The sequence below is a fragment of the Nicotiana sylvestris genome, chromosome 4 (genome assembly GCF_000393655.2).
Source record: "Nicotiana sylvestris chromosome 4, ASM39365v2, whole genome shotgun sequence".
NCBI lineage: Eukaryota > Viridiplantae > Streptophyta > Magnoliopsida > Solanales > Solanaceae > Nicotiana > Nicotiana sylvestris.
Genome location: NC_091060.1, coordinates 157,112,332 through 157,184,420, shown reverse-complemented (window position 1 = coordinate 157,184,420; position 72,089 = coordinate 157,112,332). Strand labels below are relative to the sequence as shown.

Genomic DNA, 72,089 nt, shown 5'->3' with positions numbered 1-72,089 from the left:
TTCCCTTGCTCTCCAGGTGGGCTCCTGACTGCTAAAACTCGAATGTATTCTCTTGCTCTCCAGGTGGGCTCCTGACTGCTAAAACTCGAATGTATTCCCTTGCTCTCCAGGTGGGCTCCTGACTGCTGAAACTTGAAATGTATTCCCTTGCTTTTCAGGTGGGCTCCTGACTGCTAAAACTCGAATGTATTCTCTTGTTCTCCAGGTGGGCTCCTGACTGCTGAAATTTCAACCGTCTTCCCTTGTTCTCCAGGTGGACTCCTGATTTCTGAAACTTGGCCCATCTTCTTCTTGAAACTGCTTTTCTTTGACTTGTTCTCCCTCGTTCCTCCATGTGGCCGCCTGATTACCAATACTTGTGCCAATCTTCCTTGAAACCTGATTTGTTTTCCCTTGTTCTCCAGGTGGGCTCCTGATTGCCGAAACTCAAACTGTTGTTCCTTGTTCTCCAGGTGGACGCTTGATTGTTGATACTTCAACTGTTGTTCCTTGTTCTCCAGGTAGACGCCTGATTGCTAGTACTTGGTCATGCTCTTATCTTTGATATCCGTGTTGTTCTCCTTATTCTTCAGATGGGCACCTGACTTCAACAAAAATAGACAAAACAAAGAAGATTTTCTGCCCCAGTTTGGTAGTTGGGTGCATCTGTGAGTTTAAACCGAATCACATCACCAAATATTACTAAGAATTTGAAAGCTAGGTCCCATTATCAAGGGGGGTCCTGACAACTCTTAACTAAACGACGATTTTAAATCTAAGCTATATCTTGTTATCTAAGGAGGTCTTAAACTACTCCCCATTATCTAGGAGGGTCCTGACAATTCTTAATTAAACGACAATTTTAGAGCTAAATTATATCTACTTAAGGGTATGTCTCATGCTAAATCTTGTTATCCAAACCAGTTTTAAACTACGTCCCATTATCCAGGCGGGCCCTGACAACTCTTAAATCAAGTCTTATCTTAAGAGTGACAATTCTATGGCTAAATTATATTACCCTACAACAAGAACTTATGCTAAACCTTGTTATCTAATGGACATCCCAAAGCTAGGTCCCATTATCCAGGAGGGTCCTGAAAACTCCTAATTGAATCATATCTTAAACATGCGAACTTTAAAACCATCTTATTCCTTGGGATACATTTATGCTAGATTTTACTACTCATGACTGTTTTAAATTTTAAACTAGGTCCTATTTTCCAGGAGGGTCCTGACAACTCCTAACTAAATTCTATCTTCAGAATGAAAATTTTGAAACCAACTTATATTCTTTTGGGGTACATTTATGCCAGATCTTGCTACTCAGTCGTGTATTTTGAATTTTAAACTAAGTCCCATTTTTCAGGAGGGTCCTGAAAACTCCTAATTGTGTCCTATCTCGAACATGCAAACTTCTAAACCGACTTATATTCCTTTGGGATATATTTATGCTAGATTACGCTATTTCTGAACTTTGAACTAGGTCCCATTTTCCAGGAGGGTCCTGAAAATCAAAAATCAAACCTGTTTGGTGACTGCCTTTCTATACGGAGGGTTTCTCTGAAACAAACGAATTTTTCTTCCCTTGTTTCAATCAAAGAAAAATCTTGTTAGTTTAAAATGTGGTGGTTGGTTTGTGGCCTTGACTTTGAGGGCGATTGCTCCTTCACTTCCTATGATAACTGATTTCCCCTCGAGGACCTTGCTTGCTTATGGACTAGCCACTTTCTCTGTTATCCTTATCACAGAAAATGCCCCTTCTCTGTTCAGACCTAATTCCTTCTTTGCACTGCTCATGAACTGACATTTACCAACCTTTGAGTTTTACCGAAAATACCTTTGATCCGTCCACCTAACACCCTCCATCTGTTGCATCGTGCTCTTGTGTTGACATGTACTGCACCTTTGTGTTTCTCATGAATTCCAAAGCACGTTAATTTCCATCCACTTAGTGCGCATGTTGTTCTTTCCTGACTTAAATCACTGGCCTTGGCCTTGAAGTCTATTGTTCCCTTACTCGTCACGATAACTTTGATTTCTGCTTGGAATACCTCGTTTGTCACTAGTTAACCACTTTCTTTGTTGATCTCATCACAAAGAATACCTTTAACTCGTTCATCCAACATCCTCTATCTGTTGCACTGTTCACGAATTGAAATATACCAAACCTTTGTATTCCTCATGGACCCCAAAGCATGTTGATTGCTACCAACTCAGTGCGCTTGTTGTTCTTTCCTAACTTATGCCACTTTGTTGTGCTGGCTAGATCCCGTTTTATGCGATTGAGAAGCTGGTAGCAAATTTTTGAAGTCATTTCTCACTTATTTTGACCAAACAGACTCAGGAGGAGGAAGTAAACAAGACAAAAGGAACAGAATAAAGGACAAAGGAAAGAGATGACTCCTAACAAGAAAACTACAAAGTAGAAACCTATCAGATGTGGATACCAATTCTAATGACCATGACATGCACCTGTAGCCTATTCTGTTGAGCAAGTCTGATGTTCGACTCTTGTTTTACCTTTAAACCGTGAAACTGGGCTTCAATACTCCAATTATCCAATCTGATTCACAATCCTTATTCGACTTGTAGTGCCCAGAGAGTTTTCACTATCAAGCCTCTCTCATTTGTTCTCTCTCAACTCACTGTCGCCTCAAGGTGCCCGCGAAGGTTTTCACCAATAAGACTCTCTCATTTTTTATTTCTCTCAGCTCTCGTCGCCTTACGGTGCCCGTAAGGGTTTTCACCAATAAGACTCTCTCATTTTCAATATTTTCTGCTTGGACCAAAGTGTTGCCCTTGATATGAATCCTCCACTTCCTTGACTTGGCATCTCTCGAAGACTGATCGGAAGGTCTTTCTTTGGACCGTAATGTGGGCTTTTGGATAGGGTTAGAAAGAAAGGATATCAATGGCTCAAAACAATTTGAATGGGTTCAAAATTACAACTTTCGGAATTAGATTTCCTACCACAACCACCACTTCTGCCCCAGTTTCTTTGCTTGGGGACTTTTGGATTTTTATTTTGATGAGACCGAATCATGAGGCTGCCTACGTATCCTTAAAAGGAATCAGATCGAACGTAGTTCATGTCATAGGAATTGCTCTGTTGTTGTGATTTTTTTTTCTTTTTCTTCTTTTCTTTTCTTTTCTTTCTTTCTTTTTCTCTTTTTATTGTTTTGTTGTTTTTTCTTTCTTTTTTTCCTCTTTTTTTCTTTATCTTCTTTTCTCTTTTGCTTTTCTCTTTTCTTTTTATTGTTGTTTTTCTTCTTTTCTCTTTCCTTCTTTTTTCTTTTTTTTTCTTTTTCTTTCTTTCTTTCTCTTTCCTTTTCTTTCTCTCTTTCTTTCTTCCTTTTCTTATCTTTCATGCTTGTGTTTCTGATATTCGCTACTGATTCCAAAAGAGGGGTATGAAAGAAAATAAATAAGGCTCAAAAGGGGTGACGAGGGATAAAATGTTTAGATAGCGGAACAAAATACCTTCGTCATTCCAACCTTCAAAATCTGCCAAGTACAAACAACACAATTAAACAAATCAAGGAAAACATTCGTAACATCTTTTGGTTACGCCAGATTTGATGACCGTACCCACACATTCGCCTTCTACATTTGTTATATACAAAGCACCATTGGACAACACTCTCACTCTCTTTACCACGAACGGCCCCCTACAAATTTGGGGTAAACATGCTTTTATCTTTAAATTGATGCGGCATGATGCATTTCAATAGGGGTTCTTTATGTTCTATCTGCCCCAGTTTCACACAATTCGGGCTTGAAGTGATCTCAAAATGCCTTTACTTATTTCCCTCAAATGTCCTTACATCTTCAACATTGTTTCATTGTTTCGTGATTAAACTGACTTTTAAAACCAGGCTGAGAATTATGTGTGCATGTCACGTCACTAGAGTCAACAGGAAAAGGACTATAAAAGGAAAAGAGAATTAAACAAAAATGACTAGAAATAACAGAAAACAGAAACTTGCATTAGACAGATGATGAAAGGGTTTGGACAACAAAACAAACAAACTAGACTGGGGTTACAAACCTAGAACAAACTTAGAAAACACTAAGCAGGCTACTAGACTAAACAAACTAGGCAAAATAAGAGGATAGAAGGGTTTGAGTCACAAGACAATATCTGGATTACAACCCTGAAATAACCCGGACAACAGAAATGACAAAATAAACCACCAAAACTCCCCCTGGCTAACAAAGACAGGAGCGTCTTTCCAATTTCCAAGCTCGGCATCTTAGCCACTGAATTCTGCATCAACATTACTAGGACCTTCACAAACTTCCATCACATTATTCTTAACAAATTGCTTTTGGGTTCCCTTTGTTGGCTCGTTCTTAAGATCAGCCTCTGATAGCACTGAAAACTTTGCAGTGCGTGGACCTTCGAGGATCTCAGAAGAATTTTTATATTCCTTTTCAAAACAAATCATACTCACCATATGCGTCTCATTGCGAGCAAGCGATGGACTTTGGCTAGTGTCTGCTACATCTGGATTTTGCACGACAATGTCACCTGCATCAATAAGCTTCTAAATTGCTTTCTTCAGATTCCAACACTTCTCTATGTCATGCCCCGGGGCATCTGAGCAATATGCGCACCTTTGAGAAAAATCAAACTTCTTTGACAGAGGGTTTGGCATTTTTATATGAATCGGCTTCAACATGTCCAATTGCTTCAACTTTTGGAACAAACTGGCATATGACACTCCCAATGGGGTGAAAGCCTTTTCTTTTTTCAGCAACCTCTCATTCTTAAATGCTTGATTGGTATGGAAACCTGATCCAGGGGGTTTTCGATAGGCTCGTGGGGGTGAATAGGCATTTTGTGGAGCTGGGTACTGAGAGAGTGATGTACGGTTTTGGGAGTTACGTGGAGAGAAGTGGCATTGGGGAGGATCATCTGGTGCATCAGGATATCCCCGGGGACGATGTCGAGGCTGGAAGTGTTGATCGGGAAAGCCCATCGGATCATCTTTTCAGTTTCTCTTTCTTCCACCCGAGCTTACTGGGATGTTCTGAATGTCTTTCGAACAGCTCATGATTTTACCTGATTTGATTCCCTCTTCTATCATCTCCCCCATTTTTAACACATCATTGAAAGGCTTTCCCAAGGCCGGGATCAAATGAATGAAGTAGGTGGGCCCCTGGGCTTTTAGGAAGAGCTCAACCATTTCTTCTTCCCCAATCGGGGTATTGACTCGAGCAGCCTGCTCCCTCCATCTGAGTCCAAATTCTCTAAAGCTTTCCTCCGGCTTCTTTTCCATTTTAGATAGGGAGGAGCGGTCTGGGGTAGCACCTGATCTGTATTGAAAGTATCGAACAAAAGCTTGAGCCATGTCACCCAATGTAGGCCACTTACTAACATCTTGACGAGTATGCCAGTCCAAAGCTTTCCCAGTCAGGTTCTTACTGAAATATGCCATCAACAAGTCATCTTTCTCTCCAACGCTTCTCATTTCACAGCAATAAACCCTCAGGTGGGCTACCGGATCTCCACACCCATCATACAAGTTAAATCTTGGCACTTTGAACCCCGCGGGCATATGAACGTCATGGTACACAGATAGTTCTTTGTAAGCTATGCTACCCTGGTCTCCCATTCCTTGCTTGTTCTTTAAGAACTGTTCTATGCCTTTCAGCCTCCTGGGTATCCCATCTCGCCCTTTTCTTCCTGTGAACTTTTCATTTTCAACATGAGGCTCATCTCGCGGGCCCTGTTTGTATGAGTTGGGAACCTTGTAGGCAACCTCTGAGGGGTAATATTGGGCATCGTGAGCTTTGAGTGGGTGTTCATTATTGGGGATGGTGGATAAGACAGGAGGGCAATTTTTGGGAAAGGTAATTGGAAGATGAGTGATGGAGCTACTAGGGTGGTTGGGAAAGCCATGATAAGCGGGTGGATCTAGAGAGTATGGGGGATCATCTGGCACTGTGACCGGTGTTTGGGTAAGGGTAGTATTTAGGAAGCTAGGTGGTGGCGGGGGTGGTGCCTTCCCATTTATCCAGGCCTGGTACATGTCCGCCATATGTTGTCTTAACATCTTCACCTCTTCAACCAACCCATTGTCATGTTCAACCAATTGCTTTGGGGCACCTGTATCAACCAACTTAGTTTTGTTGTTGTCTGCCATTACCTTTTCACTTTATGCTGTGGAGAGGAGTTACTACTTCGAGAACCACAAACCAACCACCTTTCTGCTATGAAGATATCAAAAGGAACAAAATGGGATCATCCCGTTAGCGTTAGGGCATTTAACAACAAAAATATCACATTGCGTGCAATGCACCTATCAACAATTAATGATTCTAGAATGACTTCGAAGGTCATAAGGTCACTTGGCATCATCCCAATTTGTCCATATGAATCTTCTCTTTTCTTTTCTTTCCTCGCACTTCTTAGCTCGGTCATTTTCCTTCCCCTTTTTCTTTCTGATTATCGCTCTTTTTCTTCCTTCTCATTTCTCACATCCCATGGCTTCACCTCTTTTTTTTCGTTTCCCCTTTTTCCTTTTTTTTCTCCCTCTTTTTTCCTCTTTTTCTTTTAATAATAATAAAAAAAATGATTCGATCGAACCCTATGTAGGTTGCCTACGTATCATGACCCCGCATGAATCAAATCTTTGCATAGTTCTGGGAAGATCGGGAATAAAGTAAACAAACTAACGCTTCCATTTTTCTTTTCTTTTCTTTCTTTTTTTTTCTTTTCTTTTTTTAAAACAGGTACTCTATGAGAAATTATCAAGGAAAACCCTAAAAGAGATAAATATTTTTTGGTTCTTTTTTTTTTAAGGAAATCTAAGGAATAAACCACAGAAATACATTTTGAATTCTCATTTGATATCCTGACGCAAGATCTCGAAGCAAGCAATGAAAAAGATAAAACAGAATGTTTTTGGATTTCAATTTTGATTGCCTAAAGGAAGAATTCCAATGATAAACAAAAGATAAAGTATTTTTTTGTACAATATCCTAAAGTTCTAATGAAAATAAAAGATTTTTTTTTTCATTTTTTACTAATTTCCCGAAGAAACACCTAAAAAGAAAATCTTTTTGGATTTTGGAATTAACACCTTAAAGAAAGCTTTTAAAGAAGTATTAAAAGAATTTTTTTTTTCATTTCTAGAATTAGTATTCTAAAGAAAATTTATAACGAAATATAAAATGCAACATCTCTTTTTTTTGGATTTTTACTTGTAACACATTTCCAAATGCAAAATAAGAAATACAATAACAAAAGACTATACAAACTTAACTAGACAATACAAACTCTAACATCACCTAAAAGACTAAATACTACTATACAGGACTAGAAAAATAAACAAAAACAATTGACTCAAAAATTATAAAATGGCCCCTCGAGCAGCTCCTGAATGCAGTGATCCTGGGGTATCTGTCATGTTCAAACTTCGGTAAATAAATCCACACATGTATGAGAAAACTTTAAATCAACACTATGTGAGACAATAACACTCTCTACTCGACACATGGAAGACATGGTTGAGGCCATTTTTGCAAACTGACTTATTTGGCCAAAAGGTGGCTAGAAGTGCAAAATTTGGCTATGACCCCACAAAGCCAAGAACCTAAGATTTACTAGGAAGACCGGACCCTATGTGGGTTACCTACGTATCCCGCCCCGAAAGACGAGAATTAGGTTTGCGTAGTTCGGGAAAATTGGATACGGGCGAGAATTAAAACAAAAACAACTAATTTAGAGAATATATATTTTTTCTTTTCCCTGAAAATGATGAAACATGCAACGATTTTTTGGATTTTCTTTTTCCTTCTTTTTTTTGATTTTTCGGAAAATAATGAAAAAAGTGCAAAATCTTTTTTTTTTCAATTTTCAAGCTCTCTTTTTTTCTTAATAAAAATGTGACAGAAAACATAATTAGGCCCCATTCGCTTTATCTTCACACTTCACCCTCTCTTTTTCTTTTTCTTTTTCTTTTTCATATGCCCTCAACTATCATTGATCCGCCAAATGACCCTTTTAGCCCTGAATAGATGCAACATGTAGCACATAGGATGCATCAAGATGGTCTGTTATTTTGGGTATACCTGTCCTAGACGGACCCAACCCCTGTATTGAGTCCCAAAGGTCAAAATGCGCATGATGCAAACAAGCGTTCCTACTAGGGATCCGGCATGAGGCTAAGTTATTCTAGGTTCAAAACCTAGGTATGTGTTCTAGATTGTGTACCCGAGTGGACAACTCGAGCCGAGGAGGGGGCTACGTACCGTGACCTAAAAGGTCATCCGGCTTAGTAACAGAATAGGGAGTCTCGACCAGCGAGCACATCCCCGAAGATGAGAAGAGAAGAGTTTCGTAACAGTTTATATAAAATTCCACCAAATATCAAAGCGGTAAAATCAGCATTTAGCACATCAGGCCCAAACATGTGAATAAAATAAGATAATAAATAAAGCCAAATATAACAATTCATCTAAGCTCGAATTCTGAACCCTGAATCAGAGATTCTGGGTTCGGTATCCAGCAGAGTGGCCAAAGCTATCACACCTCCTTTTTTCCTACACCCCGGAAAGGGTATAAGGGAGTTTTTTCCAACTTAAAGTGACAATCTAAAAGGGATTCATTTATTATTAAAAATTCAGAGTCGCCACTTGGGATAATTTATGGTGTCCCAAGTCACCGGTTCAAATCCCGAATCGAGGAAAAGATTGACTCTGTTTTACAGTCCGCAAACACAGAAATCCGGGTAAGGAATTCTGTTAACCCGGGAGAAGGTGGTAGGCATTCCCGGGTTCCGTGGTTTTAACACGGTCGCTCAACTATTATAATTGGCCTATTATCTGATTTTAATACATGTTTTAGCCTATGGTTCAATTTTAACTTATTAACCGCTCTTATTCATTATTAGGAAGATTGCAACGTCATTTAAAATATGTCTTGAACCACGTCACATAAATGCACCCGCTGTCCATGACACATTTTATTTAACGTTGTTGGGATTTGGATTTGGGTCACATAAAATGCACACCCGAGTTTAGGAAGGTAATTTCAAATTACGCGCCTAAAGCAACTACGCATTTTTTCAACTTTGCGAGGGACATAGAAAATTCGCTAAATGGCATGCCTCGAATTCTAAGGATTTAAAATTAATTAAATGAGGGTCATGAGTTTTGATGTTTTGTTGTGGATGGAGTGGTATAAATTGATAAGTAAAAAAGGCCTAAAGAAATGGGTTAGCTACATGTATATCACTGGAGCCTTTTGTTATAGCATACTACAATTCAGAAAGGTGGAGTTGGCATTTATGTGAAAATAACAAAAGACAGGTGCCAAATTTGGGTTCATCTCCATATCATCTTCAAAAGACCGACTTTCGTTTTCAAATTCTAGAAAGAAACTAACAAAATTTTATAATAAGATAATGAATCTTAAATGACCATATGAGCACAAAAAGAAAACCATGCTGAGAACTATTCGGATGAACCAGAAGAAACAAAACAAATATGGATATACAAAAATGCATTTTAAACTTGATTATAACAAAGAGCACTTAAAGTAATTAATTTATTTAACACTATGCTAAAGAGAAAGTTGTAGTATCACCACTATAAATTCTACAGTATCATTTTGAAGCAGAGGAAGTTGAATCTTTACATGGTTAATTTAAGAAAATATGCAGCCAATAACATAAACTGAAGATAAGATCCTTCCACTAACGCAATTTTTTTTACATCTTAATGTTGACAAATTGTTTAACTTCACATACTTCTTTAAATTTCAAAATATGAACATGGTGCTACATGAGCTTGAAATCTAAATGTAAACAAAACAATACCTGCTGGTTACAAGTCATGAGCCAAGAAAAAAAAAGTAAAAAAAAGAAAAGAAAAAAAACGAGACAGAGTCATGAACATACTAAAATAACGTTAACATTTGCAAATCTCAATTCACTCAATCAAAGAAACATCATTCATGCGAACAGATTAAATACGAAAGAAACTTTATCAAAAGAACCAAATCAATTTGTTTCTGCTTCAATAAAGATGCTCCGACATTTTTTAACTCAAGAGCTTGAATTACATACCTACAAGAGAGTGAATTCAAATGAATAAAATCTGAAAGTTGTAGAGTCAATACAGCAGCAACAACAAAATCTCTATCAACTCTTCTTCAAACCCAAGATTCAAGGCCCGAAATATTGAAAGAAAAATTTAATGAAAATTTTCAACCTAAATTTCTCTCCTCCCCCTCTCTTCTTCTTTTTTTTTTCTTCTAAATTTTCTCTTCTATTTATAGCAAAATTTTCGAGATTTTTCAGATTTTTTTAAAAAAATATTTTATTATTTTATTATTTTTTAATTAAAAGAAATCTCATTTACAAATTGTTTTTATTTTTTTATAAAAAGAAATCCCACCTTTCTTTACTTTTATTTTTTAAATTCTATCTTTAATTACTTTTATCTTATTTTAAATCCCACTTTTTTTACTCTTTAAAAGAGAATTCCACTTTATTTAACTTTTCTTAAAAAACAATCCACTTTCTTTTGCTTTTCTTTTAAAAAGGCTACTTTCTTTTACTTTAAATTTTTTTAATTTTCAGATACCTTTATATTTGTTTTTTAATTCCAACTTTCTTTTACTTTTTATTTTTTTAAAATTTCCAACAAACTTTACTTTTATTTTTTTAATTTTCTACTTTCTTTTACTTTTTAAAAGAGAATTCCACCTACTTTTACTTTTATTTTATTTTATTCAATACTTCCCTTTTTCTTATTTTTTAAATCACTCCTAAAAATTAAAAAAAAATTAATATTTTTTCGGAATTTTTTTTATTATTTTAAAATAAAAATAAAAATAAAATAATATTAATAGTAATAATTCACTTTTTAAATTTTGTGTTTTTACCCTATAATAAAAAGTGTAACAAAGCTAAAAATTGTAGGTTAAAACCCCTAAAATATTTACATAGAAGAAGTGATAAAAAATTAAATATTATAAAAAATTAGGTGTTCACAATTGATTATGTGCTTCTATTTTGGGGGGCTACGTACGCACGAGGTGACGAGAGTCCATGCGTAGCTACTATTATATATAAGTCCGGGTAGTCTAGAACTCAAAAGCATGCTATACTTGGAATATCTGTAATCTTATTGACAGTTGAATTGCTTGAATCCTATCGAATTGGTAAATGAATTTCAAAAAGGATTAAACTTCATTTTCTTAAATCGTTAAAAGAGAATTGGCTTTTATTTGGATAAATATTCCCCGATAAATTCTTAATTGGCTGTTTGAGCATGTATTTCTATGTGTACCTGCGTCACAGGTATGATTCGTGAGCAGGGTGATTGTTTATTTAAATTTGCCCGCGTCGCATGTATGATTCGCGAGCGGGGTAATAGATGCATCTATGGTTCGCATCATTCGATCCTCGGCAGTGCACATTTTACATTTATGTTGGATCGGACCGTACGACCTCAACATAATTTGCGCATGCTTGTATTTCTTGCCTAGAGATTTATTGATATTGATATTTGCTCTCCCCGACTTGAGATAATTGTTAATGAATGGGTTATGAATTCAGAGACTTTTAAATAAAAAGGAACTTTACCTGTTTCGTGACTTATTTGAATTTACTATTGTTCTTAATAAATCCGTGATTCATCGCATTAATAATATTTCTATTGGACCACTAGCAAAGTGTCGAAGTCGACCTGTCATCTCTACTTCTTTGAGATTAGACGGGATATTCATTGGGTACACGTTTTTGTACTATACTACACTAGCTATGCATTTTTGTTGCACAGATTCATATGTGGCTAGTGGCTTAGTGGCATAGCGGCATGGTTGTTATGGTGACTTAGGTGAGTTGCATTTATCGAGACGACTCGCAGCCAGCAGAGTCCCCTTCAGAGTATTGTACTATATTTTTTTATTTCTGTCCACTTTGTATTCGGGACTGTTACCGTATTTTATTTCATTCCCTAGTAAATGCTCATGCATTTGTGGCACCGGGTTCTGGGATAATTATGGGGTATCTTTTATTAACTGCTTAATATTCATATTTGATTTGAAACAATTATCTTTTACTGGTAAAATTAAAGGAAAATTATAGTTTTCAAAATTATTAAAATGAGAATTTAATTAAGTATTTTGGTTGGCTTGCCTGACAATGGTGTCCGGCGCCATCACGACCCTTAGTGGAATTTGGGTCGTGACACAGTGGCAACGCAAGTCTGTAAGCCACCTCTCCCACTCGATCAAGAATCTCAAACGGGACAATGAACCTAGGGCTAAGCTTGCCCCTTTTCCCAAATCTCATCACGCCCTTCATAGGCGACACCCGAAGCAACACCCGCTCACCGACCATGAATGCCAAATCACGAACCTTACGGTCGGCATAACTCTTTTGCCTGGACTGAGTTGTATGAAGCATATCCTGAATGATCCTGACCTTGTCCAAGGCGTCCTGTACTAGATCTGTACCCAACAACCGAGCCTCTCATGGATCAAACTGTCCAACCGGCGACCGACACCGCCTACCATATAAAGCCTCATAAGGAGCCATCTGGATGCTCGACTGGTAGCTGTTGTTGTAGGCAAACTCTGCTAAAGGCAAAAACTAATCCCACGAGCCTCCAAAGTCAATGACACAAGCCCGGAGCATACCCTCCAAAATCTTAATAGTACGCTCGGACTGCCCGTCCGTTTGAGGATGAAATGTTGTGCTCAACCCAACCAGTGTGCCCACCTCACGCTGAACTGCTCTCCAAAAATGTGAGGTAAACTACGTAGTCCGAAATGATAGACACGAGCACACCATGAAGACGAACAATCTCCCGGATATAGATCTCAGCTAACCTCTCAGAAGAATAGGAGGCTGCCACAGGAATGAAATGTGCTGACTTGGTCAACCTATCAACAATAACCCATAGTGCATCGAACTTTCTCTAAGTCCGTGGAAGTCCAATAATGAAGTCCATAGTGATAAGCTCCCATTTCTACTCAGGAATTTCAATCTTCTGGAACAAACCACCAGGTCTCTGATGTTTGTACTTAACCCGCTAACAATTCAAACACCGAGCCATATATGCAACACTGTCCTTCTTCATCCTCCTCTACCAATAATGCTATCGTAAATACTATTACGTGGTGCCCGGATGAATAGAGTACCGAGAACTGTGGGCCTCCTCTAGAATCAACTCTCGAAGTCCATCCATATTAGGCACACAAACTCTACCCTGCAGCCTCAAAACTCCATCATCTCCCAATGTAACCTGCTTGGCACCACCATGCTGCACTGTATCCCTAAGGACACACAAATGAGGATCATCATACTGCCGATCTCGGATACAATCCAATAAAGAAGAACGAGCAACTGTGCAAGCTAACACATGGCTAGGCTCAGAAACATCCAACCTCACGAACTGATTGGCCAAAGCCTGAATATCCAAAGCAAGCAGTCTATCACCGACCGGAATATATGCAAGACTGCCCATACTGGCTGACTTCCTACTCAAAGCATCGACCACCAAATTGTCCTTTCCCGGATGGTATAAGATGGTGATATCATAGTCCTTTAATAGCTCCAACCACCTTCTCTGCCTCCAAATCTTCAACGCGTGAACAATGGCTGCTAACTCCAAATCATGAACTGGATAATTCTTCTCGTGAATCTTCAACTGATGCAAAGCATAAGCAATAACCTTGCCATCATGCATCACCACCGCACCAAGTCCAATACAAGATGCATCACAATAAACCGTATATGGACATGAACCTATGGGCAAAACCAACATCGGCGTCGTAGTCAAAACTGTCTTGAGCTTCTGAAAGCTCGCCTCACACTCGTCTGACCACCTGAATTGGGCACCCTTCTGGGTCAACCTGGTCATCGGGGCTGCAATAGATGAAAACCCATCCACAAACCGACGATAATATCCTGCCAAACCCAAGAAACTCCAGATCTCTGTAGCTAACGCTAGTCTAGGCCAGTTCTTGACCGCCTCTATCTTTTTTGGATCTACCTGAATACTCTCTGCTGATACCATATGACCCAAGAATGCAACTGAACTTAAGCAGAATTCACACTTCGAAAACTTAGCATACAACTGACTATCTCTCAAAGTCTGGAGGACCACCCTCAGATGCTGCCTATGATCCTCCCGACTGCGGGAATAAATCAAAATATCATCAATGAAGACTATCACGAACAAATCCAAGTAAGGCCTGAACACTCGGTTCATCAAATCCATAAAAGTTGTTGGGGCATTTGTCACCCTAAATGACATCACTAAGAACTCATAATGCCCATACAGAGTGCGGAAAGGTGTCTTAGGGATATCGGATGCCCTAATCCTCAACTGATGGTAGCCAGATCTCAAGTCAATCTTCGAAAATACCTTGGCACCCTAAAGCTGATCAAACAAATCATCAATCCTCGGCAATGGATACTTATTCTTGATTGTAACCTTGTTCAACTATTGGTAATCTATACACATTCTCATCGATCCGTCCTTCTTCTTAACAAACAACACCGGCGCATCCCAAGGCGAGACACTAGGTCTAATGAAGCCTTTATCAAGCAAGTCTTACAACTGCTCCTTCAACTCTTTCAACTCAGGCGAGGCCATATGGTACGACAGAATAGAAATGGGCTGAGTGCCCGGAGCCAAATCAATGGAGAAGTCAATATCCCTGTCGGGTGGCATACCCGGCAGGTCTGAAGGAAATACCTCAGGAAACTCACGAACAACAGGCACAGAATCAATAGAAGGAACCTCGGCACTAGAATCATGAACATATGCCAAATAAGCCAAACACCCCTTCTCGACCATACGCCGAGCATTCATATATGAGATAACACTATGGGTAGAATGACCAGGAGTCCCTCTCCACTCTAAACGAGGAAACCCCGGCAAGGCTAAGGTCACAGTCTTGGCATGACAGTCCAAGATAGCATGGTAAGGTGATAACCAGTCCATCCCCAATATGACATCAAAATCAACCATATCCAAAAGTAATAAATCTACACGAGTCTCAAGACCCCCAATCATAACTATACATGAACGATGGACACGATCTACCACAATAGAATCACCCACCGATGTAGACATATATACAGGAACACTCAAGGAATCACTAGGCATGACCAGACACGATGCAAAATAAGATGACACATAAGAGTATGCAGACCCTGGATCAAATAGAACTGAAGTATCTCTACTACAAACTAGAACAGTACATGTGATAACTCTATCGGAAGCCTCAGCCTCAGGCCTGGCTGGAAGAGCATAACATCGGGGCTGGGACCCACCACTCTGAACTACCTCTCTGGGACGACCTCCTGCTGGCTGGCCTCCATCTCTAGTGGCCTGAGCTCCACCTCTAATACCTCTACCCCTATCTATAGCACCTCTACCTCCACCTCTAGCTGGCTGGGTGGGCGATGGAACACTCGGTGCCTGAACCATGGCACGGGAACCCTGGTGCTGAGAACTGCTTGGTGGTTGAGGGCAATATCTAGCAATATGCCTCGTGTCTCCACAAGTAAAACAAGCCCTCGGCTGCTGGGGCTGACGGCCCTGAAAACTCTGAAGTGGAGGTGCACTGATAGGAGCTGGCGATGCACTATAGGACTGTTGATCAGAATACTACATGTGAGAACCACGGCGGCCACCATGAGAAGCCTGAAGTGCTGACTGAAATGGCCTCGAAGGATGGCCCCTACCAAAATAATCCTTGCCTCCAAATGAGGCACCACTGAACCTGCCCGAATGATGAGGCCTCTTATCAGACCCCTGACCACTCCCCTGCGATAGAACCATCTCAACTCTCCTGGCCACATTGGCCGCCTTCAGAAAAGAAATCTCACTTCTCGTCTCCTTAGCCATCTGCAATCGAATGGGCTGAATGAGTCCCTCAATGACCCTCCTCAATTTTCCTCTCTTAGTGGGAAGTATAAGAAGAGCATAACGGGCCAAGTCAATAAATCTAGTCTCGTACTGAGTAACAGTCATAGAACCTTGCTGGAGACGCTCAAACTGCCTCTGATAGATCTCTCTCTGAGTGATAGGAAGAAACTTCTCCAGAAATAGCTGAGAAAAATGCTCCCAAGTCAAAGATGGTGACCCGACTGGTCTAGCCAAACAATAATCTCTCCACCAAGTCTTGGCGGATCCAGACAAGCGAAAAGTAGCAATTTCGACCCCATTGGTCTCTACTATCCCCATGTTCCTGAGAACCTCATGACAACTGTCTAAATAATCCCGGGGATCCTCAAAAGATGCACCGTTGAAAGTGGTAGTGAAGAGCTTGGTGAACCTGTCCAATCTCCATAAGGCATCAACAGATATAGCTGCTCCATCACCGGTCTGAGCAACCACACCCGACTGAAATGCTCCAACTGGCTGAGCTGCTGGAGTCTGAAACTAGGGAGCCATCTGCTCCGGAGTGCGAGTAGCAGGAGTCTGGGCTCCTCCTCCAGCTTGAGAGACGGCTGGTGCTATATGAAGCAAACCTGCCCAGGTGACACTCTTCATAAGGCCCACTAGGTGGACCAGAGCATCCTGGAGTACTGGGGTAGAAATGAACCCCTCTAGGACCTGAGCTGGGCCTACCAGAACTGCCTGGGCTGGAACCTCATCAACAAACTCAACTTGAGGCTCCGCCGCTGGTGCTGCTACTCTGGGCTGATCTCTGGCCCTGCCTCGGCCTCGCCCTATGCCCCTCGTGGGAGCTGTTGCTGAGGGCTCAGGCTGTTGATCAGTGGATGAGGAAGCGCGTGTTCTCGCTATCTGCGAAAGCCCGAGCTCGGTTTGGAAGGAAGCCTCTTTAGATGAACAGAGTAGAAATTCAATTAGCATTGAGAAACCAAACCGCACGATAGGAAAGAATAGATGTGAAGTTTTTCCTAACTTTGTAGCCTCTAGGGGATAAATATAGACATCTCCGTACTGATCCATCAGATTCTACTAAGCTTGTCCGTGAATTGTGAGACCTAAGTAACCTAGAGTTCTGATACCATCTTGTCACGACCCGGATTTCTCACCCTAGGGAGTCGTGATGGTGCCTATTGGTAAAAGCTAGGCAAGCCAAACTATTCTAATTTCTAAACTTTTTCAGCCTTTAAGTCATATAAATTTCAAAGCAACATATCAAACGGCAGAAATAACAGTATCAATAACTAAGCGGAAGACAAAATCTGATAATTTAACTTAATACAAACTGCGAAAGTCTAAATACAACTCTACCTAGAATTTGGTATCACAATTTCACAGACTGTCTAAGAATACTACAAAAAGGTCTGAATAGAAATACACGAATCTGTCTCTGAATAAGTAAAAACAGAAAAGAAATGATAGAAGGAGACTCCAAGGCCCGCGGAAGCCTGCAGGACTACCTCGGGTCGCCTAATGGACTGAAGGCAGCAGCCTCACTGCGGTCCAAATGCTCCAGTACCAGTATCTGCACATAGTGCAAAGTGTAGTATCAGCACAACCGACCTCATATGCTAGTAAGTTCCTAGCCTAACCTTGGCGAAGTAGTGACGAGGCTAGGACCAGATTACCATATAAACCTGTACAATTAAATCATATACAACGGAAAAATAAAAGCAGATAATTACAGCTAAAGATAGGAGGGGGGAAAACATGCTTCGGGGAGTAACATATAACAACAGAATATCAAGAGGAATATAAAGAAACCAAAATCCAATTACTAACAAGGATAAGGAAAACAAATGCAGAATTCACTTTCATTTCACATCTTGTTGCAGGCGTGCAACCCGATCCTATTTCATGTATCTCGTTGCAGGCGTAGAACCCGATCCCATTTCATATATCTCGTTGCAGGCGTGCAACCCGCTCCCATTTTATATATCTTGTTGCAGGCGTGCAACCCGCTCCCATTTCATATATCTTGTTGCAGGCATGCAACCCGCTCCCATTTCATATATCTCGTTGCAGGAGTGCAACCCACTCCCATTTCATATATTTTCATGGCGGCGTGCCACCCGATACCATTTACAAATCAACAACAATCACAAAAAGAATCCCGGCAAGGGAACAAGAGTATAACAACAATATCCCGGCAAGGAAAATAATATCGTAAATAATAACATCCCGACAAGGGAGACAATCTTATAACAATAACATCCCGGCAAGGGAGACAATATCATAAACAATAAAATCTCGGCAAGGGAACCAACAATTATAGTCAACATTTTAAGTATGAATAAATCTCAACGGAGTCACTACAATTACAACACTAGACCCACGGGCATGCTTGACACTGACTTATAGATACTCGTCACCATGCCTATACATTGTACTCCACAATTAACACATAGCAAATAAGACACAACTCCTAATCCCTCAAGCTAAGGTTAGACCAAACACTTACCTCGATGCCACGAACACAATTCAAGCCTCAAATATCGCTTTACCTCTCGTTTGCACTACCAATTCGCTTGTATCTAACCACAAGTTACTTAATTATATCAATAGATGCTAAATGAATCAATTCTAATGCATGAAAATAAGTTTTTAAATATTTTTCCCAAAAAGTCAAAAATCTACCCCGGACCCACATGGTCAAAACCCGAGGTTCGAACCAAAACCCGTTACTCATTCACCCACGAACCCAAATATTTAATTTGTTTTGAAATCGGACCTCAAATCGAGGTCCAAATCCTCAAAATTTGAAAAACCTAGGTTCTACCCGAAACACCCAATTTCCCCCATGAAAACCCTTTGATTTTGAGTTGAAATCAGGTGAAAAGATGTTAAAGATCGAAGAAAACGAGTTAGAAATGACTTACAATCGATTTGGAGAAGAATTTTTCTTTGGAAAATCGCCCAAGAGAGTTTATGTTTTGAAAGAGTTTGAAAAATGAAAGATTTTCGGCTAAATTATGAATTTGCAGGCCGCAGATGTCGCAATTGCGAACCCCTTCAGGGCCTGTTATCTTCGCAAATGCGAAGAATATGTCGCATTTGCGACCATGAAGCATTCCGGTCACCTTCGCATTAGCGAGGGACCTGTCGCATTTGCGAAAGAGGGGGCTTCGCAATTCCCACAAATGTTTCGTATTTTCAAAAGGGGCCTGCCAAGGCTTGGTTCGCATTTGCGAAACCTGGGTCGCAATTACCAAGCCTGAAAACTTCGCAATTGCGAAGCCTAATCTCGCAATTGCGAGATCAGAGGCCTGGGCAAAAATACCAGATACCAACACTGGATCCTAAGTCCAATTTCACTCCGTGGCCTATCCAAAACTCATCCGAGCCCTCGGGGATCCAAACCAAACATGCACACCAACCTAAAAACATCATACAGACGTGCTCGTGCAATCAAATCCTCAAAATAACATCAACAACTATGAATTAAACCCCAAATTCATCATTTAAGAGCATCAAAATTTCCGATTTCTTAACTTTAAGTCCGTTTTATACCAAACCAATTCCGATCTTTACAAAATTTTACAGATTCAACCTAATTATTATTTTAAACTTGTACCCGGCTCCGGAACCAAAATACGGGCCCGATACCATCAATTTCAAACACCTTTCTTTTCCAAAAACTCTTATATATTTTCAGAAAATAATTTTCTTTAAAAATTCATTTCTAGGGCTTGGGACCTCGGAATTCAATTCTGGGCATACGTCCAAGTCCCATATTTTCCTATGGATCCTCCGGGATCATCAAATCACGGGTCCTGGACCGTTTACCCAAATGTTGATCGAAATCAACGTAAATTCATTTTAAATGCAAAATTCATCTTTTTTTTTACAGATTTTCACATAATGGCTTTCCGGATATACGTCCGGAATACGCACACAAATCGAGGTGAGACAAAATGGAGGTTTTAAGGCCTCGGAACACGTAATTCATTTCTAAAACAAGTGATGATCTTTTGGGTCATTACACCGTCTCTGGGATTGAAAGCGATATTAACGTGCTATTTGTACATCATGCCAACACCTTTATAACATTTTGAGTTTTAAAAAAAAGATTTTTTATGTGTAAAAGATAAGTCTTCTGCGTGTGTAAACATAAATCTCTTTTGTGTAAAATAAGATGTAGGATCATAAAATTGAAAATAAATTTGTACAGAGCCAAAAAACTCCTGTTCTGAGCCTAACAAAACAAAACAAAAAAGAAATCTTTTTCTTGATTGTTGTGTTTCGTCCACATGGAATCTGTCTCCTCCACAACTCATATGACTTATTTTATTTTTTTAATTTATTGAGAGGATTTCTTGCTGTAGTAGGTGACATTATTAACCGGCAATTACTATTATATAGTGATGGAATCATGGAAAAAATAAAACGTGATAAATAATCCCCTTCCACATGATTCATTCACTATGTATGGAGTTTCTTTTTCTTATTACTTTGTGTGTGTGGTGGGTGGAGGATTATTAGATAAGTAAATTCAAAAACTAAGCATGTATATTATAATTATTTAATTAAAATATAGCTGTTCTACAATCACTGCAAAAGCAAGGTACGACATTTATTATTTAAGATGGATCTAATTGAAATACTACATATTAATGCAAGTCTTTCATAGTACCATTGCTGTAAAAGAAAGCTACAAAGTTTTTTTCTTCGTAAGATGGATCTAATTGAAATACGACTCAATCGCTGCAAAAAGATAGCTACAACTTTTCTTTTCAAAAAGACGAATCTAATTAAAATATATCAGATTAACGTAAGTGTTAATTTCGTAGTACAATTGCTATAAGATCCATCAATCTTTTTCTCGTGAAGAGTTTGAGAGACAAAGAAAAAAAAGAAAAGGAATGTATATATTGTTATAAAATAATAAAAGAAGAAGAGTACTGCGGAGAAAAGTAGAAAGAGAATTTTTATTGCTTTGAGATGAATTACTATGGAATTGGATCCATCTATTTATAGGGAAAGAGTGACTTAGCCACCAAGTAAAATCCCTAAAATCTCTCTAAAATATAGACATTCACCTTAAATATAATTCTATTTATAACACTCTCCTTGAATGTCTATTCAATAAATAATATGCCTCGTTAAATTTTAACTAAATAAAACCCATTGGAAAAAATTCTAATAAAGGAAAAAAAGTACACATATCTAACAATACGCATTTTGGTTGCCTCGTTAAAAACCTTGCAAGGAAAACCCAATTGGATAAAACCTTATAAGAAAAAAAGAGTACAACGCGTATTAACTCCCCCTGATAAGAGCATCAATTCACATCCTTGAGCTTTCGCATTTTAATCTTGTGCACCATCTTCAAAAGATTGTTGGTAGAGATTTGATAAATAAATATTAACTTGAATGAATATGTTGCGCTTTGAAATCATCATTCCTAGTAGAGATGTATTGTCTTCAAATGATCTTGTTGGAATCGTCATTTCAATATCATCACATAGGGGCAAAAACTCTTGCTATCATATTATCATGCATATAGTTATCGCAAGATATATATATATATATATATATATATATATATATATATATATATATATATATATATATATATATATATATATATATATATATATATATATATATGCACAAATTACTCTTAGGATGTGGTAATTCGGGAGCAAGAAATTCTCCAAGAATTATATATGCTATAAGCATTTTAAATCGTTCATGGATTGTCATAAGTTAAGTCATATAAGCCATATAAATGAACTTTAGATTTACATCAAGTCTTCATGTCATGCTAGACATATAAGATAGATAAAGGTGATTGCACACACCATTAACTTTATACTTTCGAGTATTTGAACAGTATATCAAACACTACATATCCAAAACTACATGTCTTTTATGAAACCAATTCTACTTGAATTGTTTCTCCGAACTTAAGATTCATCATATTATCATAGATGTCGTCGACAAACATTTTATATCGGTTCTAATATTTTTTCATAAAAACATAATATAGAGATCTCTTCCTTAATATTTTCAGGTATCTAAACCTCTCATGAGACTTTATGAAGTATTATGTCATGTGATCTTATATATCACTTGCCTCCTTATTATGATCATTTTGATCATTTGCTCATCGTATTTATCAAGAAGTTTATTTGAAATCGATTTGTCTATATGCTTTAAACGTACTATAGACTTTGTCCTTCTAGGACTTAATAGGAGCATTTGCAGTAAGAATACAGTTACTTTCTTTGGGTCAGCAAATGCGTTCTTTGCAATACATTGCAGATGAATTACCTTTTTATGAACTTCATGTTTATATTATCTAATTCAAGGATCTAGATGTAGAAATGACAATTCATTCCACATAACATTTTCTCAAATATTTATCATGTTTCTCCCTCATATTAGAAAAACTAACTTGTTTCCTCAACTTTGAGAACTCATTTTTGTGCATTATGATGCTAATCAAATATGCACCGCAGATCAACAAAAATAAGATGGAATTATTTGGTTCTTGACCCTGACATTATGGTCAATATTATATACAAGTTGAGTATCATGTACGTATCCCAAAGTCTGGTGACCAAAGTATATGTCTCTACTCAATTGGTTAGAGTTTCGTGCTGATAACGTATTATAAAATAATAAAAGAAGAAGAATATTGCAGAGAAAAGTAGAGAGAGAATTGTTATTGCTTTGATATGAGTTACAATGGAATTGGACCCCTATATTTATAGGGAAGAGTGACTTAGCCACCAAGTAAAATCCCTAAAATCTCTCTAATAGATATTCACCTTAAATATAATTCTATTTATAACATATATTGTTTAGTTTACCTTCTTAGAATTCAGGGTGATATAGTAATTTGACGAATATAAAGTGTTCGATTTTTTTGTTCATTGGATGCACAAAAATACCTTATCACTAAGGGTCTGTTTGGTACAGAGGAAAATACTTTTCGAAAAATATTTTTCAATTTTTTCTTGTTTGGTTGGCTTAGCTGTTTTGAAAAATATTTTCCTCGTGAATTTATTTTCCTCCAATTGGAGAAAAATGTTTTCCCTATCAAAAGAAGGGAAAATATTTTCCAAAATTATTCTTCAATCTTTTCCACCATATTCTCCATCTCCATCGACCCACCCCAACCCTACCCACACCCCAACCCTACCCCCCTCATTTTCTTATGAAAAGAAGGAAAATATTCCTCATTTTTTTATTTCAACAAAATGAGTACCTTTATTTCATATTGTAGAAATAATACTTTTTTTAAAACCAAAAAAAATATTTTCTTTTTTGTTATGGAACATAAATTTCAACGTTGTTTTTTCGTGAAAAAAGTAAAGCAACACATTAGTTTCTTTGGATTTGTGTGAATTTTTAAAAGAATAATTAAATTCTTGAAGCAAATAAAATCTTGAAAACATTGGGTATTTGGGTTTGGGGGGGGGGGGTGAGGGGATAGCATAGGCAACATAGGGATTTGGGGGGAGGGGGGGGGAGGAGAGTAGCATAAAAATTATTTTTCTAACAATTCTTTTTACTCTCCAACCAACACAAAAAAATATTTTCCGAAAAAGTTTTTAAGTCATCAACCAAATAAGGAAAAATAAATGATAAAATCAGTCATTTTCGAAGAAAATATTTTCCATGAAAAACATATTCCTTCGTACCAAACACACTTATTTTCCCTTGTTTGGTTGGTGATTTGAAAATTTTTTCTGGAAAATATTTTCTAGTGTTTGGTTAGAGAGTTGGAAATGTTTTTTAGGAAAATATTTTTTATGCTACTCTCCTCACCCCCTTCTCTCAAGTTCAGACGTTTCCTTGCTCCTCTTCCCCCTCCCCCTCCCTAAATACCCAACGTTTTCAGGATTCTATTTTCTTCAAGAATTTAATTATACTTCTAAAAATTTATACAAACCCAAAAGAACTAATATGCAGCTTTACTTTTTTACGCAAAAACGTTGAAATTACTGCTCCATAACTAAAAAGAAAATACTCTTTTTTGGTTGAAAAAGAAAGTACTCTTTCTACAATATGAAAATGACGTTGAAATTACTGCTCCATAACTAAAAAGAAAATACTCTTTTTTTGGTTAAAAAAGAAAGTACTCTTTCTACAACATGAAAATAAAATACTCATTTTATTGAAATAAAAGAAAATACTTTTTCTACATCATGAAAAGAAAATACTCATTTTTGTTAAAATTAAAATAAATACTTTTTCTACATCATGAAAAGAAAATATTCTTTTTGTTGAAATGAAAGAAAATACTTTTTCTACATCATGAAAAATACTCTTTTGTTGAAATGAAAAAAGATACTTTTTACTATATCATTTTGTTGAAATGAAAGAAAATACTTTTTTTACATCATGAAAAGAAGGTTTTTTTGTTAAAATAAAAAAAAATTAATCATGAAAAGAAAATACTCATTTGTTGAAATAAAAAAAAAATCTATCTATAACATGAAAAAAAGTATTATTAATAATACTTTTATTTAGGGTGGGAGTAGGGATGGGGTGGGGAAAGGTAAGGTGGGGTGTGTGGGGGTGGATTAATGGGGTTGATGGGGAATAGGGCGAGGGAAGGTTGAAAAAGAATTTTGAAAAATACTTTTCAAACTCACCATGCCCTAAGTTACAAATCAATTATGTAACGTATAATAAATGCAATAAGTACGGGATTGACTCAACATGCACGTGATTGACTCAATAAGTACAATATTGACTCAACATGCACAGGATTGACTCAACAATTACAAAATTGACTCATCCGTTATGGAATTAACTTATCAGTTACGGAATTTTAGCATTTACTTTGTTGTTACAAGTCTTCAAAAAGTAACGGATGGATTGAGTAAATACTCATAATGGACCCATAATTCAAGGAGAATGTTTACTTAGATTTAGCCATATAAATAGACACATTTTAGCACCTTTGTGGTAATCTATTTTTCTTCTCTACAATTCTATATATTGTAATTTATAGCATCTTGCTCCCAAGTTAGCCATAGTTCGGCCCTTCAAGCTCTATTCGGCTCATCATCCTATTAAAGATCATTCAATAAGAATTATTTCTTCTACGTTTTATTTTTATTATATTATCAATCATTGAATTTATTTTCACTTCTCTATCACGTTGTATTAACAAAAATTTATATCTTTTGGTTGAATCAGCTGCTTGTGGCCCTTCATATAAAATTTATTACTTTGACCTTCAAAATCATTTTTTGGGTTAAACAGTTTATTTCTGTCGCCGGGACTCAAGCAAATTTGCTATTCATCCAAAGATACTAATAATTTTTGTTAATATTCGCTTGTTTTCAGTTTAAACCTTCGTCATAGCAGATGCCAATCAACACAATTGAGGACAACCAAGTTGGAGATGATTTTACCATGTAAAATAAAAATAGAAGAATAGCCATAATAATGATAGATCGAGAAACAGAACGAGCGGATAGAACACCTCCGGAAATTCCCAACTATCCGACGAGAATGATATGCATAACCGTTACAACACCGGGTTTCGAATAAAGGAAGGCATGGAGGTTCAATCGAAATCCAAAAATAGGTCCGATGACTAAACATAGGTGGTTCTTGGGTGATTCAAATCTAAACGTAGAAATCTACAAATCAAGTCCGAGCAAAGAGATACGAGATTTCCTTCACGGGCTAAAAAAGATCCGGACCTTCCCGAACAAGTAAGGAATTATCTTGCTAAATTGTAAAATTCCACATGAGAAGAATGAAGGTTAGGAAAAGCATGGGTAACACTGTTACCTCTCGCGTTTTCGTACGTTAAAATTTCGTTTTCATTTAACCGATGTAGACTCAGGGATGAGATCATCTTGACGTTAACGTACTTACGCTATTTATAACAAGCGATAAATAAGTGTTATGAAGGATAAAGGGGTACACAAATTAAAAGTTTCGTTGAAAGTGACCAATTTGGGATAAAATATGAGTCGATCAATAATACCCGATAGTTATAGACTAGTACCATGGAAGGTACCATATGATCATGGTAGTATAATGTATAGAGTATATATATAGTATATTAATAATAAGTGAAATTTTAAGTAATTTGGGGTAATTTTTAAATATGCGGGTAATTGGTTAATTACCGGATAATGGGACATTACCCGATTAACTAATTAGTGGATAAAAATTTAATAATTTACACCCCCACGTGGAAGCCCTCCCTACCAAATAATGACTCTTTAGTCTACTATCCTAGGTGGCAATTTAATGTCTTGGATGGAAGACACCTTTTATAGTTTAAAATAACCAAGGTGATAATCCATTCAAAAACTCCATAATCCAAAAAAGTGATATGAACGACTAGCCTTTTTTGATTCTATCATTAAGACTTGGCATCATTTCTTTGTAAAAGATTCAAGCCAACAAATCTATCTTTCGTTTGAAACCAAGAATGTTGAAGCATGAACCATTTCGTCCAAATATTTAGCCAAACTTTCAATTGAAATTTCAAAGAAGCAATTTTATCCGAGTTTCATAAAATCTAAGCAAGAAATTTAGTCCAAATTCAAAGAAGCAGAAACTTCATTTCGTGCAAATAATTCAAGAAACAGGTATGTTAAGGCCATCCCTTCTTTCTTTTGGCATGGTCCAAATTATACACATGAAACGAGCAAACGCATATTTTTCATAAATTACTATATTCATAGAGATACTAGGGGTGTCTATATTCTTGATTCCCCATGAGAAATATTATTATCTTCTATTCATGGGTCTCAGAATAATACGCAATTGAAAAAGTTTATCTGGAAGGAATATTGAGATTATTATGTATTTTTCATGCATTTCACTCATTTATACATGTGCATCGACCCATGACCAGATGACATTATATACGCGTATATATGTAAATATATGTATATGGGATATGGGAAAAGATTACGGCGTTATATACGCACCACCACCTGATCAACTGGTATATGTTGATGATGTTGCCCACAGTGGCCGAGACGATATGATGGGATGCTCTCAGTGGCTTGATGATATTATGTACACTCATACCTATGCATGACATGACATTTATACACACGTGCATGACATTATAAACGTTTCAGAATTTACAAAGTTATTCAGATTTAAAGATGTGTTTCTCTATTCCATGTTTCATCTATGTCTTTTACATACTAATTTTCATGCCTTACATACTCAGTATATTTTTCGTACTGATGTCCTATTTCACGGGGCCTATGTTTCATGCCCGCAGGTGCAGGTAGGCAAGCTGACGTCCCCTTTCTTAGGATCCCTAATCAACGAGAGTTGGCGTGCTCCATTTGATCTGGAGCTGCTTTGATTTTGGTACGATACGTTTGTGTATATATATATATATATATATATATATATATATATATATATATATATGTATATGTATATAGGTATGACGTGGCTCAGTCCCATCTTTGTACAGTTATGTTTCTATCAGAGGTCTGTAGACGGTATGTCTAGTTGGGTTGTATGTGGCCTTGTTAGCTTTCAGTTTTGGATGTATAGTTGTCTATAGCAGCCTTGACGGCTTGCCCACTGTATTCTGCATGTATACGTACATATGTATTGATGGCATGTTTCCTTTATGTAAGTTATTTTCGTAATGGTGCAGCAGATGTTATTCAGATTCATATCTTAGACGCATGCTTAGGGGTGTTTGACAGGTAGGACTCAGGCACTCATCGCGGCCCATCGGTTTGGGCCGTGACAAAAATAATATCAAAGCAGTTCTGTCCTAGGGTTGCCTACAGACCGTGTCTAGTAGAGTCTTGTTTATGGGTGTGTTGTGCACCATATTTATAAACAAGAGGGTACAGGGCATATAGGATGTTATCCTCTCTTTTTATCTCAGATCGTGCGATGCAAGAATTCATGTTCCTAATGATATGTTATATTTTCAGCGATGCCTCCAAAGAGTACGACCGCCTAGAAGGGAAAGTCCGTGGCTGGTGAGACTACTAGTCGAGCGCCACGAGTTACTAGGGCTCGGAAAGAGTCTCATGGTGAGGTTCCATCTCAGGCTTCATATACCCCGCCCTTTCCAGAAGAGCTCCGAGGGGCACCAGCTCCAGCGCCTGCCCCTGTACATTCAGCACCTCAGCCGGATGCACCGGATCAGGAGATGAGAGATGCTATTCAGTTATTGACCCGATTAGTAGTCGCACAAGTTCGGCGTCAGGAAGTAGGTATTGGTCACACAGATAGGTCCGTGAGTGCGTGTCGAGCCCCCTTTTTCCCTCTTTGCATCGAAAAATCAGGTTTATGACATTTTTCGGGTGTAGGACAACTCATTCCTTTTGGGAACTGGGTTTTTGCATTTGAAGAGTCGCCACCTAATAATTTAAGGTGCATTAGGACACCTATATGGTTCATTTCTAAGTTTGTTTGATAACCAGAGATAGGGTAAGGGCTTGAAATTATCCTAAGGGGAAGGTGTTAGGCACCCCTCAAGATCCACAAGTATGATTCCCGGCTAGACAGTTTTGTGAATTTGTACAATTAGCAGATAGACAAGTATAGGCCCAAATAGTAGGGTATTTGAGTTTAAACACATAAGAGTTTGAAAGAACAATTATTAAAAGAGAAATCATAGTTCTACAAATACTTGAAGAAAAAGAAAAGGAAAGGGTGGAGGGAGGTCCTAGGTTTATTTATAATATAGATCACATCAATGCGATACCCGATATGACACTCCTCAGAAGAGGGGATACACGTGGTATTAGCGCACCGATCATCATATCCATATTTACTCTTCCCACCCCGTTAAGTTATTAAAGCGTGAATTGGTCTCGACCTCTATTGCATGCTATTACCCGTCCCATTCCTATCAGTCTCGGAGGAATTTAGGACTACTATTCCTATAAGAGGGATGATTTTAGGATGACTCTTGGGTTTTTAAAGGTAAAAGACTAAGGCGACATTCAAAACACATAGGACTACACATTTGGGGAAACATGTAAGCAGCTAAGAGGCTCATACATACCTCCTCAAGTAAAGCACATACATAGCATGACTTAAACACATTTATGGTCAGAATTTAAAGTACTAAGACAGGGGAGTTTTAGTTGTTGAGGCAGACCAGTTTATTATATAACTTAGATAAGAAGTCTGAATCAGGCCTGCCTGCTGGTTGTAGTAGTTACTAATTAACAAAGGCGGGTTCAGTTTTTATTGTTGTCACCTAAGGCTTGCCTAAGTGTGTTTGGTGATATCCTATAAGCATGATGTCTATTACCGATTCAGAATGTAGTAAAACAGTGACAATTTTAAAACGAGCGATTTGAGATCCTATAGGCATGCTTTCTAAACAGTATTAATAAAAGGAGAGCATGTTGTTTAAAACTAGTCCAGAATAGTATGAGTTAAGCTGATTTTAAACTAAACTGGTTTCAGATCCTATAGGCATGATATCTATTATTGCTAAAAAAATTTATTCCTATAGACATGATATCTAGTTGTACGTAAAACGAAGCAGGCGGGATTTACTTGAAATTCCTATAGGCATGGTTTCTATGAAAAATATTGATTTTAACCTTATGAACACGATGTTTGATTATAGCCGTTTATATCCTAGAAGCATGGTGTCTAAGCGTGGTAATAAAACATACAGAATTTAAAACAAATCCTATAGGTATATTTTCTAAATGTAGAGTTAAACATGCATAATTTAAAAACAGGTCCTATAGGCATATTTTCTAAATGTGGAGTTAAACATGCATAATTTAAAATAGGTCTTATAAGCATGCTCTCTACCCTTTTAATAGCTAAACATGCATAATTACCCATCCCCTTTTTACTAGCCAACCCCAATGTTTATTACAAATTATTACAGACCAAATACTGAATTACATCAGAAAAAGTGTAAAAAAAGAAGTTACAACCAGAGGAAGCCTGATTCTTGACTTCCTCTTTGAGTTATGGAATAAACCACATCAAGCACCACTTGTCTCAAAGCCTTTCTCAGACCTGGGTGTGTCAAAGTTCCCTAAGGGTCTCAAAGGACCCCGGGCAGTACTTACACCCAGGTTTGCATAACCGGATAGAGATGAGTGTAGTATGGAAGGGCCAGCCCTTATGTGTCCCAATTCAGAGGGAGCTCATGGGTCCCAAGGCAAGGATCACACAAGAGGGGCAAATCCTAAGTTCTAAGAGTATAGTGGAAGTGCAAAAACAAAGATTTATTTAAAGCTGGGTTGAGAATAGTAAAAGGGTAAGGGTAATTTGAAAACAGTAGTAGTAAAAACTTAAACTACACAGGATCAGCAGTTTCACAAAGGGGTCAGGGGTTTGGGAATACATTGCATGAAGCATATGACCCTAGGAGGGGGTCAGGTTTGGACATGCACAACAATAGATGATGCTGGCATGCCCACAAAACAACCAGAGAACACAAACACATAAGGGGATATGGGTTTGGGATTCATAAATCAACAAATCACATAATCAAGTGACTGACAGAGTATATACATAAGGGAACACATTAAATTACAACATACTTAGTAATGAAACTTGATTGCATAAACATAAGCAGAAACGAGCAAGAGTGAAGGAAATAGTAAAGAAACATGTTGTTGTTGATGCTTGAAGATTAACTAGGACATACCAGTAAAAAGTAAAGTGCAAAAAGGAGAAGTAATAAAATTTCCACAACCTAGCCTTGGCTTTCAACCAGCTAGACAAGGCAGTAACACAAGTAGTAATAGAGAAAAAGGAGAGAGTTTTGAGTGAAGTGTGTGTTCTGAACTCAGATGGTTCGTTCATGTTTTTGAAAGAAGAGGGGTGCAGAGTATTTATAGTTTTTTGAAAATGAGTGAAGGAGAAGTAATAAGATACAAACATGGAAACAATCACAAGTCAGAATCAATTACACAAGTGATTCCCTTTAATTAAGGAATCACTATTTAACTGGTAGTAACAGATTCAAATAAGGAAAGAAAATCAGTTTGGAAGCAAACTGATTATTGCCATATAAGGGGTAGTAAAAGCATGCAGTGAACAATCAAGTCTGAGTACAAAAAAATATGCTTATTTTGGGAAAGAAATCAGCAAGGTAAAATATTACAATAAAGGGAAAAGAATCAATCAATTTTAAACATGCGAGTGAAATTAGGGCTCATACAAGAAAAGCTCTTGAAATCAGTCACAAAATCAAGATCAATCAAGGAATAAACTTCAGCATATAAATAGAGTGAATAGAGCATCAGACATGCGAGGCCAAGTTAGATAGTCAGGGCTCACACGTATATCCAAAGTGAAGAAAAGGGTCAAACAAGCAGAGGTCTCACAGTAACAGGTGAGGAATCCATAGTCGAGTTGAAAGATAGTAAAAGTCAGATAAGTCACATAAAGAAAAGAGAGTCTGAAACAAGAAACTTTCAATCGAAGTGCATACTCAAACAAACAGTTTCAGACCAAGAAGACCTAAGGGTTTTCAACAATAATCGAGTTTAAAAGATGATAAAACAAATAAGTCAAATAAGAACGAGGAACCTAATCAAACACGTACACATCTAACAAACAGTTTCAGAACTCGAATGAGACCACAAAAGGAACTAGGGTTTTAACATGCTGAAACAGATAGAAGAACGACATGGGCAAAATTCAGCAAAATCACAAACACGTTAAAATTAGAAAACTTTTAAAAACAAAACTTAAAGAGAAACCCTAATCGGAGAAGATGAAGGGTCGTTTTGAAAGAAAGTTGAAAAACTTTCGAGAAACACTTAAAACACTCATAGCAAGTACAAATCTAAAGTAGATCTGAAAGAAAAATCAAAAGATCTTAAGGATTAGGGTTTTGGAAAACCCAGAAAAGGTGAGAAAGACCTTGAAAGTTTCTGATCTAAGCAGGAAAGTCAAGGATCTGCCTTGAAAGGCTGTGAATGGCCGGAGAAAAGCCATGAACAAAAGTTGAGCAAAGACTGGACCAGATTCCTTCGAGGACTGGCCATGAAACCACAGAAACCAACACCCAAGAGCCATGGGAGGTTGATACATGTCTCAAATGACCACTAAGGGCCATGGATTAGGAAGGTATTAGGGCGGGGTGAGAGGGCAGAGGCTAGGGTTCATGAGAGTTTCATAGAGAGTTGAGAGAGGAGGGGGATTCAAGGGCGGCGGTAGGTGAGAAATGAGATAGGTTAGGGGTCATTTGGGGTTAAAAAAGGAAAGGGGGAATGGTGGTCGTTGATCTAAATGATCAACGTCCTGGATTTAAATGGTTAGGTGGGGATCCGAGTTTGGGTAAATTTAGTTGGGTTAGGGGGTCGGGTTTGAGTAGCAATCAGGCCAGAAAAAATCGGGTTCAAATTGGGGTCAAATTAGGCTATAATTGAAATGAAATTGGGCTATTATTTAAATAGCCAATTTTCCCTTTTATTTTAAAAAATAGTAAAATAATTTCTGGAAATACATTGAGAGCACTAAAATGATTTATAACATATAATTATCAATTTAAAAATACTGGACTTAATTTTCATGAATATAAACGCAATTAAATCCTAAAAGAGGCTAATATTGCAATTATATGCAATTTAGCTTTTAAAATACTAAATAAATTTGTAAAAATATAAAAAAAGTCATCTTAGATATATTTTAGCATAAATGTGAAAGTCCAATAAATAAATCACCAAAAATGATAATTTTGGAAGTAATTATTGGGTTTTTAATGGATAAAATAGGGAAATAAATTGAATTTAAAAACCTTTAAAAAATAAGAAAAAATAATAAAATATTTGGACATACATATATATGCATACATATACTATTTTGAAGGTATTTTTCATATTTAAAATATATGGGGGGGGGGGAAATTGGGTATCAATAGCTGCCCCTCTTTACCTGGGAAGGATGAAAGAGTTATCGGGTAAAGATATGATGACCAATTTTGACCGAACGAAACAGTTCGAACAAGTTAGGCCACGCCCTGGATTTTGAGCTGCCTACATATCCCTGGTTTTGCAGGAATCAGGCCGTATGTAGTTCAGAATCCGTCGGCGGAGTATGCCGATGGAGACTTTCCAAGAATGGACGCAATATCCTGGACGGGGTGACTGGGCGGCTTATGAGAATGTTTAAGGTTCGATATAGCTGTGGGAACTGGAGCGGGCTTGCTCCTGCCGGGATGGCTGTTGCTCGCCGGTGTACCTGCAATTAGAAACAATACAAGCGTACACCGTGCATAAATTTAAACATGATGCAGATTCCCGTCGGACCATGAATGTTGTCTTTGGATTGTTAGGATGATGTCCTTAGACCATGACGTCCTGGGCCATGAAGTGTATAACAAAGGATTCGCAGGCCATGAAATGATGTTCTCGAGCTATGAGGATGGTGCCTCCGAACCATGATGCCTTTGAATAATGCTATGCAAAAGATTAAAAGGGATCCTCAGGCCATGATATGGTGTTCTCGGGCTATGAAGATGGTGCCTCCGAACGATGACGCCTTTGGATAATTTGGCGATCTTTAAGCCCATGAGATACAGTATGTGGTGATTTTCAGCCCCATGAGATGCAGTATGTGGCAATCTTTCAGCCATGCAGATGTAGTATGAGGCAATCTTTCAGCCATGCAGATGTAGTATGAGGCGCTCTTTCAGCCATGCAGATGTAGTATGAGGCGATATTTAAGTCGTGCAAATGCAGTATGTGGCGATCTTTCAGCCATGCAGATATAGTATGAGGCGATCTTTCAGCCATGCAGATGTAGTATATGGCGATCTTTCAGCCATGCAGATGTAGTATGAGGCGATCTTTCAGCCATGCAGATGTAGTATGGTAGTGTTTAGCCTTGTGCAGGGATGAAGGCAGTTTTTAGACTTATGCAATACAAATGAAGATGGAGGTAGAACTTAACCTCCGAAGGCAGAATAGTAGCCTCATGCAATGCAAAATGAAGATGGAGACATCGTTTAGTCTCGGAAGGCAGAATGGTAGCCTTATGCAATGCAAAAAATGCAGATGGAGGTAGAGCTTAACCTCAAACCTCATAACCGCATTTATGCGTTGATAGGACGACAGGACCAGGAGTCATCGCCTGATGTTGTTACAGGTATATTATCAGTCTCCTCATATGATATATATGCACTGACTGACGCAGTTCCACCTTATCATACGTTACTCCGTTAGTTGCTGGTAAGTTTGGAATAAAACCTGAATTGGTTAAACCTTTTGAGGTGTCTACACTTGTTAGGGACTCAGTGATAGCTAAGCAAGTATATAGGGGTTGTACAATAGTAGTTCATGGTCGATCTACCGTAGCAAACTTAATCAAGCTAGATATGGTAGAATTTGGTGTTATAATGGGTATGGATTGGTTGGCTTCTTTTCATGCCAACGTTGATTGTAGATCAAAGATAGTCCGATTTCAATTTTCAGGGGAGCCTATTTTGGAGTGGAAAGGTAATACGGCATTGCCGAGAGGAAGATTCATTTCCTATCTCAAGGCAAGGAAGATGATCAATAAGGGTTGTATTTATCACTTAGTTCGGGTTCGGGATATGGAAGTAGAGTCACCAACTATTCAGCCCATCCCAGTGGTTAATGGGTTTCCCGATATTTTTTTCGATGAACTTTCGGGTCTCCTACCAGAGCGAAAAATTGAGTTTTCTATTGACCTACTACCAGATACCCACCTAATATCTATTCCTCCCTATAGAATGGCCCCCGCAGAGCTGAAAGAATTGAAAGAACAATTAAAGGATTTACTTGAAAAAGGTTTTATCAGACCTAGTACGTCACCGTGGGGAGCACCTATTTTGTTTGTGAGAAAGAAAGATGGTTCCTTACGAATGTGTATTGATTATAGGCAGCTGAATAAGGTGATGATCAAGAATAAGTACCCGCTCCTGAGAATTGATGATTTATTTGATCAGTTGCAAGGTGCCAAGTGTTTTTCAAAGATAGACTTGAGGTCTGGGTACTATCAGGTAAGGGTTAAGGATGAAGATATTCCGAAGACAACATTCAGGACTAGATATGGGCACTTTGAGTTTTGGGTTATGTCATTCGGTCTGACCAATGCCCCAATAGTATTCATGGATTTGATGAACCGTATGTTTAGGACTTTTTTTAGATCTGTTTGTAATTGTATTTATTGACGATATATTAGTATATTCTCGTTCAGAGGATGAGCACGCAGATCATCTGCGTATTGTGCTCAGAGTTCTACAAGAAGGGAAGTTGTATGCAAAATTTTCTAAATGTGAATTCTGATTAAACTCTGTAGCTTCCTTGGGCATGTTATTTCGGGTGAAGGCATCCGGGTGGATACACAAAATATTGAGGTAGTAAAGACTTGGACTAGACCCACAACACCGACGGAGGTTCGTAGCTTTCTCGGTTTGGCAGGTTATTACAAGAGATTTGTGGAAGGATTTTCTTCCCTTTCAGCACCTTTGACAAAGTTGATTCAGAAGGGAGCAAAGTTTTAGTGGACTGATGCTTGTGAACGGAGTTTCCAGGCATTAAAGGACATATTAACTTTAGCACCGGTTCTAACTCTCCCAAAAGGGACCGATGGTTATGTTATCTATTGTGACACTTCATGCATTGGATTGGGTTGTGTGCTGATGCAGCATGGTAAGGGTGGCATATGCTTCTAGACAACTAAGAAAGCACGAGAAGAACTACCCGACCCACGATTTAGAGTTAGCCGCGGTGATTCAAGCACTAAAAATGTGGAGGCACTACTTGTATGACATTCATGTTGATATCTATACGTATCATAAGATCCTCCAGTACATCTTCAAGCAAAAGGAATTGAATCTACGTCAAAGGAGATGGTTGGAGCTACTTGAAGACTATGACGTTGATATTTTATACCATCCGGGGAAGGCGAACATAGTAGCTGACGCCCTCAGCCATAGATCTATGGGTAGCCTGTCATATTTTCAGCCAGAAAAGAGGGGAATAGCCCATGAGGTTCATCAACTAGCTAGTCTTGGAGTTCGGTTACTGAACTCAGGTGACGTTGGAATTACTCTTCAGTATACGGTAACATACTCTTTAGTAACTGAAGTAAAGGAATGTCAGTACGAGGATCCTGTGTTAGTTCATTATAGGGATACCACCCTTCAGAAGGAGAATATTCCATTTGAAATTACAGAATATGGGGTCCTCAGATATCGAGGACGATTATGTGTGCCTAATATTGCAGGGCTGTGTTGGCAGGTTATGGGAGAAACTCACTATTCTCGTTATTCTATCCATCCTGGAGCAACAAAGATGTATCATGATATCAGAGAAGTGTATTGGTGGGACGAAATGAAAAAGGATACAACAGAGTTTGTTGCTCAGTGTCCTAACTATCAGCAAGTTAAAATTGAGCATCAGAAACCCGATAGGTTATTGCAGGTTATGGAGATTCCGACTTGGAAATGGGAAGTAATCAATATGGATTTCATCGTAGGCTTACCTCGTACCTAGCGTAAGTTCGATTCGATATGGGTGATTGTTGATAGGCTTACAAAGTCGGCCATTTTCTACCCGTTAGAACTATATATTCCTTAGAGGATTATGCAAGGCTTTATATTAAGGAGATAGTACGACTGCATGGTCTCCCTGTATCTATTATCTCGGATAGAGGAGCTCAATTTACAGCTAACTTTTGGAGGTCCTTCCAAAAAGGATTGGGGACTCAAGTAAGTCTTAGTACAATATTTCATCCTCAGACAGACGGACAGGCTGAGCATACTATTCAGACATTGGAGGATATGTTACGAGCTTGTGTGATAGACTTCAAAGGTAGCTGGGATGATCATCTGCCGCTTATTGAGTTCACATATAATAATATCTACCATTCCAATATTCAGATGGCTCCATATGAAGCTCTCTACGGATGAAAGTGTAGGTCACCTATAGTGTGGTTTGATGTTGGAGAATCTGGGTTACATGGGCTTGACCTGGTTCAGCACGCCACAGAAAAAGTAAAGCTTATCCGAGATCGACTATTGATAGCTCAGAGTCATCAAAAGTCATATTATGACGTGCGGCGTCGAGATTTAAAGTTCGGGGTTGATGATTGGGTATTCTTAAAAGTGTCACCTATGAAAGGTGTGATGAGGTTTGGCAAGAAAGACAAACTTATCCCACGGTATATTAGGCCTTATAGGATTATTCGAAGAGTGAGACATGTAGCTTATGAGTTAGAATTGCCCTCGGAGTTAGAGTCTGTCCATTTGGTTTTTCACGTATCTATGTTATGGAAGTACATTGCGATCCTACCCGAGTGGTGCCCACGGATGATGTACAGATTACAGAGGACTTGTCATACGAGAAAATTCATGTTGCCATCTTAGACCGACAAACTCGCAAACTGCGGAATAAGGAGGTAGCCTCCGTAAAAGTACTTTGGAGAAACAACAATGTGGAAGAAATGACTTGGGAGGCCGAAGAAGACATGTAGTCTAGATATCTTTACTTGTTCCTCCTCCAGAGAAGTCTCTGATTGAGACGTCATAATCATAAGGTACGTGTATAAATTCTTGTGTTGGTTATTGTCGTTGGTCATGTGAGGCCATTGTCGTTATTGATAATTGTGGTCCGGTATGGCATTGGGTTATGAAGCTTCTACAGTGAGAGTTGGTAGTAGTGTTGTTACAAAGGCAACCCTGCCAAAGTTATATGGATCACGAGGAGTTGAACATTCTAGGACGAATATTTTTAAGGGGGGAAAGATGTTACATCTCGCATTTTTATACGTTAAAATTTCATTTTCAGTTAACCGACTTAGACTCGAGGATGAGATCATCTTGAGTTAACATATTTACGCTATTTATAACAAGCAATAAATAAGTGTTATGAAGGATAAAGAGGTACACGAATTAAAGAAAATAAGTTTCGTTGAAAGTGACCAATTTGGGATAAAATACGAGTCGAGCGATAATACCCGATAGTTATGGACTAGTACCATGGAAGTTACCATATGACCACGGTAGTATAATATATAGAATATATATATATAGTATATTAATAATAAGTGGAATTTTAAGTAATTTGGGATAATTTTTAAATTATGCGGGTAATTAGTTAATTACCGGGTAACGGGACATTACCCGATTAACTAATAAATGGATAAAAAATTAATAATTTACACCCCCACGTGGTAGCCGTCCCTACCAAAAACAATGACTCTTTAGTCTACTATCCTAGATGGCAACTTAATGTCTTGGATGGAAGACATCTTTTATGGTTTAAAATAACCAAGGTGATAATCCATTCAAAAACTCCATAATCCAAAAAGGGATATGAACGATTAGCCTTTTTTGATTCTGTCATTAAGACTTGGCATCATTTCTTTGTAAAAAATTCAAGCCAACAAATCTATCTCTGGTTTGAAACCAAGAATGTTGAAGCAGGAACCATTTCGTCCAAATCTTTAGCTAAATTTCGATTGAAATTTCAAAGAAGCAATTTTATCCAAGTTTCATAAAATCCAAGCAAGAAATTTTGTTCAAATTCAAAGAATCAGAAGCTTCATTTCATGCAAATAATTCAAGGAACATGTATGTTAAGGCCATCCCTTGTTTCTTTTGGCATGGTCCAAATTATACACAAGAAACGAGCAAACACACAATTTTCATAAATTGCTCTATTCATAGAGATACTAGGGGTGTCTATACTCTTGATTCCCCATGAGAAATATTATTATCTTCTGTTCATGGGTCTCAGAATAAATACGCAGTTGAAAAAGTTTATCCGGCAGGAATATTGAGATTATTATGTATTTTTCATGCATTTCACTCATTTATACATGTGCATGACCCATGACCAGATGACATTATATTTGCGTATATATGTAAATATATGTATATGAGATATGGGAAAAGGTTACGGCGTATATATGCACCACCACCTGATCAGCTGGTATATGTTGATGATGTTGCCTACAGTGGCCGAGACGATATAATGGGTTGCCCTAAGTGGCTTGATGATATTATGTACACCCATACCTATGCATGACACGACATTTATATGCACGTACATGACATTATAAACGTTTCAGAATTTACAAAGTTATTCAGATTTAAAGATGTGTTTCTATATTCCATGTTTCATCTATGTCTTTTACATACTAATTTTCATGCCTTACATACTCAGTACATTTTTCGTACTGATGCCCTATTTCACGGAGCCTGCGTTTCATACCCGCAGGTGCAGGTAGGCAAGTTGACGGTCCCCCTTCTTAGGATCCCTGATCAACAAGAGTTGGCGTGCTCCACTTGATCCGGAGCTGCTTTGATTTTGGTACGATATGTTTGTGTATATATATATATATATATATATGTATATGTGTATGACGTGGCTCAGTCCCGTCTTTGTACAGTTATGTTTCTATTAGAGATCTGTAGACAGTATGTCTAGTTGGGTTGTATATGGCCTTGTCGACTTTCAGTTTTGGATGTATAGTTGTCTATAGCAGCCTTGCCGGCTTGCTCACTGTATTATGCATGTATACGTACATATGTCTTGATGTCATGTTTCCTTCATGTAAGTTATTTTCGTAATAGTGCAATAGATGTTATTCAAATTCATATCTTAGACGCATGCTTAGGGGTGTTTGACAGGTAGGACTCAGGCACTCGTCGCGGCCCATCGGTTTGGATCGTGACAAAAACACCCATGGAATTGCTTACAAAGATACTGCACCTGACAATTGAAAAATAAAAAATAGGTGCAGGATGGAAAATTAAAGACTACGAGAATGAAGATTCATTAATAGACACAAACAATTAGACAAATATTTTTGGAAATAATTTTTGAACCAAAAAAATTGGAAGCCACAAAGTCAAATGCCGAAGAACTAGAAATTACCATTGGCTTCCAAAATAGGAAAGGTTTATGTTGGTCGAGACTCGACCTCGAACTTAAAAGTAAGTTGATTGAATTTTTATGTGCTAACGCAAATTTCCTTGCTTGCCCCATGCTAACATAACATGTATATCACCAGAGGTAATGGCTTGTATGCTCAATATTGACCCTCGTTATAATCCGGTCATGACTAAGAAAGAAACCAGAGTCAAATAATAAATGATAAAGTTATAAAACTTTGAAAGGTCGGTTTAGTCCGTAAAGTCGAATCATCCGGACTTGCTAGCTAATATCAGCCTATCATTACTTTCAAAATTCTGAGGAGAAATATGATTGCTGGTATACCAAATTGTCTCGGAGGTCTCGGTAAATGCAATCTTAATTCAAGATGATAAATGGCTTGAATTAGCTAGGGGGCTCAGAGCAAAAATATTGATTTAATGATCGATTCTTAACTCGTGATCAAATCCAAGAAAAGTATACATCCCGAGAAAACTGAGCTAGATGTGTCAGTCTCGGATCTACTGCTGATATCACATACTACAAAAACAACTACAGGCTCTTATTGAGAAATATCATTTCCGGATCAAATAGTCTCGGGATCGAGTCATCCCTTATTTGGGTGATCCCTAATCTATTATTAATTAGAATAAAAATGAGGTAAGCTCGACTAATTTAATTTGGAATTGGCATAATAAATTCCTTGATTACTTGCAGAATGGGATTTACCCAAAGACAAGCACGCTCTCGACAGCTTTGAGTGCATCTCATCATGTACTGCCTTGTTGAAGGAGAATTATATTTGAGAATATTCAAGGGTCCCAAAGCTAAAATGACATAAGGACCCAGACAAACAGAATATATTATGCGAGAAATTTATAAAGAAAGCAGTGAATATTACTCCGGTAGTAAGGCCTTAAATCGAGAACTCATCAAAGCCGGTATGACTAACTCAAATCAAGATATGGCATGATCGTCGACAATATTTTGGAACCTCCGTAGTTCCCGGACAGAGTAAAAAATATTTGATAAAAAGAGCTCCGGTATAGTCCTTATGTTGGAACTAGACCATTTGAAAGTCCATCAACATCGAAATTAGCTAATACTATCGTGGACTATTAAACTGGGGACTGTCAAATTATGATTCCAGCATTTGAGTTCTCATACCTCAAAAGTAGAACACTAAGGAGATTACTTATACTTGAAGATTAGTTAGTTTAATCTGACTTTATAAGAAGTGATATAAACAGTCAATTGCCTTGGGAGATAGAATTCCTAAGAGTATTTCGATATTATTTACCATCATCTCAACTCAGTTAGTTGTCTTGCTCGTATCAAATATAAATACTTGAAATAGTGTTGTAACATTTACTCAGTTGTTACAAGTCTTCCAAAAGTAACAACTGGATTGAATAAATGCTCATAATGGACCCATAATTCAAGAAGAATGGTTACTTAGATTTAACCCTATAAATAGACACATTTTATCACTGTTGTGATAATCTAATTTTCTTCTCTACAATCCTTTAAATTGTAATTCATAGCATCTTGCTCCCAAGTTAGCCATAGTTTGGCCCTTCAAGTTCTGTTTGGCTCATCATCCTATCAAAGATCATTCAATAAGAATTATTTTCTCTATGCTTTATTTTTATTATATTATCAGTCATTGAATTTATTTTTCACTTCTCTATCACGTTGTATTAACGAAAATATGTATCTTTCGGATCGAATTGATTGCTTTTTTTGTTGTTGTTGGTGCGGAAGATAAATATCATTAATTAAACATATGCGTACAAAGAAATTGGTGTCCAAGTTGCACCATATTACAAACTAAGCTATTACTAGTAGTGACTATATTGTTTGTGGTATTCCTAATGGAACTATCATCACAACAACTAGAGGCGGACTTACAACCATGCTTGAGGGGTTACGTGAACTTGTTAACTTCGGCAAAAACTCTATATATACATAGCTGTATATACGTTGGGGACCCCTTAAATATTTTTTTGGCACCCTCATTAACAAAATTATGCCTGCAGCAATGGTCCGCTTCTAAGAATAAACCTTGCTCCTTGTCACAAGACGCGGGTTCAAAACTCGCCTGGTGCCCCGTTATTCTCAAATTCTGGGTCCACCTTTGACAACAACATAAGGAGGTTGATAGTAGCTGATGTGCAATCGTGTGTCCATTTGGTGGTTCCTTGCTGCTCCTCCCAACTGGGTACATCATGGTGATCTTCTAAGGCACATGATGTCGATGGTATTGAGCGCATAATTGGTAGCATTTGCTTATTAGCTTTTAAAATTGGTCTAACAGAAAGTGGTGGATAGAATTTGTTTGTGATCCGTCATATAAAATTTATTACTTTAACGTTGAAAATCATTTTCCGGGTTAAACAAACAATATATTATGATTACTTTATAGGTGATTGTAAAAATGTTTTATGCCGTGAATGAATAGAAATAAAGCTCAAAGACAAAAACAATTCCCCTCCTCACCAACCAAAAGCTTTTCTTCCTTTCATTCATTTTGGCCTTTTCGCTTCTTTTCGTTTTCTTCTTCGCCGCCTGTACTTGTCATTTTTATTAGATCTGACTTTATCCTTTAACTTCTTATCCCATGCATTCCACATGCTAGTTCCCTCCCCCCCTCTTTTTTTACGGACAAAATACAAAATAGATTAGTCGGTTAAAATTAATTATATTTGCTATTCAAAATATATATATATATCAACTATTACTTTTAGGAACAGCTAAAAATATACTTTTTTTGTTTCAATTTATTTGAATCTATTTTTTTTAGTATGTGCTAAAAAGAATGAGCCCTCTTTATATTTAAAAATAATTTACTTTTATGCAATAATTTATATCTACATAAAATATGTATTTTATTTTATATTATAAGTTTAAAAATTTTCTCTGATTTTTAAAACTCCCTACCCAATCAAATAAAATTACATAAATTGAAATAAAGGGAGTATATTTTTTTCACCGTGGTAGTTGCCTCTCAAAAGAATTTTTTGTGTTTAACCAACTTCTCCCTCATTTCCTAGTTGCTTCCTATTTCTAATTTCTTTCTCTTTCCTATTCAATCTTCTCCTACAAGTAATTTACATATTCAACTATCTTATCTTTTCTGTATAAACAATTAAATAATGCACCTTTCCAATTGTCCAAAATATCCCTACTTTTCCATCCCTTTATAATACTGTTCTTTCTCCACTTTTTCCAATTCCCTTCCTTACCTCAGTACTAAACAACCAAACATGGCGATTCATACTTCCACTCTCTCCATCTCCATACTTGTAATGCTCATGTTCTCCGCCGTATCATCATCGGCGGCGGAGGACATGTCCATTATAAGCTACAACGAAAAACATCACACGAACGGCGAGTCAACGGTCTGGCGAACAGACGATGAAGTCATGTCTTTATATGAATCTTGGCTAGTTGAACATAAGAAAGTGTACAACGCCTTAGGAGAAAAGGACAAACGGTTTCAGATCTTTAAAGATAACCTTAGATACATCGATGAACATAACTCTGTGCCCGATAAAAGTTACAAGCTGGGTTTGACCCAGTTTGCAGATTTGACCAACGAGGAGTACAAGTCCATCTACTTGGGTACTAAGCCCGATGGTCGTAGCAGGTTGTTAAATACCCAAAGTGACCGTTATGCCCCTAAGGTCGGAGATAGTTTGCCGGATTCCGTTGACTGGAGGAAGAAAGGTGTTCTTGTTGACGTCAAAAATCAAGGGCAATGTGGTATTTTCCTTTTACCCTCTGCCTTGACTCTGCACCTGTTGTTTTTGTTTTCCTTTTTGTTCGTACTTATTTTCTGTTTAAAGTTTGTCCATGCTTTCTTTACTGATGGCTTTGATGGAAATTTGGAAACTTTAGTAGTTTGATAAGGTAAGATATTAAAATAATCACAGAGTCATGAGTTTTAATCTAAGATCAATTTTAATGGCAAGTTCAGTTGACCCTGCATTATTGTAAATTTTAGCTTAACATTAAGTATGATTAATTAGGTCAGCACGATGAAGTTGACAACTTTTGCTCCAATTTCCGCATCTAATTGTGGCAATATAAGTAATGCTTTTTTCCCTTGGACAAAACACTAGTTTCCGGAATTGAGCTATTTTATTCAATTTAAAATGAAAATTTTCTGTTTTAATGTATTAGAACTATAAAGAAACCGAAACATTAAGTAAACTTCGGATTGATCTGTGTTTTTCGGGAGTTTAGTTGTTAGTGGTCTAATTTTCGGTTTAAATGCAGTTCTTAATATTGGATAGGCATTTTGGCACTTTTCTTGGCTGTCGCTTCTCTTACCTTAAAATTAAAATTATGGAGTACCTACCAAGTTCAAGATCTTATGGTTGTAAATTGAATTTGTAAAAGGGGTTCTTCTTCGTTTGCTCTGAGATCCTTCTTTTAGCTCGCTCCTTAAATATTTACTAATCAGTGGTTTGTAGCTCCAACCGAGTGTCTATCGGAAACAAACTCTTTACCCTTCTAGGGTAGGGGTAAGGCTGCGTCACTTGTGTGAACTCACTGGGTTTGTTGTTGGTCTGTAGTCCGATATACCCCCATCAAACACCCTTGGAGTTGTTTCACTATGTCTAGTTGTGTCAATTGTTTTGGCAAATTATGCAGCCTTGATTGATTGGATTATCTTCCATTTTATGCATAAGTAAATGCTGAGGAAAAAATGATATGTTTATATCACATAAAGCAACTAATAATTTTCTTCGTAATTGGTGTTGCAATTGGGAAATGAAACAGGGAGTTGTTGGGCTTTCTCAGCAGTTGCTTCAATTGAAGCAGTAAACAAGATAGTGACAGGTAATCTGATCTCGTTATCTGAACAAGAGCTGGTAGATTGTGATACGTCCGATAACCAAGGCTGTCAAGGGGGTCTAATGGACGATGCCTTTAAATTCGTCATTCAAAATGGAGGAATAGACACTGAGGAAGATTATCCTTACAAAGCCAAAGATGGAAAATGCGACCAAGCAAGGGTCAGTATGGTGTTCTCTGTCTTAAAGGGATTATAGGAAATGAACTAAATACAAGTTGTGACTATTAATATTTTGTTTGCAGAAAAATGCCAGGGTTGTCACCATCGACGGGTATGAAGATGTTCCTGATAATGATGAAAAGGCACTGAAAAAGGCCGTTGCTGGTCAACCCGTCAGCGTTGCTATCGAAGCTGGTGGCAAAGACTTCCAGCACTATAAATCGGTATTACTTCAGATTTGCCTATTGTCAGTAAAGTTGTTTTCTTTTAATCGAATTAGCTAGTGTTTACACAGGCTCAACAAATATTTCTGTATTTTCAAAGTTACAGTGAGTTCAGTATTAAAATTTTTAAATGTTGATCCTATTAAGTTTAAATGTTGGATCCGCCTATGCCCCAGGGTATCTTTACCGGAAAATGTGGTGCAGCAGTGGACCATGGTGTGGTTGCAGTAGGGTATGGTAGTGAAAATGGCATGGATTATTGGATTGTGAGGAACTCGTGGGGTGCTTCGTGGGGTGAAAAGGGCTACCTCAGGATGCAGCGAAACATTGGCAACCCCAAGGGTTTGTGTGGTATTGCTACGATTGCTTCTTACCCTGTAAAGACAGGCCAAAACCCTCCAAAACCAGCTCCATCTCCTCCACCAGTCAAGCCGCCCACTCAATGTGATGATTATAACGAATGCCCAGCTGGAACGACGTGCTGCTGTGTCTACGAGTACTATAAATACTGCTTTGCTTGGGGTTGTTGTCCCATGGAAGGAGCTACTTGCTGTAAAGACCATAACAGTTGCTGCCCACATGATTATCCTGTCTGCAATGTTAAAGCAGGCACCTGCTCAATTGTAAGTGATCTCTGCTTGTTATTGTTAGATTGTCCCGCATTGGTTGAGGGGAAGTGTTGTTGTCTCCTTATATAGTCTTCGGCAAGTCTTTTTAACAGTTAAGGTTGTTTCCTTTACTTATGGAATCATGTTTTTGTTGATACAGAGCAAGAACAACCCACTAGGAGTCAAAGCAATGCAGCACATTCTGGCCAAACCTATTGGTACCTTCGGAAATGAGGGAAAGAAGAGCCCTTCTTCTTGAAAATGTCTCTGTGGGATGAGAGAGCAAATTTGAGCCAATTGAGAATGTATAAGTTCATGCTACGGCTTGATGTCTCTCATTTGGTACACTGAATTTGCAAAACCTCATTTCCAGCTGAAAGTTAGGTGATCCAAACAAAGATGGCTGATGATGATTTCTGTATAGTGCTTCTTTAGTGCTTGAAATGCACTGAAACAAGACTGAAGAAGAGATTATTATTCTGCTATTTCTGATTTATGTAAATAGTCCTTATTATTCCTTCATCAGGATGATTAATGTGCTACTTTCACCAATGCAGTTTATTATTCCATGTGGTGCTTGTACTTTCCTTTCACTAATAATACCAAAAGACTATAATTTCCACACCTTTCAAGACATGAGTTTTCTAAGTTCTAATCTTTTCTGCAAATTTGTTTAAGCACCATATAACTATGCACAATTAATTGCTCTTTTGGTCTCTCTCTATAATTGTGTGGTGTTATGGTTCATTTGTTTGTGTCTAGTTTTAATTAATTGGTTCACTCTTTCACAGTCTCACTCCTGGAGATAAACCAGCAGACAACATTTCTTTATCACTATATCTTATACTATACCTAACCTCTAATCTTCCTGTTACATATGGCATTTCAGAAATTGTTTTCTTGAGAAATTATTAAAGTGTCAGTAAAATTATTTTTTCATTGTTATGTTACATTAAAAAAAAAAAAAAACCAGGCAATATTAGTAGTTAATGCTTTTAGTGGCTTACCAAAGAAAGCACTTAAAATTCATTTCATTTGTCCATTTCTGCTGATGAAATTGGCAAAATAGCTATCCTACTCAAAAGTTAGTATAATCAACCAAATATGCATACACAGAACGTGGACATTACTTTCCCCAATAAACAAATACAAGAAGATTCAAAGCTAACACTTCAACCTGCTATTTTCTCATCCTAGATAGAGTCAACACTACAATATGTTGCCAGGTAAGAGCCAAGAAGTTATATTGATTGTTACATTAGTTGTGTTTTTCTTTAACATAAGTTGGGTGATGAGTCCTGTTAAAGTGAAAGAAAGCCACAAAGGTGGCAATAAGAATTTACAAGTGTTCATATTAGCAGGACAAAGCAATATGGCTGGAAATGGAGGAGTCCATAGGCAAATTGAAAGTGGGGTTGTCACCAATCTAAGTTGGGATGGTTTTGTGCCTAAAGAATGTAAACCAAATCCAAAAATTTTACGATTCAATGCAGCTGAAAAATGGGAAAAAGCTCATGAGCCACTGAATTATGGGATTGATTGTTTACGCGCTTGTGGACTCGGACCTGGAATGGCTTTTGCTAATGAGATACTTAAAAAAGATCCTGAATTTGGTGTTATAGGTCTAGTACCTTGCGCTAAAGGAGGCACACCATTACATAAATGGAGACGTGGATCTAGTCCTTATGATTCTTTGATTAGAAGAGCAAAATTTGCTGTCAAAAATGGAGGAAATATTAGGGCATTATTTTGGTATCATGGGGAGAGCGATGGTAAATCAAAGAATACATCAAGTTTGTATAAGAAAAACTTGGATAACTTCTTTCAAGACTTGCGTAGTGACTTACATGCTCCTACCCTCCCCATTTTCGAGGTACATTTAGATATCACTATAACAATCATTCTTCATAACAACATTTTACTATAACGGTTAAATTTTCTTTGGAATTAATTTTTCATGTTATGTTATAATATATGTTCACTATAACAGTACTACACTATATTTGCTAAAAAATATTGGAACAAACGAGACTGTTATACAGAGGTTTGACTGTACTCATTATGATCTTCAATATTTATAACTTATATACACTGACACTGTTCATCTTTTTTACAATATTTATGCATAACACCTATTGTATATGTTAACTGCATCATTTTCCAAGTTACCAATCCCGAATATTATGGATGAATGCCTGTAATTACTTTTTTGGTGACTGAAAATGTAAAATTCTTTTAAACTACTAGTGTCTAGTGTGTTAGGAATTGCATATCAACTTTGCTCTTTTTACCGTCAAATTTTTCACATTTTCCTAAAGGCTTTTTGTGGTTTGTTGCAGTTTATTTTATGCTCTCTCCAACAGGGAAGAATGTCACTATTATTATTATTTGGAGAGTCACATAAATTTTCTTCGATTTCTAATTTTTAGACATATTTTATTTATTTCTTACTAAAATTGTGGTTTATAATATTTTATTTGCAGTTTCTTAGACTAATTGTTACTACAATATATACAGGTTATCATACCATACCCAAAGGAACCATTCGTAGGGCCATATATAGAAGAAGTGAGAGCAGCTCAATTGGGAATTAACATCTCAAATGTGATAAAAATAGATGCAGAGGGACTAGAATTGGGTTCAGATGGCCTTCATCTCACTACCCCTGCCCAAGTTCAACTTGGTCATATGTTTGCTCATGCATTTCTCAGATTTAATAATTTTCCCTTTCTAAATAGATATGTTTTACCTTTTAATATATTCTCTTAATTTTTTCAGCATTACACGAAATTCAGAACCCTTGTGTATGTTGCTCCTTCTGAGACATGTTTCTAAAATTCATGAATTTCTTTTCATTTATCCGGTCTCTATTGTTCTTAAACAGGTCATATGAAATCATAAAAGAGGAGAGTCATTGACATGACATGGTTAAAACAAAACCGTTAGCCACTCATATTATCTACTAAAAATTGGGTTGGATAATGAATTTTTTAAAAATGGGTCAAATATGGATAAGAACCATATTATCCATTTAGAAAATGAATAGTCAATGCGTTTAACTTTTTCATTTGCAACACCTCAAATTGGGGGTTCCTCAAGTTTGGGAGACTAGGAATTCTCCCAAAAGTGATCATACTCATGAAGCATGGATAATATGGTTACCCATATTATCCGCCGGTTAACCCATTTTTTATCCGTACTAAATATGGGTCGGATCGGATAATTCATCCTTTTTTTTATTACCCGTTTTCGACCTGTCCCATATCCGACCCGACCCGCCCGTTTGCGGACGTAACCAACACACAGTTATGTATGATATCTATAGTTGATAAACTGTATAAACTAAAAAATATTGACTTGCTAGAAGCTGAAACAGCAGAAGTGAAACCATACTCATTAATTAGCGAACATTTGTTGACCAATGATTCTGGATTTTCTTGTCTTTGTACCATAGGCTGCTACTACTTTACTCTCTCCAAATGTGTAGAGAGACGAATTGCGAATTTCTCGCTCTCTTCCAATACTTTATTATAGAGATTTTATTTTCGAGTCTGTTTTTTGCCTTGAGTTTATTCTTATAATGGCTTCTTAATGATTTCGAATAGTTGCTTTTACATGAGCATAAAATGTGGATAGATTTTTCAAGACTTTCCAAGAGCTGAATGATTAAACTTAAATTTTTTCTGTTCCTTTTAAAATTTCTTTATACAACTGGTGATGATAATGTCAAGGAAAAATAGACTACAAAAACTTTCAAATTGGTAGATACAACTTAATTATAACTAGAGGTGGACCTACATGGGAGTAGAAGGGTCACCGGAACCGGTTTGTTTCGGCAAAAATCGTGTATGTATATTTGTATATATATCAAGGACCTCTTAAATATTTTTTATGTACCCCCTAAAACATAAAAGTTGGATTGCTCTGCTGGTTTATCATACTGCATTTACTTCCCCCCTTACAAGATTACTTGGCTTCAAGATCTAACACCAGCACTCCTCGTTCTTTTTCTTCTTTGAATTCAAGATAGTGTACTATACTCAATTTGGGTTTTTTTTTTTTTTTGCGTTCATGAACAATAATTTAGCACTAGTACATAGTGGTCAACTGCTATGCAAAATAGTCTAAAACTCCTTTTGAGAAACATGCTTCCAGACATCGAAAATGTAATAGAGAGACAAAAGGATTAAAGGAAATTGGAAGGGGATAAGATATTCCATTACCAAGAAGTCAATCACCATCTTTATCATAATAACTAAGTTTATAAGCATTATCATTTTCTTGACATGTATAAAAGAAGTAATTCATCAAAGTTTTCTCCAAAAACAGTAATAAAATTTTCCAAAAAACCCTTCTGCCTTCAAGGATTGCTTTGGAAAATATCAGACATCCGTCGATTCAACGGTAACGATTGAAACTTTGCTTGGACTGCTTAACAGACCTTTAATCTTGATCTTATTAACTAAGTGTTTGATATTTTTGAATATCCTTTTGGTCACTAACTCATAGTCATTAATTTTGTAAGGAGTTAGCATGCCAGATTTTGTCATTACTAGCTGACATGATAGTGGTGCCCCCACTACGCTCAAATCTTGAGTCCGCATCTGCTATAACCGTAACAAACTTCAATGCCTCTAACGGTTTCTGTTGTAGGATCAAAATAATCAGGTGTCATGTGGCTAATAATCAGGAGTTTGTTAAGACAGTTATATAGCTTCAGTAGTATCACACACCAAATCACACTATCACTTTCTCTCTCTCTATCTCTCTCTCACATCTTTCTCTCCTCTTCTTTCTCTTGGTTGCCGCCATGGATGCAAAATGTGTTTCCCATTACTTTGGTTTGGTTTTCTTTTTTCTTTATGGCATTTTCGTAGAGGTTCTCACTAAATTCGTATCTACCAGCAAGAGCTGTAAAATAGGTTTCTACGCGCTTGGTGGTATACTGTTATGCTTCGCTATCTTTTTCAATGCAATAAAGACTTACTAGACACGTAGATTTAAAAATCATATACCTGCACATTTTGGAAAGGTATGCAACTTCTTCGGACCACTTGCTGCAGCTTTTTTTGGATGGTTTCTTAATCGATGCCAGACATTGGTTATTTGCGTTAAACATCAGTGACATCATTGGGAATCTGATATTTGTTCTTATAAGTCTTCAATCGAACTTAGATTTTGGTGCTTTGAGCATGGTGTGGGGGTTGTTCATAGAGTTAGCTTTACGGGACTATCATGGATGGCAACCATGGTTAGCATCCATTTTTAGCTTAGTGGTATGGGTAGTGAAGTGCGAATATGAGGCTTGGTTTTTCGGTCGACGAGGGACCCCGACGATACGCCGCCATTGGAGGAGATTTCTATGAGTATTGACTTAAGATATCAACTTGCGGAAAAGGAGAGACAACTACGGGCTATTCAAACAAGTTTAGAGGATGCTCAGGTAGAAATTGGCAATCTAAAATTAGTGCAAGTAGAGAGGGACGAGGAGATCATGAGTCTATAGGCTCAACTGGAGGCTTCAGTAAATCAACGTGAGAATGAGAAGATGGAAGCTGAAAGAAGGTTAGAGGCTGAGAGGGTGGAAGCTGAAATAAGGTTAGAGGCTGATGGGTGGAAGTTGAAACAAGGTTAGTGGGCTGAGAGGGTGGAAGCTGAAACAAGGTTAGTGGATGCTCAAAAACAGATTAGCAATCATCAATTAATGGGAGAAGAAAAGGACAAGGAAATCACGAGTCTAAAGGCTCAACTAGAGGCTTTAGAAAATTAACATGAGAATGAAAGCATGGAAATCGAAAAAAGGTTAGAGGCTAAGTGGGTGGAAGCTGAAACAAGGTTAGAGTTTAAGAGGGTGGAAGCTGAAAGAAGATTAGTGTCTGAGAGGGCGGAAGCTGAAAGAAGATTAGTGTCTGAGAGGGTACAAAATATCAAGAGAACAATATCACAAAGAGGCAAAAACAAGTGACACACTAACACTTGTCCCGAAAAGTTCTCCTCCTTAACAAGACTCTCAAACCCCTTATGGATAGATTGTAGAAGCTCATCTCCGTTTGTGGATGTACGTCAATTGACCGAACCACGTTAAATATTTGTATCTCTTTTGGTATATTTCTCTTTTGTTATCTGATTTATCATCGTTGAAAGTATGCTTTACTAGCTTCCGCATGATACCTTATTATTTAGATCCTAACAAGTGGTATCAAAGCCTTGGTTATTTATCCTAATTATCACGGAGTGGAGGCGAATATGAGCAAGATGGTATGTTTAAATGTGAGCAATTATAATATTTGGAGAAGCGAGATGAAAGATTTGTTGTTCGTGAAGAATATGCACCTACCCATTTTTGTAACTCATAAACCTGAAAATATATCTTATGAAGATTGAAATTTCGAGCACCAACAATTATATGGATATATATGGCAATGGGTTGAAGACAATGTTTGCAACTTTACTGTGTACGAGACACATGCGAGATCGTTGTGGGAAAATCTAGAGACTCTTTATGCTTCAAAAACTGAGAACAACAAGTTGTTCCTACTAAAATTATTGATGGCCTTTAAATACAAGGAAGACAGTTCTATCCTTGATCATATAAATTATTTTCAGGGTGTCCTTCATCAGGTGTCTGGAATGGGAGTTAATTTTGATGATGAGGTACAAGGACATTGGTTTCTTAATACTCTACCAGATTATTGGGAAACTCTTCGTATTTCATTGGCAAATTCAGTTCCTGGTGATAAGGTGACCATTAAATATATCAAAAGTGGTGTATTGAACGAGGAAGTAAGGAGAAAATCTCAGGGTTCATCCTCACAAGTAGATATCTTGGTTATAGAAAAATGGGGGAAAGATAGAACAAGAGGTTTGAGGAATAGAGGTACAAACAGAAGTAAGTCAAGGTCCAAATACCATAATATTGCATGCAACCATTCTAGCAAGAAAAGGCATACTAAAAGGTTCTTCCACAAGTTGAAACAAGGCATTAGATAAGGAAATAAAGTTTAAAATAACGAGAACAATATTGCTGCTATTGTTCGAGATGACCTTTTTGCTTATGATAAAAATGTCATCAATTTGGTATCCCATGTGACGAGCTAGATAGCAGATTCTGGATCTACCTCACATGTCACGCCAAGAAAAGATTTTTTCTCAAAAATCCAAATTTGAAAAGTTTGTTCAAGACATACGTACTGAATTGAATTCTTTTCTGCTTCTTATTGTTGTTGTTATTAACTATATGTATAAATGCTTAATTGCTTTAGCTCTTTTATTTCTTAATTTACACATAGGTTTAATATTGTTGTTGTGTTCTATTTCAAGTTATTTTTGCATAAGATAATAATCCTTAATCAAAATGGATTTAAGTTATATATACTAATAGTGTAAAATTATTTAAGTTACTAATGCAATTTAACGTGATATAACATGTTCTCACTCTTTTCCCAACTACCATATATACAAAGTGTTACCTACCATAAGTCTGCCTCTGCTTAAAACCGTAACAAGTTTCAACGCCTCTAACGATTTCTGTTGTTAGGATCGAAATAATCAGGTATCATGCGGAAACTAGTAAAGGTAAATAATCAGGCATTTGTTAATATGGTTATATAACTTCAATAGTATCACACACCAAATCACACTATCTCTCTCTCTCTCTCTTTCTCTATCTTTTTCTTCTTCTTCTTCTTCTTCTTCTTCTTCTTCTTCTTCTTCTCTCTCCATCATATCTTTCTCTCCTCTTCTTTCTCTTGGCTGCCGCCATGGATGCAAAATGTGTTTTCTGTTATTTTGATATGGTTTTCCCTTGTCTTTCTGGCATTTTCGTAGAGGTTCTCACTAAATTCGTATCCATCATCAAACGCTGCAAAGTCATTTTCTATGCGCTTAGTGGTATATTGTTACGTTTCTCTATCTTTTTCAATGCGATAAAGACTTACTGGACACATAGATTTAATGATCATATACATGTACATGTTGGAAAGATATGCAACTTCTTCGGACCACTCGCTGCAGCTTTGTTTGGATGGTTTCTTAATCGATGCCAAACCAAGAGTTATTGGTTATTTGTGTCAAGTATCAGGCCATCATCGGAACTCTATTAGTTCTTATAAGTCTTCCATCGAACACAGATTTTAGTGCTTTGAGTATGGTGTGTGGGTTGTTCCTAGGATTAGCTCTACGAGACTATCATGGATGGCAACCATGGTTTGCATCCATTTTTAGCTTAGTGGTATAGGCAGTGAAATACAGATATAAGGCTTGGTTGTTTGGTCGATGAGGGACCCCGACGATATGCCGCCATTGGAGGAGGTTTCTATGAGTATTGACTTAAGAGATCAACTTGTAAAAAAAGAGAGACAACTAGGGGCTATTCAACCAAGTTTAGAGGATGCTCAAGTAGAAATTGGAAATCAACAATTAGTGCGAGCAAAGAAGAACGAGGAGATCACAAGTCTACAAGCTCAACTAGAGGCTTCAGTAAATCAATGCGAGAATGGGGGGATGGAAGCTGAAAGAAGGTTAGAGGCTGAGAGGGTGAAAGTTGAAACAAGGTTAGAGGCTAAGTAAGTGGAAGCTGAAACAAGGTTAGTGGATGGGAGGGTGGAAGCTGAAAGAAGGTTAGTGGCTGAAAGGGTGGAGGCTGAAACAAGGTTAGTGGGCTAAGAGGGTAGAAGCTGAAAGAAATCATCAATTAATGGGAGAGGATAAGGACAAGGAGATCACGAGTCTAAAGGCTCAACTGGAGGTTTCAGAAAATCAGCGTGAGAATGAGAGGGTGGAAGTTGAAACAAGGTTAGAGGTTGAGTGGGTGGAAGCTGATCCAAGTCCAATCCGCACTCAATAGTGAGTGGAAACAGTCAAGGGAAGAATACTACCCAACAAGAGTCGGGGTTGATTTCCACGAGGAGTTTAATATGGGTGTTAGTGGTATACACTTGACGAAAGCAAATGGAACAACTAGATTGCACTTACAAACAAAGGGTTTTGATCTTTATCCTAATTTTACTCTAACAATTATAAGCTAAGAGTAGAAACTACAAAGCGAATGATTGTTTTTGGTATTTTTTCAAATAGTTAAAAAGCCTAGGGACGTAACATTAATCTAGGTGTTCGCCTAATGAGTTAAATACGTTAAAACGTATTTTGTTGATTGTGGTGTATTATATCTCTCAACTCTACGTTATCCACTCAATATCTCTCGGTCATAGAGTGATTTTGCCCAATTTGGTTTTCTCAAGCCCAACTGGGTATCGAGCTAAATAGTTGATATGAGCTCAAATCGGGTTTTCCTATATCTAGTTTGAACCCTTTAATTAGGCTAATCAAACCTTCAATTAGCCAATTCTTTGTTAGCCAAATTATCCTAGACTAGGTCCCTCTTTCTCAAGTAAAGACTAAGTCAAGAAGGCATGAATCAATATTTTCAACCATTAATTCTAAAATTAAAGTATAAACTAGGCTAAATAATCAACACCCAATCTTAAACAAACATTAAATTAAATACCCATAAGGTTTACACACTAGGGTTGGGTTACAACCCTAATAAGAATCTAACTACTTGATAACTAGGGATTATGATGCATTTTACACTCCTTCTTGCTTAAGTTTTGATTAGAAATATGTACAAATTAGTCCCAAAGGCTCACAAGTTGTACTTGATTGCAGGTTTGATCAGCAAGGTGTCAAAAAACCAACTCAAAAAGGAGTGAAACTTGCACAAGCACCAAGACCAAGACCAAGCTCAGTCAAACAGAACCAATGCAGCCGCACACCATTTTGTGCGGTCCGCAAAGATGAAGATCAGAGTATGCTTCTCAGTCAGCTAGGCAATGCTGCCGCAAAGGACTTTGTGCGGTCCGCATTAATTCTGTTGTTGCCGCACTTGATTTCATGCGGTTCATAAAGCCAAAGTTCAGAGAGATGGAATTTTGGGGAACCTGGTCAATGCGGTCCGCGGTCCATTTTGTGCGGACCGCAATAGAAGCCACCGCGGCCGTGGTGCATTTTATGCGTCCACGATGGCCAACTTCAGAGAACAGATTAGTCAAGCCAAGAGCCTTAGTGATGCTGCACTCGATTTTGTGCGGTCCGCACTAGCCCCGCATGGGTATTTTTATCCAGAATTTTTAGCCTAGTATAAATAGTTTTTTCCCATTTTTAGGTCATCAGATAGTTTTGGACGTAGAGTTGCGCTCGTGAACTCATTTCTTTTACCATTTTGAGTAATTTTAGCTTAGTTTCAACATTGAATCTTCAAGTTTTATTTAGTAATTAATTATTATGGGGTGTGTTGGCATATTTGGTCGGGGTCCCATGAGGCTCGGATATGTTTTGGAAGAGTTTTTGGAAGATTTTGTCGTTGTGAGCATAAGCATGTAATGATCCAAAGGTCCATTTTTAGTTCTAGAGATCGAAATTTGATTTCGAGACTTCCAAAATTTTGATAATGGATTATAGGACTGATTTGGAAAGTTTGGTCTAATTTCATCAAGCCGCGATTGAGTTTTTGACACGAAACATGAGTTAATTGTTTAACGAGCGAAATGGGTATTGAACTGAGCAAATGAGCTCCTAATTGAGTTTCGACTGAAAGGCTATGTTCGTATTATTATTTGTGACTCATAGGAATAAGAATCATCAAATTCCGAGTTTGTATGATGGAGTTAGAGCATTTTTAGTGAAAAGAAAAGCTGTTGCAATTTTCTGGACAGTTTCTGCATTTTTCGCACGTGTGAACAGTAACCGCACCTGCGGGAACAGTATCCGTGTACAGTACCATGTACAGTAAACATGCACAATATCCGTGTACAGTACCCCATGTGCAATACATATGAACAGTACCCAGTGAATAGTATAGTGAACAGTACTACGCGAACAGTACCCCAAACGCGTGAACAGTGCCCCCGACATTTTCTGGGCAGATTCTTAAGTTCTGAAAATGGGACATTTTCCATTTTTATCAAATTGGAGCTCGGGGAGAGGCGATTTTCGGGAGATTTTCAGAGAAAACAACGGGGTAAGTGTTCTTAACTTAATTTTGATTAGATTACCCGAATCTATTACTAGTTTTGGCATTTAATTGGTGATTTTAGTTGGGAAAATCTTGAAAACCCCCTTGGTTTAATTTGAAGATTTGAGGGTCGAGTTGATGTCAGATTTTAGTAAAATTGGTATGGTTGGACTCGTGGTTGGATGAGGTTTCATATTGCGTAATTTTTGTCGGGTTCCGAGACGTGGGTTCCACGGGCAAATTTTGAGTACAATTTCGGATTTTTAATGGAAAATGTAGAATTTCGTATGGAATTAATTCCTATAATTTTTTATTAACTGAATCGAATTATTGTGGCTAGATTCGAGGCATTCGGAGGTCGATTTGAGAGACAAAGGCATCGCGAGCTAGAGGATTAACCGGTTCGAGGTAAGTAATGATTGTAAATACTGTCTTGAGGGTTTGAAACCCCGGATTATACGTCGTTGTGTTACTTTGAGGTGACTTGCACGCTGGATGACGAGCGTGGGGTAGAGCACCGCTGGGGATGGTGATATAGTCCATCCCGAACGAATATTTTAATGCGTATTTGATAGATAATTGTTTGACATTATTATATTTTTGGGTTGTATGTTATGTTTGGGGCCTTGTGCCGACTTGTTGAGACCCTTAGGGGCATTTTTACTATCTTTCCTCACTCTATTTATTTGAAAGCATATTCTCAGTCATGTTTTACCTGTTTACTGCTCAAATCTGGCTTTATCACTATATTCTTAAAATGTGGAAATTGTTTCGAGCTGAGTTCCCTGTTTTACTGAGATAGATCGAGGGTCTGATTGTGAGATTGATGACTGAGATAGACTGAGAGTCTGATGGTGAGGTTAATGACTAAGAGAGGCCGAGGGCCTAGTTGTGAGGATTATATATCTATGGATCGGGTTGCACGCCACAACAATGTATATATATATATGTATATGGATCGGGCTGCACACCGCAGCGATACTTATATGGATCGGGCTACGCGCCGCAGTAATATAGCGCTTGGGCTGTAGGAGCCCCTCCAGAGTCTGCACACCCCCAGTGAGCGCAGTTGACTATTTATATGGATCGGGCTGTGCACCACAGTGATGCATGGATCGGGCTGCACGCCGCAGTGGTTACTTTGATTTCAGTTATTGTGAGAGATATACGGATCGGGCTGCACGCCGCAACAGTTACTATATGGTACCAATTGAGCGTGAATGCTGAGTGTGAGTACTGATTGTTAAGAGTTGAGTTACGAGTGACAGAGAGGCTAGCCCGAGGGGCGATAGATATATTCATGCATATGAGTGATGTTTTTGCATGAGAGGCCTGTTTATGGACTTATTGATTTCACTCCTCTTTAAAGTGAATTTCTATCGAATATGTTGATTTATCGACTGTTTTCACTCATCTTTATATTGAGCCTCTGTCGGAAAGTTGAAAAAATGTTTTAAAACAACTTTTATTTAAATTGGGGTCTATGAGATGTTCAGAAATTAATCACTAATATAGCATTGGTTATTTCCATTGAGATTTTTAAGTTATGAAGTGTTTATGATTACTGTTTTGTCCGAGGGGCTGTTTTACAAACTATGTTTTGCCCGAGGGGCCGATTATGGCTTTAATCTCTATTATTATCTTAAATGGTATTGAACCCCTACCGAAATTGCTGAAAAGTATTTCAAAATGATTTTTACTAAAAGCTGGATTTTAAAAGTGTAGATTGACTCGTATTATGATTTGAAGGCCTGTTGTGGTTATTGAGCCTAACGTGAATGTGGATTCGTTGTTTCCTACTGCTCAGCCTTTATTTACTCTTATTACTTACTGGGTGGAGTACTCACATTACTCCCTGCACCTCGTGTGCAGATTCAGGTATATCGGAACCCGGTAGCGGGTGTTGATAGCTCAGCCGCGGAGTCATCAGAGTTAGCAAGGTAGCTGCATGACGTTCACATCACCACTTCCTTCCCCTCATTGTTGTTACTGTATTTAGTACATTTTTAGACTTTTGTTGTATTCAGGCCTTGATAGTTGCTCATGACTAGTGACACCCTGATGTCGGGCTGGTATTTTATTCCGCACTGTTATTCCAGGATTTTATTATGAAACATTGTTTAATTTAAAGACTTAAAAATGACTCTTAATGCTTAAAGGGTTAAGGTGAGTGTTGTGTTGGTTGGCCTTGTCTTCGCGAGAGGCGCCATCACGACTAGGCCGGTTTGGGGTCGTGACAGTCTGCAACATTTTTTTCTGCAACTGTGAACTTCATTGTTTTGCTGGATACTAACAAAGTCTGAATGAATGTTGTTTGCAGACAATGGTGAGATCAAGAGGAAAAGGTGGTAAACAAGCAGGAAGAGGAGAGTCCTCCTGAGGTGGGAAACAAGCAATGATAAGATTAAACCCACAAGCCCGACAAAATATTAAAAACACAAGAAAAATCATTAAAGTTGTAGACAGAGCAATTGATCAGTCGGGGAGTAAGTATGAGCCCTCCTAGGAAGCATCTTCAGACTTCGTGCCAGAGTATGTTCCTGACTGGCCGGAGAGGAACCGATTGAGATATACACCTCCAGCATCCCCCACTGCCCAAGCCTCAGTTCATATATCTTCTGAGTCGTCTAAAGGCTCAAGTGAAGGCAGTGGGGATGAGTAGTCCACCTCTCCTACAACTTCATTATCCAGAGAGGGTGCAGTAGTAGAAGAAGGGGAAGAAGCAGAAGAGGGTGGGCCTCAAGTTGGTGGGGTTGAGTGGACTAGGAACCCGGAGGCATGGGAGGACCAGTTTGTTAGTGAGATTGCCTACAACAAATTCAGAGAGTGGTGGCCAAAAAAGAGGTTAATACTTGAGAGAAAAATTATTACCCGGAATCTTTTGCCTCACAATCCCAATGTGATGAGGCAATTCAGAGAAAGAGCTGGATGAGACTACTTCGTTAGGTAGGTGGATGACGCTAATGAGCACTTGGTGAAAGAATTCTACACCAACGTGGCCCACATCAAAAAGGGTACCACGGTCACCAAAGTGCGGAATATGAAGGTGAAGTTGGATGGTAAGAACATCAATGACTATTTGGGCTTCACGAAGGGAATGAGTCCCTGTACTTGGATAAAATGAAGTTGGGTGAAGTAGCTCGTACGTGGTTGGCAGAGTATTTGGCAATCCCAAGTACCACCCCCGAGTGGTTGACTGTAGGGGTGAAGATATTGAGGAGGACATTGAACTTTGAGGCGAAGGTCTAGGAGACATTTGTGTGCAGCAAGCTAGATCCTACCACCCATGACAACTTATTCCCAATTCACCGGGTGATCTTAGTAGCATCCATCATGGCGGGGTACCCGATCAATGTCGGGAATGTGATATCCCGGGTCATTACACAGGTAGTGAATGAGGGTGACAGGTCTTACCCATTCCCCAACTTCCTAACTATGCACCTGAAGGATCAAAATGTGGAGAAGCGCAGATTTGACATGAAAGTGAAGGCAAAGGCACCTTTCTCATAGTATAGCCTATAGGGCGATGACAATCCTAAGGGCAAGCACTTCAAGGGAAAATCTACTACTTTACCTGGCCAGTCTGAAGAGCCAGTAGTGGTAGTGGTTACTCCATAGCCTCCCTATACTTCAGTAGACATGGCCCTAGGCCAATCCACTTCAGCAGAGCCAGAGAAACCCTCCACCACTGCCTATCCATTGACTGCCCACCATTTGAGTCAGGCCCTCACCAGCATCAACAACTTGATGCATACAGCTACTTCTAAGCTGTATGTGTGAGCACATGATTTTTGCCCTATGAGAACTACTCCTAGAAATTCAAAATAAAACATTTTCCTTTGTGTGCAATTTTGAGAATTTTTCGTGACGTTTTTGGTTAATTGTTTGTATTTGGCTTGGCATGTTTATTTTGTTTTGATTAATGAAAAAAAATATATACAAAAAAATTAGGTTGCATTTGCATTTAGGATTTAATAATTTTAAGTTAATTAGTAAATTACTTATTTTATAAAAATGAAGGAAAAATAAAATAATGCACTTTGCGTTTTAGTGTTTAATTGTGTAATTTGGTATTTAAGTATTTGTGATAATTATCATTTAGAGATAATTAGTATTTTTTAAGTTAATTTGGTTTGTATAATTTTAGGTTTTAAATTCTGAAAATAATCTAGGAAAAGGAAATAAAAGAAGAGAAAAAGGTTGGGCTGTATTTTAATTCCAATTCCAGGCCCAAATCAAATACACCCAATACCCGCCCCAAATCAGCCCAAAACCCGTTCCCCACCCGGTCCGCCCCTACTAGAACCAAACGACGTCGTTTGGACATACTTTGATTAGGGCCGTCGATTTAATTTGATCCAACGGACCACAGCCTTTTTCATTACCCGACCCATTTGTCCCCGGATCGACCTAATCCCCAACGAAACCAAACGACATTGTTTCCTATAAGGGAATTGATCCAAGCCATTGATATCACTTGATCGAACGGCTTGGATCCAATCCCCACTTATGTATATAAGGGATCCATACAGACCCCCCCCCCAAGACAAACCCCCCTTCACCTCTTCGTCTCTAAAAGACCAAAACGAACCCTCCGCCCCTTACCACCGTGCTCCGCCCACCGGAAATTGCCTCACGGCGGTTCCGGTGGTCCAATGACCCCCAATTTCACACCATAGCTTCCCCTCAACCTCCTCACCCTAACCCCTCAAACCACTACCTTCTAATCATCCCAGATCTTCTCGAATCTTTAATCAAAGAATCAACCAAAAACCTCACCTTCTCCGATAAGTACCAAACTCACACCAGTTGTCCACCTGACCTCCCTCACCCTAAATCCCATATCCGTTTCCCTCGAATCCCTTCGAAACTGGTCGAATTTCAAATCAGAGGTGAAGCCTGAGTTTGACGAAACCCTAAAAACCGATGACGAAGCAATGATTAAGGCCAAAATGGACCTCGGCCATGCGTTTTCATTTGAGAACACATAATCGAGACTCATTTCGGTCCAAATCAAAAGGACGAGGAGCAGTTTTCGTAACAAACTCGCCCGGTGTCTAGGTATTCTTAATTCCCTATTTCTTTAATTTTTTCATCTTTAGTTTCGTTAAATTTCCGGTCCTCTCCTCCCCCTGCTTCATTTCTATTTTTCTGTGATGAACTATGCCTGTTGATATGTTCAAACTTAGAGATTAGTCCATCGTAATGAGTTGAATCGTATAGTCACGTTGAACTGAATTGATTGATCATTTGAATATCTAGAATTTGTCAATCTCTTTGAGTTCGTCTGGATGGTTATTCTTTTGGTTTCAATTGCAGTCAAAATATGTTTTTCTTCTCATTGGCTTCAGTTCTCTTATCTCAGTAATTGATTGGTTTTGATGTTTGAATGTTGCTAAAACAAGATAGTTAATTGTGTTCTTTGGTTTGCTTTTGTGAGCTTTAAACTGATGAACCATTAGATTAAGGAAATTGTGAACTGATTAAACTAATGAAATAGTTTAATCAGTAATGGGGGGTTGATGACTATTTAAAACACTCTTAAGTTCAGAAAACATAAATCATGGGCACCATTTCACAAGGTTTAAGGGAATTGAATAGAAAAAATGGCTTCCCATACCCGCGTGGAATTAATAAAGAAAAAGAAGTTTAGTGGGGAACAAAACATACTCTAGTGGAGTTCTAAAGAATATCATGGGCAGAATTAGTTTCTTAATTCTGCCTGAGTGCTCTTACGAGCTGGTAGGGTCAATGTTTAGGTATAAATAGAGGGACTTAGGACAGAGTTAGGGGGAATTTTGGGAGAGAAGGAAGATCAGTCTTTGATCAGTTCAGAGAGTTTCAGAGTTTTGAGAGTTCTTTTAAAAAACAGTCTTAGATAGCATTTTAAAAGGAAGGCATTCAGTTTTTTTAGAGTTCTGGAGAGTTTAAGAACTGAAAACCAAAAATATATTGTTTCATTGCATTCATAGGTGTAATTCGAATTCTGGACAGTAATTCTCATTGCTGAAGTGGTTCAGTAGTCTACTGATTAAGTTTTGGTTTAATTCAAACTCTATTGAGCATGTTCGTTTTGGTATTTGTTGTTGCTATTGGTTTTACAACTTGTTCTGGGCCGTGGTCGAGTTGATTCTGGGTAAAAAAAAATTGGTCTCAAACTGTGATGGTTGCTGTTTGAATTCATGGTTGCTGATGTCTGCTCTTCTGTTGCTAACTTTTCCTTCTACTCGATTATATTTCCAGGTACCTTGTTGTCTCTAATGCTTTGAAGTTTCATTCGATGTATCTGAACGATTATGAAATCATATGGTGAGGCATTGCTATCATATGAATTTGCTTATGTATTTCACTGTTAGTATAGCTTGTAGTTATAGATTTCAAATACACATTAGTATCGATTAGAATTTCTGAAACTTGTCTTGTAATTAAACTAGAGAGACTTTGGATTATTGTTTATATCTGTACTGGACTGTATGGAGTTACTCAGATTTGTTATAGTTAATTTAGATAATTGTGACGTTAATGTGAAGGTGAATCTGGATCGTAATAGCCGATTACTATAACTTCCATATTTAGGGTGCTGGGATCACAAACGGGTATAAAATTAGACATGACTAATTGTACGAATAACATGGTATAGTAGCTAATCACCTCAACAAGTTAAGCTTTTCCATGATTGTCCGTGTTAAATCCTAGCATGAACAACAACTTTAAATCTGATAGATACATGAACTCGAGTTGATAATTTTGGTTAGCATAAGGGCTGGGGTAAAGAATCGGAATAATTGTTCGTTTCGTTGAGTTAGTTCATTAAACTTGATGGTTTAAAACTTTCAGTGAACACTTGTGCACATTGAATTGAAGCATTGTTCAATTTAACGGCTGGGGCTCGACAGCCCCTTTGCATAAAGTGTAAGCTTCAGGGCTGAAATAAATGGCCCAGGCCTGGGTCTGACATGCATATCCGTTTGGGGCCTGGACCCATGTCTGCGATTGGTCCAGTTTGTGATGGGCCTGGATTATGATTCCCTCGTGTAGACTATTTGGAGTTTGCAGGTCTAGATGTAGTATTTCTTAAAAGATAATAATTAGTTAGGTTTTATTTTTATTATTAGAGACAAGTTAAGAAGAAAATTATAGCTTGCTTTAGGATACCCTTTTAAAACAAATGAGATGAGCCTCGCCAAATAAAATGTCTAACTTGCGAGGCCTTCTTTCAAGGTTCGTATTAAAATACTTAGATTTTGAGACGGGCCGTTTAGCGAATTTCACGGCCTTCCCCAAAATAATAACGCGTTAGTCTCTTTAGGCGCGTATTTTAATAACATTACCTTCCTAAACTCGGATGCGCATTTATGTGACCCAAATCCGAATCTCAACGATGTTAAAATATGTCAAAAACCACGGGTGCATTTATGTGACGTGGTTCAAGACTTGTTTTAATGACGTTGCAATTTTCCTTTAAAATAAATAAAAAGCGGTTGAAGTTAAAATTTGCACATAGGTTCAACATGTATTAAAATCAGATAAATAAGCCGAATATGACAGTTGAGCGACCGTGCTAGAACCACGGAACTCGGGAATGCCTAACACCTTCTCCCAGGTTAACAGAATTCCTTATCCGGATTTCTGGTTCGCGGACTGTAATATAGAGTCAATCTTTTCCTCAATTCGGGATTCAACCGGTGACTTGGGACACCATAAATCTCCCAAGTGGCGACTCTGAATTAAATAATAAATCCCGTTTCGATTGTCCTTTAATTGGAAAAACTCCCCTTATACACCCTTCTAGGGGGTGCAGAAAAAAAGGAGGTGTGACAGCTCTGGCGACTCTGCTGGAGACAGAACCCAGAATCTCTGGTTCAGGGTTCAAGAATTCGAGCTTAGAATAATTGTTATATTTGGCTTTATTTATTGTCTGGTTTTATTTACATGGCTGGGCCTAATGTGCTAAATGCTTCTTTTACTGCTTTGATATTTGGTTGGACTGTATATAAATTGTTACGAAACCCTCCTCTCTCTGAGTCTTCTAAATCATCTGGGAAGTGTGCACTTCGTGTGACTTCTTTTCTGTTAGAGTCATATCCCAAATTTAGAACGAGGTTCGGACAAGTTGCAAAGACGGTGAAGCTTCTGTATTCCCAGTACGCTGCCCCCCCCCCCCCGACTCGAGTTGTCCGCTCGGGTAAGCACGTCTAGAACAAACACCCAGGTTTTGAACCTAGAATAACTCAACTTCATGCCGGATCCCTAGTAGGAACGCTTATTTCCATCATGTGCATTTGACTTAGGGGACTCAACACAGGGGTTGGGTCAGTCTAGGACAAGCAACCTGAAATGAAAAAGACCATCCTGATGCATCCAACTTGTTTTCTGTGCATTTATTTGTTCGAACATGCATGCTAACCGGTTTCTGAATCTCGGGAATATCAGAAATTTGAAAAAAAAAGAGAGAGAGAGGAAATAGCAGTGTAGAGAGTTAATTACCTATTTTTAGAATAAAACCAATGGCCAAATACTGTCGAAACTCTGCCGGAATTTTGAGAAAATAAAAAGAAAATATTTTATGCTTTTAAAATTGTTTGTTTTACTCAAAAGCAAAAATGCGTGAAAAAGAGTCATTTACTTTAGTTTGTTTTGTTTTCAAAAACGGAGAAGAAAAATAGTTTGTTTGTTTGTTTGTTATAAAAGGAGCAAAGGAAAAATAATCTTGTTTTCAAAAATAGCTAGTTTCTCTGCCCGAACTACACAGGTTTGATCCTCACCGGATGTGAGATACGTAGGCAACCCTCATCGGGTCCAACCTCCCCTTTTGCAAAAATAGCCAAAAATGGCAAATTTTAATTTTCGTCATAAATAAGTCGGGTGATGCCGTTTTTGTCAAAAATAGCCGAATGTCCCCAAAAGGGACGCCGGAAGGCCGATTTTGCATAAATAGCCACCTTTGGTCATTTTCAAGATTTCGATCGGTTAATCCACACAGCCTTAAAATCTTTGTCTCCGAAGCGCTGAAAGGCCGTGTTTGAAAAACCGGGTCTTTCATTTTAAACAAACAAAAATAGTAGTTTTGTTTTGAATCAAATAAATTTATCTTTTTCTTAATCACCTTAATAAATGTGCAGGATGAGCACAAACGCAAATGAATCTTTCTCCATACTTAATGAGGTCCGCCTCCAGCTCCATATGTGGTGGAATGATCTGGGAGAAGGCAACAAAGAAATAGTGGCTAGAACCCTGGGAGGTCTTGTCGGTCTACTGAATGTCAAGCCAAAGTCGGATGTCATCGAGGCCTTAATATCATTTTGGGACCCGACCCGCAATGTATTTCGCTTTGGGGATTTTGAGCTTACGCCCACGCTAGAGGAAGTCGCGGGTTATGCGGGTCTGAATGGAAATCTGAGGGGTCAATATTTGCTGTCACCAAGACCGGTATCTCCACACAAATTTTTGGATTTGCTAAACATCAGCCGGAGTGTTCAGAATGATGATTTGTCGGAAGGATGTTGCACTCTTCAGTTCCTGTATCAGCGTTATGGTAATCCTCGGGGTTTCGAAGAACCAAATCTGGGACTAACCCATGCTGGGAACAGAAGTAAATGGGAAGCAAAACGAACCTTGGCGTTCATAACGGCATTCTTGGGAATCGTGATTTGTCCACGAGAAGATAAGAAAATAGAGACAGGTCTCGGGGGGATGGTTGATGTTGCAATTAAAAGGACAGATAGCATTATAGTTCCCCTGATTTTGTCAGAAATTTACCGAGCATTGACTGTTTCCAGGGAAGGAGGACATTTTTTCCAAGGTTGCAATTTATTACTTCAGTTGTGGATGCAAGAACATCTGTGCCACCGGGCGGGGTACATGAACTATGGGCTGACTGGGTTAAGCTGTATCGAAGAATTTGAAAAGCGGGTAAGGGGTATTGCATTTCCTGAGGGTACCGAAGCTTGGCTCATACGACTGAGGTCATTGACTGTCGATAAAATTGAATGGGCATTTGGGTGGTTGCCCGTTACCGAGGTGCTATATATGTCAGCAAGGGAGTGTCATATCCTTTTAATAGGTGTTCGGAGTATCCAACCGTATGCTCCCCATCGGGTACTACGTCAGCTGGGAAGGTTTCAAGTCATCCCCAAAGATGAAGACTTGAGCAAGCACGTCATTGAGTTAAGTCCAAGAGCCGCATCCCCGGAAGATAAAATTCGCAAATTGTGGAACGGATGTCAGTTCCTCGGGCCTAACACTATGGTCCGAGATCTGGCTAAAGGTGAGGTGGTCCCGAAGTATAATGCATGGTTTGGGAAAAGGTTCCAGATTCTCCAAAGGCCCGCCAAAAGAGCCCATGTCCAACAGTTTACTAATGATTCACAAGAGCAATGGGGTTGGTTAGCAAAAGAAGAGAGTTACAGGGCAGAAATAGGCAAGCTGAAGCAACAGATTAGAGACTTGGAATTTAAAAATAGTCTGCAAGTTGACGCCGATCAGGGAGAAAACAACAAATTTGCCTAAGAAAATAAGGCGCTGAAAGCCCAAATCCGACAAATGAAGATAGATGCTGACAACCAACAAAGGAGTCGATCAGATGAGCGGTTAATAAAAGGGTTGAAAAAAGAAATCAGTGAGTGCCGGAATGATTTGAAGAAATTTGAGGGTACCATAGCACAACTCCAGGCACAATGGGCAAAAAGAACAAAAGAGCGCACACAGTACTTACAGCAGGCGAGGAAGGATCATGAAAAGACCATTGCCAGTCTAAAAAGGAAGGTGACCACCCTAGAGAACGAGGCGGCTAAACGAGCCAAGGCTTTTGAAACCGAAAGTGAACACCGCTATGATCTAATGGCCTTGATGGATGAGGAAATACAGGAGTTACAGAAACAACGTCTGCAAGATTCTATGGTTTTGAAGGCTAAAGGGGATCAGATAGAATGCCTACTCCTAGAGAAAGACCAAACCAGGGACAGGATTTTGACTATTGCTCATGTTATTACCAGGAATTGTCGGGTGTGTGAAAACATGACCCGCACTACTTTCTTCTCGGCAGTGATGATATTTGTGAAGCAAATCATGTGTGAATTGGAACAGCTGGAAAGGGGTCTTACACCTAAGCCCGCGGCGAGGCCGAATGACGCCCCGCGGGCACCCAAATTAAAAACTTTAATGTATTCGTAGAGTCTGTTGTCTGTTAGAGTCCGTTTTTCCTTTCGCATCAGGGTCTGTCAGGAGTTCTTGAGTTTGTACTTGGTTTGGTATCGAGTCTATTATTTTCTTTCCGAAAACGTCTAGTTTGTAATAGAATGTTTATTACTGAAAAATCGAAAATTTCCAAAAATTGTCTCTTTGTTTTTCGCACTTATTTTGACAGAACTACGCATGGTCTGATTCATGCGGGGACATGATACGTAGGCAATCTCTATAGGATTTGACCACCACTAAAAGGGATAAGGAAAAATAAAGAAGGATAGAATAAAGAAAGTTTAAAAGAAGAGGCACAATTGTGAGAGGCTGGAATGACGCACGTAACCGAAGCAAATGCATGATAGAAACGGTTAATTGCCTAGGTGCATTGCATCCCAACGTGTAATTACATATGTGTTAAACTCTAAAAACTAACAAGTTTGTTGTTTTCCAGAGAATTCAAGCAGTTAGTTTAATTAGAGGATACTGGCACATTATCATTACCAAACCAGATCGAAGGGACCAATACCGAAAATCATGTCTATCCCAGATGTCGACACTAGTGTTGAGGTAGAGGAGTTGGACGTCAATAAAATGAAAGAGGAGATGCTCAATCTTAAGCAACAGATGCCCGAAATGTACCAGGCATGGTCCAAAGGGCAATCACCGCCAGCTTACCCTACTAACCCTGCTTTTACCCCACCATTAGCTCAGTCTCAGGATCATCCCGCCACCGATCCAGGTTTTCCTATTTATCAACACTACCATGGCACTACTTCTCATACGCCATAAGCTCCACCACCAAAATCAATTCCATACCCTCCTCCGCCAATCACCCCTGTCTTTGTGGCATCTCCACCAGCTGCACTCCATAAATCCCCGAGTGAACCTGTGTTCCAAGCTCAGGAAAACCAGTATTATCCTCTGGAGCTTACCTTCAAAGCGCTCGAAACCTATCTATATGATCCACATTCTGACCTACCGGGGAAAGTAGAAAAACTGGCCAGAAATCCTGAACAGGAAGAGATGTTCAGAAAAATGAAAAGCATAGAACAATCCTTCAGGGATATGAGAGGGTTAGGAGGTCAGGTAAGTGTAGCTTACAAAGACTTGTGTTTGTTCCCAAATGTACAACTACCGGTGGGGTTCAAAATGCCCAAATTCGACTTGTACAATGGACACGGTGATCCGGTGGCTCATCTGAGAGGTTTTTGTAGCAAGATGAGGGGAGCAGGCGGAAGAGATGAATTACTGATGGCGTATTTTAGCCAAAGTTTGAGTGGATCGGCGTTAGAATAGTACACCAGACAAGATCATAGCAGGTGGTACGCATGGGACGATTTGTCCCAAGCATTCGCTTGTCACTTTCAATATAATCTTGAGATCATTTCGGACCGACTATCCCTGACCAAACTAGAAAAGAAGCACAGTGAAAGCTTTAGAGAATATGGTTTCCGGTGGAGGGAGCAAGCAGCAAGGGTAGATCCCCCAATGAAAGAGAGCAAGATGGTTGATTACTTTTTGCAGGCTTTGGAGCCGACCTACTTTGGTCATCTAGTGTCCGCAATTGGCAAATCTTTTAATGAGGTTGTAAAAATGGGAGGCATGGTCAAGGAGGGGCTTAAGTCCAACAAGATCATGAGTTATTCAGCGATTAAGGCAACCACCCAGGCCATTCAAAGCGGAACTGGGGGTGTACTTGGGAAAAAGAAGAAAGAAGATGTCACGAATGTTGAGTCCGGAGCCTGGTTCGAATCTAGAGGCCCGTCACCCTACTATAGCCAATCACGACCCAACCACCAAAATTACCCCCACACTTCATATAGCCCTCCATAGCAATACTACCCACCGCTAGATCCCCATTTTCCCATCCATCATGCACAAGCCTATACCCAAACCCCGGCACATGCACAATGGCGTGCGTCGGCTCCACAAAATCCATACCCAGCTCCACAAAACACATATCCACCCCTAAGGGCCTACAGAAATCCCCCCGGGACAGGTGTCCGACCAAACCAAGCCCTCAAGAATGAGAGGTCACAGAAGCAAAAGACTTTCACTCCATTGTGGGAATCATATACCAGTCTTTTCCACAGGTTAAGGCAGTTGGGCATGTTGAATCCAATTGAGCCTAAAATGCCAAATCCTCCCCCTAGAAATCTTGACCACTCGATGAGTTGTGAGTACTGTTCAGGGGGCCCTGGGCATGATACAGAGAAGTGTTGAAAATTAAAAACAGCTGTGCAAGAGCTTATTGATACTCATCGGATCGAGATTCAAGCCCTAGAAGCACCAAATATCAATCATAATCCACTGCCAGCTCACCATGAGACCCATATGATTGAGTTGGTACACAAAGGAGAGGAGCCTAAGAAACCGTCGCAGACGGTAATGATGATCCGTTCCAGCAAAACCAATTCAAAGGAGAAGGTAACCAGTGGGAAATCAGTGGTCCAGTTGAAAGGGGTAGACAACAAGCCAGCTGTGGTAGCCGAGAAAGGGTCGTCAAGCACTGTTGCAATGAAACCAGAGAAAGCTAAAGTGGTAGTACCAGGGGTTGCAAGTAAATATGTTGTGGTCGTGAAGGGTGCTCGCACAGAGCCTGTTATTATAAAACCAGTAACTCAGCTTCCAGTGATCAACAGCAAGGTTGTTCCTTGGAATTATGAATGGGTGACAATGATTTATAAGGGGAAAGAAATCAAAGAAGAAGTTTGTGAAGCACAAGGTTTGACTCGCTCAGGAAGGTGTTTTACTCCCGAGGAGTTAAGAAGAGATAAAGATAATTCAACGCCGGTAAAGAAAGTTCTAACTAAAGAAGAGGTAGAGGAATTTTTGAGGAAAATGAAAGTGCATGACTATTATATTGTAGAAAAGTTGAGGAAAACGCCCGCTCAGATCTCATTACTCTCGTTGCTAATTCATTCAGATGAGCACCGTCAGTCACTGATGAAAATCCTAAATGAGGCCCATGTTCCCGACAAGATCTCAGTAAACCATCTGGAAAAGATAGCCAACAAGATTTTTGAAGTAAACAGAGTCACTTTTTCCGATGATAAATTACCGGTAGAGGGTACTGGGCATAACAAAGCCCTTTACCTTATAGTGAAATGCGAGGATTCCGTGGTTACCCAGGTATTGGTTGACAATGGTTCAAGTGCGAACATCTGTCCTCTCTCCACTCTAAGCAAGCTGAAAGTAGAAGAGGAGAGGATCCATAAGAATAGTATCTATGTGCGGGGATTTGACGGCGGAGGCAAAGACTCAATCGGGGACATAATGTTGGAGTTGACCATAGGTCCAGTAGAATTCACAATGGAATTCCAAGTGCTGGATATAGCTGTTTCCTACAATTTGCTATTAGGGCGACTGTAGATTCACGCCGCTAAAGCAGTGTCATCAACACTCCATCAGATGGTCAAGTTTGAATGGGACAGACATGAAATATTGGTGCACGGTGAAGATAATTTGTGCGCTCACAACAACACCATTGTGCCATTCATTGAAGTGGAAGATGACAAGGGACCATGGGTCTACCAAGTTTCTGACGCAATGTCAGTCGAGAAAGTTCTAGAGGGGAAATGTATCCCGAATCCAAAGATAAACACCGCATCAGTCATGGTAGCATATGAAATGTTGAAGAATGGTTTTGTACCAGGAAAGGGTTTGGGATCAGCATTGCAAGGCATCATACAGCCCGTGTCTCTTCCTGAAAACTTGGGAACATTTGGTCTGGGATTCAAGCCCACAGCCGCAGACATAAAAAGAGCCAGGAAATTGAAACAGAGGACATGGGTCCTTCCAAAGCCGGTCCCACGTATTTCCAGATTATTTGTCAAGTCCGGTACAAGGAGTCGCCCAGTGACAGCAATTCCCAGTTCTGTGATTAATCCTGACAAAGAGATGATTGAAAGATTTGAGAAGTTGTTCGATAGTGTGAACATGGTGGAAATTGGAGAAGGTTCTAGCAACGCGAAAGTGCAATTTGTCGGGCCAAAAACAAAGCTTAATAATTGGAAGGCTACTCCTCTCCCTACTCGGAAGGAGTCTTGGTAGTTCGCTTTGATTTTCCTTTAAGTTTGTACGGATTATTCCAGGGTTGTAATCCAGATTTCATTTTTTCAGTCTATTTGAGTGTGCAAACTTTGTTATCTTTTATCATTCAATGAAATACAATTTCCCTTTCTTCATCATTCCATATGGTTTTTCTTTTGTTTTTGTTTTCTTTTTTATACAGTTCTTTTACGCTGGTTCTAATGACATGGCATGCATAAGGAATCCTCAGCCCAGTCTTAAAAATCAATCTGACTCCGAAATATTAGT

At 38.4% G+C, this 72,089-nt stretch overlaps 2 protein-coding genes across 2 annotated transcripts; both read left to right on the top strand.

The window, feature by feature from the left end:
- Positions 1–42,945: 42,945 nt before the first annotated feature.
- On the top strand, positions 42,946–46,209 carry LOC104225040 (low-temperature-induced cysteine proteinase-like). The gene is made up of 5 exons (XM_009776800.2): positions 42,946–43,487; positions 44,511–44,746; positions 44,829–44,969; positions 45,146–45,592; positions 45,738–46,209. Exons 1-5 carry the CDS (start codon positions 42,989–42,991, stop codon positions 45,834–45,836), a joined length of 1,422 nt encoding a protein of 473 aa, XP_009775102.1. The 5' UTR covers positions 42,946–42,988; the 3' UTR covers positions 45,837–46,209.
- Positions 46,210–46,671: 462 nt separating this feature from the next.
- LOC104225041 (probable carbohydrate esterase At4g34215) lies at positions 46,672–48,354 on the top strand. The gene is made up of 2 exons (XM_009776801.2): positions 46,672–47,450; positions 48,095–48,354. The coding sequence occupies exons 1-2, from the start codon at positions 46,794–46,796 to the stop codon at positions 48,344–48,346; spliced, it is 909 nt and encodes a 302-aa protein (XP_009775103.1). The 5' UTR covers positions 46,672–46,793; the 3' UTR covers positions 48,347–48,354.
- Positions 48,355–72,089: the final 23,735 nt, after the last annotated feature.

Excerpts from the sequence above, each read along its gene's own strand:
- LOC104225040 (XM_009776800.2), top strand. The coding sequence starts at position 42,989 with ATGGCGATTCATACTTCCACTCTCTCCATCTCCATACTTGTAATGCTC. Across the intron at positions 44,747-44,828 it reads GAAAATGCGACCAAGCAAGG|AAAAATGCCAGGGTTGTCAC; the intron begins GTCAGTATGGTG and ends TTTTGTTTGCAG. Across the intron at positions 45,593-45,737 it reads AAGCAGGCACCTGCTCAATT|AGCAAGAACAACCCACTAGG; the intron begins GTAAGTGATCTC and ends TTGTTGATACAG.
- LOC104225041 (XM_009776801.2), top strand. The coding sequence starts at position 46,794 with ATGTTGCCAGGTAAGAGCCAAGAAGTTATATTGATTGTTACATTAGTT. Across the intron at positions 47,451-48,094 it reads CTACCCTCCCCATTTTCGAG|GTTATCATACCATACCCAAA; the intron begins GTACATTTAGAT and ends CAATATATACAG.